This window comes from Ambystoma mexicanum, chromosome 1p (assembly GCF_040938575.1).
Source record: "Ambystoma mexicanum isolate Mex_15411 chromosome 1p, UKY_AmexF1_1, whole genome shotgun sequence".
NCBI lineage: Eukaryota > Metazoa > Chordata > Amphibia > Caudata > Ambystomatidae > Ambystoma > Ambystoma mexicanum.
Window position 1 is genome coordinate 1,365,622,397 of NC_090921.1, and position 72,089 is coordinate 1,365,694,485.

Genomic DNA, 72,089 nt, shown 5'->3' on the forward strand with positions numbered 1-72,089 from the left:
CCAGATCCGTGATGAGGCCCATTTCACTCAAGAATATAGTGTGAGTACCTAGAAAACTGTGCAGAACCAATCTCCTAGTTAAAATAATATAATTCAATCCATTTTTAACCTAAGTAGAACTGCAGCTTAGCAATTGTGTTATCCTGCCATCATTTTTAAAGCTGAAAAAGTGTGCGTTTAAAATTTCAAATCTGAAAAACGACCTTTATTCAATCGCTCATATCTCCGCAACCGTTTGTGCTAGAGACTTGCAGTAACTTTTATTTGGAAGCTGAGATCCTAGGCTTTCCTAGGACCCCAAAACAATAGAAATAGTCCTTGTGGTTCCTCTGTAATAGCGCTCGGCGCATCCGCGAATTTTGCCGCGATTTGCAAATTTCTTCACGTGTAAAAAGCTGCTGCTGCTTGCCTTCCATTGCCAGAAATTCGTTTAACCTGCTAACTATCCCTGCATCATTGCTAGTGTGAGCCTGGACTAATATTAACTAGATACCAATCACCCTGAACCTCTGAAAGGGAATTAAAAGTATTTTAGCATACTTTTCAATTCATTGCCAGCACATATCAAAGCAATTTGGGCCTGTGTTTTCAAACTTCTGTAGTCTAAGCTTGCTGGGGTGAACTGAATCACATTTGATTGCATTTCTGAGAACTGTGTGTTTTCCTTCCATTTCCTTGCATTGCATAAAAGGGGGGAGGGGATTGCCAGAGAAAAGTGATTACATTGTTTTGCTGAAATCATATCAAGTTGTTTTCTATACTGCATTTCATTCATTCAACCTTGCATTTCCTTGAACCTTATAAAGCATTCTCTACCACATTATACTTCTGTACCTATTTACCAGTGTGCTACCTTATCCATTTCATGTCAACTCCTTATTGATTATAGAGAAGCGTGTCAGTGCCAGATTCTCCGTTGTTAATCTTTATCATATCAGATTAAGTGTGATATTCAATTATTAATTTACTATAAAGGGTGATATATATCTATTGTTTAAATTATCAAATAAACCTTTTAATTTGCAAAACAGAACTACTTCTTGGCTCAGTGGGGTCAGGGGGATTCCAAGAGAGGGGTGTTATATAGGGGTAGTCATCCAGAACGCATGAACTGGACCAAAAGATATATCAATAAGGGTTTTCATTCAGTATTATAGACTAGGCGTTGACTTAGCTGTAGTGTTGAATTGAATCCCCTTACAAATTTGAAAGTTCTCAAACCTTCACATGTTCCCATTGCAAGAGCAGCTATAATGCGTGCATATATTTTCTAAACAGCATTTTAGAGTCTGTGTCTGTAGACCCAATTACATCCCAGTTTGCAGCCGAAGAGCTATGCACTCCTCTGTCCAATTCTAAACACTAAAGGCCCAATTCAAGGAATTATTTGCATGGTTCAAAGTGGCTTTGCACTGTTGAAAAGTGAATTTCACTGTTGACACAAACCCTGATCAAATGACCACTTGCACTGACTCTGCACTGCACAAATACACATTACACAGTTTTCAGCAGTGCAAAGTCTCTTTGAACCGTGCAAACATTCCATGAATAGGGCCCTAATTGTATTAGTTTGTTACATGTTAGGAGTTAGTAGTTAATCATGTTAGAAGTTGGTAATTAGTCCCTACACTACCTGCAAATTTGCACTGCCCTGGCAGGGTAAGTCCCAAGTTACCCCTCCACTCAGGTTTGCATGAATTCTCAATGCTGTCTCACCTCAGTATCTCACATACACTTCTACAGGAGTCTAAGTTATGATTCCTGGCCTAGATGAAATTTGTACCATCTGAATATTTGCACCACCTAAATCTCCTACATATCTGGCCCCTTTTTGTTTCTGTTGAGACCTGGCCTAAGAGCCTCTGCAGAAACTAATAAAACAAAACAGAACCCGGCTACAGCATTTCATCAAACAATGTGATCTTGGGTGCATGAATCATCTGCAATTACTGTATGTCTAAAATACATTTGCTCCATTCAGCTGATTTTCCCTCACTCAACCGCCAATAATGTGAGCATCATCATGTGCATTTCGGTCGTAAGTACCATTAGCCACATCAGGATGGATACTAAGGAAATTGCCATAATCACCGAACCCCTTTCTATCCAAGTAACCCAAGTGAACACATCTCCCTCTGTCAGGCCTAAGTCACTCATAGCAATATTAGTTTTATTTAAATTCATTTTGATTGTGTGTATGCTTTTATTCTTTAGTAAGTACTCAAGGTCGGGATCAATGGGAAACCTATATTCTGTTCTCCACCTTACCCCTCCCATAGATCGCCATACACATGAAATAGTGTCAACCCCCCCCCAACTGTCAGCACTGTATCTTTGGAAACAGACATGTAAAACACAATGTGCTGTAATGGTTTGACAAGGAATGAACCATGATTGAGATGTGTAATTGTGAAATGTGTTACTGAAGTACTGATTAACCACCTCTGCTTGATTAATTTGGCACAGGCTAATCCTTCCTGCTTTGGGATACTTATAGACACTTCACATCCCTCTGAGACACCATGATCCGCCCTCAACCCACAAATCGCGCTCTCTGCATCAGGAATAAATGGCTTCCCAGGACATATATTATTTTGTTCTTTGAATCTCAAATAGGTGTCTAATTTCAGGATCAGATATAAGTTGGCTTCCCAGGATTCAAAAGTCACAATTTTGACATATGTGTCCCCCTGCCATCAACCTACAACATGTACTAATTTAGTTTGATGAATCAATTCTGGAATAATAAATGGCATATACAACAAACATCCTATCTCCATCCTTTCTACATCAATGTACAATGGAATTACAATCCCCATTTCAAATGTAATTTTCTCTTGGATCATCTCCAACTATCTTTGTGTGATCCATGCCATCATTCGACGAATGATGTCAGATGACACAAAATACAGAGGTCTATGACCCTGAATCAGTTGAGACACCCCATTTTGAACTTCCCGCAGGAACTTTAACAGGATACCCTCAATTGGATTTACCACATTCAGAATGTCCTCCGATAATGTATTGTGTTTTACTATGGCACTGTTACTATGTTCCAATATTGTAATCTGTTCGTTGAGGGCAGAATAGTCTGGTTTAGATATTGAACCACCTCACTCTGTTCACCCTTAAGTCCATCTAAGGTCTGCTAAATCATTTTCAAGCCTTGCCCCAATTCTTTGGCCTTACCACCTAGCGTGCTTACATATACTGCAATGGTGGTGGAGGTGTTTGTGCCCACCACAGCGTCAATGATGGTCATTACAATTGTTGCGACCAAGAAACCGGCCATCCTTTTACCCTTCTTTTCCTGGCGCTAGATTAACTCATTAATGTCTTTTATAACTGCAACATTACTTTTTGTTCCCTAATATAAAACACAGAGCCTCCTCCACTGCAATCCCTGACGCTGGTCCCGTTTTGACAAGAAATGTAACTACAAATGAAATGTTGTATGATATTGGACCTCACTACACGGTAGGCGGTGGACCAAGGTGCTGTTAGCACCTTGGTCCATGCCGGTAAAATATCGGCACTGCCTTGAAGGAAAGGGGAATTACCGCCCTATTCCAAGGTTGGCGGGGCGGTAATTCCCCCTTCCCCCATTGCCCTTCCCCAGTCCCATTTTTGCCCCATAGGGCATAATGGGAATGGGGAAGGTGCTGATTACGGTACCGCAATTTGCAGTACCGTAATTAGCACCCTGGTCCCTTTGCGGGTTGGTTTTTAACGCCTGCTAAAAAGCAGGCGTTAAAGTACCAACCCGCAAAGGGACCTCGTAGTAAGGCGGTAAGGGTTAACGGTCACCGGTACCATTACCGGTGACCGTTAACCCTTACCGCCTTCCGTGTAATGAGGCCCATTGTCATCATAACCCCAGATACTAAGATGAACCAAAAAAATATGCTGTCCTTTTCCACAATGCGTGAACCAAATCCTCCTCATCATTCTTTGTTTCTCCTCCGGGTTGTCTCCTGTGGAACTGCTGCGGACTCCATCAACCCCCTACCCCATTGGTCCAGTGGTTTTGGTCCAGGGGACTCCAGTTCATCCAGGGGCCTGCAATTCGGCAGTATGCAGCTCCAGGAGCGTTGGTGCGGCAAGTAGTTAGTATCTAGATTAAAAGAGAAAGAGACAAAATAAGTATCAAGTAAACCCAGCTCATTCATTTCCTTTTTCTTTTTCGAGTTTACCTAACAAAATAAATGTAGCATATTATTCATTTTTTATAACAACCTGTAAATAAATACGTGGATTAAACATACAAATAAACAAAACTAGCATTTCTTTTTATAACTGGCTGGAAATAAACATGTGGGTTAAACATATAAATATACAGCCATAGTATTTTATTTTATGATCATTTAGCATTGCCACAGTATTTAGTATCAATTTGGAACACTTATCTAATTGAGTAAATAACAATCTGGAACATCTAACAGTCTAGTCCTAATGCTACTCTTTGTTTTATTTCCTATTCACATACCTTGCACTCATTTTACCATACACCTATACTCAACTGTTTCATTCCCCCTTTTTTCCACTTGTATCTTAATATTTACATTCACACCTGCGTACCTGCTAAGGCAAATCCCTCAAGAGCAAATGCCATCTATTTTTTGCTTTGACTTCAAAAAACAAATACACCCTTCATCCTTGATTGACTTCTTTGGCTTGCTCAAGCCTTTTCACCTTGTGCTTTGGGTGAAATGGCTTGATTTGGTTAACATGGACAAATTGTTCCACTGCAAAATCTCCCTCCTTTATCATGCTTCTTTATACCACCGTTGAGACTTTGTCGGCAATTTTGAATGAGCCACACCAAGATTCTAGAAATGTTGCATTCGTGTGTTTAACTTTCCCAAAATCAAATCTAAACACCTAGTCACCTATTTCATACTCCCTCACATATTTCTTCTTATCATAGTATGATTTTGCAGTGAGAGCGTCTTTTTTCAGATTTTGCTGTGCGAATGCAAATTCATATTGCAAGTGCTTTCTCAGTTCTGCAACATTTTCGTGAATCGTGGCAGCATTTATCAGGACCTGTTTGTTGGCCTGGTACAGCAAATGTGCAAAACCATCTTCCTGCCTGTTAAAATCCTGTGTGGACTGAGTTTTGTGGATTCGGATTGTGTGGACCTAATAGCCATCAGCACCAAAGGTAGTTGCAAATCCCAGCCGCGTCCTGCCTCAGGTACACACTTTTTTCAAAATATTAATGATTGATCTGTTGCAGCGATGCACAATTCCAGAAGAATAGGATTGATATGAAATGTGCAGTTTCCTTTTCACTCCTAAAATTTGCCATACACGTGTCAGACTGCACTTGTGCAGTCTGATTCTATCCTTTGAGGCAAACCAAATATGATTCACCAACAAGGTGGCTGCTGTTTGCGCACTGCAATCAGGTTCCAGAATGCATTCCAACCACTTGGCCATTAGACAAGTGAACCTCAACATATATCTGTTTCCCTGTGTTGAACTTTGCACATGACCTATAAAAATTGATGTGTAAATCTGACCATGGAAGTGTCAGACCTCTTTTCATTATTGGCGCTCTGTGTGTTGGGGATCTAGGTTGAGACCGTGCACATATGAAGCATCAGCTTGAATATAACTCTACATATTGGTATATTTGTGGTCAATAAGCATATTCTGTTAGGATTTCCAATGTTGTCTGGGAACCTCCGTGACCCGCAATTATGGCGTCATAGGCATGATGAAGCATCAGTCCCCGGAAAGATAATGGTACCACCCACTGAACTTGGCCTGACACGGATTCCCGAATCATCATCCCATCTTGTAATCAGATTCACTGTTTGTTCTTTTAATAACACCCTCAGTTCTTCTTTCCCTTTGGAGTCCTCCTCAGTCAGAAGATTTTGTTCTGCACGTAGCAAATGGTTATGTGAAAGTCCAAAAATGGGGTCCTCTTTTTGTGCCTTGACCAAGTCCTGATCAGGGGTATCAAACTATGACTGTGCCAGCAGCTGATGAATTATTCTCTGAGTTTGGCAGCGAGTTACTGCATCCACCTGGATTGTAACAAGTAGGTGTTCCATAGGAAACAACTACCCCATCACAGCCCCAATTTTGGCTAATTGATCTACTTTGTCATTGCCTTCTTTGTCTTCCCCTGGTGTTTTCAAATGGCTTCATATTTTCCTCCAGTGAATGATCATGCCATTTCTGAAACAAGTTTATCTATGATTTGGATAATTTTGCCATGTTTGAGTGGTTTCTTGTTATAAGTGACCATTCCTCTCAATTTCCACTTGGATAAATAATCCACAAAACTATTTCAGGCATAATCAGAATCAGTGACTACAACTATTTCTTTGAATTTGTTTTCTACCGCTGTGGATATTGAAGCCAATTTTGCAACTTGACTCCTTTTGGGGCCTAAAGTCATGCTTACTCTTGGAATGCCATTACACTTGACCCACAAATGTCCTATTTCTGCCAACAAATCTTTTTTTCAGAATCACCTCCCACGTGGTATGCACATCCAATCCCTGCCTGTTTCTTCATTGAACAACTTGTGTGGAGATTTTTCATATTTGGTTACATTGTTTTTCTAGCTCTGTGTCATCAGATGCACAGGCAGCTGCACAGTCACGTAAATCTGCCAACCCCTATGTATATTTCACCTCCACCGGTAATCCCTGCAACACCAATGTCCATCATGTGATTCTTGATAGGGCCAATTTCCTTAATCTGATTCTTCTGCTTTGTAAAAATTGTAGAGGCTAATGACTTGTTTCAACACTCAATCGCTCCCCTTGAGCAATGGGGTGGAAATGTTGTACTGCCCAGATGGTGTTCAAAGGTGCTTTTTCACTTTAGATAAATAGTTTCCACATATGACAATGCTTTGCTGGCATATGCAATCATTTTATTGTTTGCATTGTGGTTTTGTAAATTAAACTGCTGACAAACACTGATCTGTGAATCCGATCTATATGAAGAAATCCTGATTCTTTATTGGATAAGCTACACTTGGGGATGTCATCAAACAGTCCTTTATCTTGGCCACCACTTCACTTAGTTCCTTTCCCAATATCTAGGGTATCCCTTGCTTCAGTAATTTAGTCAAAGGTTGTGTGTTTTCTGCATAATCTTCAATACATTTTCTGTGGTACTTGTCATTCCTAACAAACTCGTTAGGCTTTTCTGCGATCTGGTCACCGCACGGTAAGACTGGACTGGATTTGCAATGGCTCTGGTTCACAGCTATCTGGTCACAGCACGGCTTTACTGGGTTGGGTCTTTGGAATTTGACAATAATTCTTAGCAGGAAAGCAGTACAGCACAGCCAGGCTGTTCTTTGGTTCCCCTTAGATGTCTGGGGTAAATTCTGGTTTCTGGAATGTTCAAGGCCTAGCTGAGAGTGGTTCAGCTATGGAAATAGACCTTTCTGCTTGCCAAGTTTCTGGATTCTGGAGTCTGGAATATGGATAGTTCTCTTGCAAAGTCCTCTGCCAGCAATCAGTTGGTAGGTGAATGTGTGTGTGTGTGTGTCCTTCTAAGCCCTCAGCTATCTCTATGTATTCATTTGATAAAGAGGTGTGTTGGCTGGATTATCCTAAGCGCGCCCCCTTGGTTGGCCATAGTCTAGAGTATGCTCTCTCCCTTGATTGGAGGAGAAAACAGTGTGCCACCATGATGATGTGGTTTTATGAGTCAGGGAATCCTCCCCTTGGGTTTTGAACATGAAATCTACTTTTCATATAATACATATTTACAATTTTACAAACTTGATAACAATAGCATATCTAGATCACATATTTTGTGGAGCAAATATTCTTCCAAGCCCCGTCTCTGTAGGATCTTGTGTCTGGATTTGACAGAATTTTGCACTTTTTGTCTGGGACACAATCTCTAGTTTGTCCAAAATGTGTACACATGTACGCATTGCATGTGGGCATAAGCATGTGAAGTTTCATGCTTCTGACATCAATACATTTGGTATAAAACATCCATTTGTACAGTTATATCCCAGAACATAGCACAGAGTTCTGGCTCCTCTAAAAATGTGCAGCAAAAATGTAGGTTCGTAAGTCTGGGGTATATGTATTTTTTACAATTGTCCACAGTAAATTATCAGTCTTATTAGAAATCTGCTTTTTGTCCATTGTGAATCTACAACATTGTCTGTCTCCGCCTCCTTTTCCTTCTTGCAGCTTCAGCAGCAATCTCTGCCCACTTCCTTCTGGCAGAGGACCTTCACAATCTTTCCTGATTAGCATCTACATGCCTGGGAGGAAGCCCATTGTGCTCTTCCCAGAGCAGCCCCAGTGCCCCTCCCCTCTTAATCAACACCTGAATGTGCAGATTTGTCTTGAATCAGGCTTACTTTAAAAGTCACTTTGTTACATTTTTCTTTGTTGAAAATAAACTTGCAATTTTAAAACAAACATCTAGAACACTGATTCCAGACTCTAAACCATGAGGTTTAAATAGTAGCAACCTAGGTTACTCTTGATAACAGGTCACTTAGATTAGATCTTAATGGTACACATTTACAGTTTAAATGCAGGCTTTTGAAATAGTCACAGGCGGCCGCTGGTACTGCGCCCAGGTTTTGACAGCTTTCACAGGCAGGCAAACTGGCTGTGGATACTTTTGTGACCAATTCAGCTTTCCAGGATATTGCAATTCCACAATGCTTTCTTGACTTCAGTAAACTCCTCAAGTAGACTCCCCCTCCTTCTCCCCTCCCTCTCTCATCAAAGATGATCATTGGTGCAATAGTATTCAATCCGCCATGCTAGACAAGCTAAACACTCTTCAAACCAAAATTTGTGGCCATCAAAAGCCCTATCCCGCCTCATAGCCAACCTGCACGGTAAACCCACTACGCCCACCATGACTAACTCCGCTCCTCCATTTGACTTTAAAGCCATTACTGAGCTGGAAGTTATCACCTTGCTCAAGTCCATCAAACCTTCCAATTGTAAGGGAGATGCCTGTCCAGCCAGTCTCATTAAAGACGCAGCACATATCCTAGCCCCCTTACTAACTGCTTTTATCAACTCATCCTTCCAGTCGGGCCACGTTCCAACTGGACTTAAGGAGGCTTGGGTATGCCCACTCCTCAAGAAACCCTCGCTGGACCCAACAGTCCCAGGGAACTATAGGCCCATCACCACTGTACCTTTCCTGCTCAAAACTTTGGACAAAGCAGCCTACCTGCAAGTCCAAATGTTCCTTGAAGAAAACCGTCTCCTCGGCCTGAGGCAATCTGTGTTCCGCCCACGACATGGCACCGAAATGGCTCTCCTGGACTTAAAGAACCAAATGGATGACCTAAGAGATGCAGGGAAACCTGCTCTCCTACTGCTCCTGGATCTATCTGCTGCTTTTGACCTGGTGGACCACAACACCCTGTGCCACCGTCTAGCCGCCCAAGCCAACTTCTCCCCCAAAGCCTGTGAATGGATTATCTCCTTTCTCCAAGAAAGGGCCATGAATGTCTTTTCTAACTCAGCATGTGCCACCCCGAGCCACAACACATGCAGTGTTCCACAGGGCTTGTGTATCGCGCCGACGCTATACAACCTCTTCACAAGGCCTCTGTTCAGCATCCTTGACTCCCTGGGCATCTCGTATACGAACTACACGGATGACACTCAGGTACTCATCCCACTCACGGGTGACTACCTAGCGGACACCAAAACACTCACCACCATCTACTCCACTATCCAATCATGGATAGCAGACAACTGGCTCTGCCTTAACAGTGAAAAAACCAAACTCCTCCTCATAGGGGCACCCTCCACCCTGGGGAACCTCGGCGAACAGTACGCTTCTTTCACTATTGACAATATTCCCATCAAGGTCTCCCACCACGTGAAGACACTTGGAGTCTACCTAGACTCCGATCTGTCCATGGATAGACAGGTCAATGCCATCGCCTCCTCCTCAGCCTCCTACTCTAAAGTCCTCAATGCTGACAGACCCTTCCTGTCACGCCAGAATTGCCTCACCATTGCCAGGCCAATAATTGGATCAAGGTTAGACAACTGCAATGCCCTGCTCGTTGGGGCCTCCAATAAAAACCTGGCCAAACTCTAGCTAGTCCAAAATAACGCACTGAGGGCGGCCACAGTTACCGCCAGAAAAGACCACATCTCCGAAGTCAGAAGACAGGCCCACTGGCTCCCAGTCAAAGAGAGGATTGTCTTCAAAACACTCGCCCTCACCCACAAATGTATCCATGAACTTGCTCCTCCCTACCTGGCGCAAAGAATCACGAAGCATACTGTCACTAGACCATTAAGAAGTTGCTACTCCAACACGATTGTCACACCCAAAACCCGCAAGGTGCGCGCCGGTGGGTCCAGTTTTCCCACCCGGGCTGCCACTCATTGGAACTCACTGCCACCTCACGTAAGAATGATTGAGTCCCACCATGCCTTCCGCAAAGCCATTAAAACCAAGCTCTTTGTATGAAATGTACCTGACTTCTTTCTGTAAACTGTATAATGCATATCATGCATCACATGTATTTATGCTTGTATCTGTGTAACCAAGATACCTCTGGTCACCTGCTTAATATCTGAATCAAAAGCCCTACAACTACTTGTAACAGTGCCTCGATGCCCCTGGGCTGCAAGTGTGCTATACAAATGCAAATAAATAAAAATAATTAAAATGTGACACCCCGCAAGAAGATGGGATGTTTGCAGGTGTTTAAGACCAGCATTTTGTATTTTCAGCAACCAAGAAAAGATTTAACTGCAAGATTTAGGATTTCTTTCAGCAAGCACTACTTTTCATCTGTGCTTCATTTTTACATGTTGGGCTGCCCAATGACATGTTTCAGAAGTGCGGTCTCCATTCCATCACTGACAACATGCATGGTAGATTTGGCAGCCATCTTTTTGCGCTTGGTAGAGTGCAATTTCCTTAGGTTTTGGCGCGCATGGGGTTTTCGCTGCCATTTTGATGATTCTGGTGCAAGCACACAGTGATGCCGCAGGGCAGAGCAGAGTGGGTTAAAACATCCCACAGGATTAAAGGAGAAGGCAAACGGATTGTGTATATCTTCAGCAAATGGCACAAACTAATACCCTGCTGTAAGATCCAGAGTGGTAAATACCTTTGACCCTTGAACCTGTGCAAAGCATCCCACATAGCCCCCATAGCGACTTGACTTTTGACCGCCCATCAAGGGGAAGTCGGGAGATTGGGATGTTCAGTTTTCTTTTCGGGCCAAGTGAAAAAAAATGGTCTGCTTCTCCCATCAGTGGTGGATCGACAGGTTCTTCTCGCCGGTTCCAGATGGAAGTGTAGGGAGCGATACCCCGGGCCCCTTGGTTCTATCCTCCTGGTCCCCGAGTGGTTCTCCTTCGGCTTAGCATCCATGGTTTCAGTCCTAGGATGACAAAACAGAGCATATTTGTAGACATTTCCCCACCACTATTCATATAGTGGGGCAGACGCATACAGCTATACAAGCATACAGCTTGATAGCTACATGACAACCTTTCCCGCTTATCCTTATTACTAATTATAGCAGATGGAATGGTTTTTACAGTCAGAATTTTCTAGGGAGCTGGAATGTCCCCCTCTGGGTTTCCAGATGAATTCTCTAGTTGCTGCAGAGTATGCCTGGGATGGCAACACTTCAGCTGGTTGATGTAGACCCACTTATCTTCCCCTTCTGCCAAACTGCCTTTGGGGATACTGATTTTGTAGGCGACTGGTGAGATTCTGTCTACAATTTCAAAAGGTCCGCGCCAGCTAGGAAGAAATTTGTGCTGTTCGGCCTGGTTCCTTTGGAAACTGTACAAGTAGACCCAGTCTCCTACTTGGTATTCTTTTCTAGTAGTCTTAAGGTCATAGTGGGTCTTCATACTGTCTGCAGATCTTTCTGGATTCCGCTGAGCATAGGCAAAAGCATGTTGAAGGTGTTTTCTCAGGTTTTCAACATACTCATGAGTTGTGGAGGCATTTATCAAGTTCTGCTCTTGGGTTCTGTAGAGCAGATTCTGGGGAAGCACCATCCTTTGCCCAGTCATCAGCTCAAACTGTGACATTTTTGTTGCAGAAGAAGGGGTAGATCTGATGGCCATCAGGACAAGAGGTAATCCAATGTCCCAACTTGGCCCAGACTCTGCCACAAACTTTTTTAATATGTTCACAATTGTCTTGTTGTATCTCTCAACTCCACCACTAGAGGCTTGCCGGTAGGCAATGAGTAGTTTCCTTTTGACCCCAAATATATCCCACATCTTTGTCATCACTTCGCTAGTGAAGTGGCTATCTCGGTCTGACTCAATCCTTTGGGGTAGTCCAAAACGCGAGAAGATGTGGTTGATCATCAGGGCAGCTGCTGTTTCTGTCTTGCAATTTGGAGCCGGGAGACATTCCACCCATTTAGAGAACAAGCATGTCACGGTCAACATGTACTTGTTCCCCCTAGAGGAGCGAATCACGAGTTCGATAAAATCGACTTGTAAATCTGACCAAGGCAGTGTCATCCCTCTCTTTTGGTGAGATGCACGGTGTGTACGGGATGTTGGCTGAAATTGTGCACACACAAAACACCCCTTCAAGTATTGGTCGAGGTCCTGCCCCATGTGTGGCCAGTATGCAACCTATCTTAAGATTTCAAGTGTTGTATGAAACCCCGTAGGACCGGTTGTGGCCGCATCATGGGCGTGACTTAGCATCAGGCTTTGAAATGAGGTCGAGACCACCCACTGATCATGGCCAGCTAGGGATCTCCTCACCAACAAACCTTCTTGGATTCAGAACATTTTTTGGACATTTCATCAACACTCTGAGGTCCTCTTTCCCTATGTAATAAGTATCCGTCAGGGGAAAGTTCTCAGGGTCCTCAATGTGTTGATAAAACTTACCAATTATTGGATCCCCTTTTTGAGCCGTAATCAAATCAGCATCTGGGGTTTCCTTACTCCATTGTGCAGTTGAGAGTTCATTGTGAGCATTTGTCTGGGACCTAGTGATAGCAGTGACCTGGATTTCCACCAACAGGTACTCGATCTCAAGTAGATCCCCTTGGATGGCTCTGGTTATGGCCAGCTGATCAGCTAGGTCATTTCCAGTTTTGTCTGGCCCCTCCACCTTAGAATGACCCTTAATCTTTTTCCAGTAGATGGTCATCCCATTCGAGGTGACCAGATTATCAATATTTTGGATTCATTTTCCATGTTTCAGTGGTTTGTTATTAGCACATAGAATGCCTCTGGTTTTCCAGTTAACCAGGTGCTCCAGGAACCTGTTCTGTACATAATCCGAATCAGTGATTATGACCAGTTCGTGCAGTTGGTGTTGGACAGCAGTGAGGATGGCTTGATGCACAGACATCAACTCTGCCACTTGACCACTTCAGGGACCGATTTTGTACCCAGCGGAGAGTTCTGGGGCATCATTCACCCATGCATTCCCTACTCCAGCCACAAGTTCTTTTTCCCCGTTGTTGTCAACATGGTAGGAGCATCCATCTACATAGATGGTGGGCATTCTCTCACACTTGTCTTCTTCAAAGACTTTGTGTGGGGAATTAAGGTATGCCTCCATGTTGTCCATGATTTTAAGAATTTCGTCTTTGAGACAGTTTTCTCTGGCACAATCATGCAAGTCAGCCAGACCTTGCGCGAGGGGACTCTTCTTGTTCTGGCCATATCTGACCTCCACAGGAAAGCCTTGCATTGACAAAATCCAGGGAGTAATTTGGGAATTACTCACTTTTCGGGCCCGGATTCTGTTACTTTGGAGATATTGCAGAGGCTGGTGTGGAGTCTCCAATGATGTGTTCCCCCTGGATAAACGGGCAGTAATTCTTCAATACCCACACCCTTGCCAGGAGTGCCTTCTCACAATCATTGAATTTTTCCTCCACCGAGGATAAAGTTTTACTCGCATAGGAGATTACTTTATTGACCTTGTCATGCTTTTGATATAATACTGCAGTCAAGCATGTCTTTCCGAACCATGTCTCCAAGAAGATCTCCTTGTTTTTGACAGGGTAAGCTAGGCAAGGCGCTTGTGAGAGGCTTCTTTTGAGTTGTCTTACTGCCTCGGCTTGTTATGGACCCCTCTCCCACTTGCTCCCCCCTTCAAAAGATGGATCAGGGGTCTTGTGATCTCTGCATAGTCCTCAATTAACTTTCTGCTGTAATTAGTTAGTCCAAGGAGGCTCCTTAGTTCCCGCAGAATTGTGGGGTCTTTTAATTTCTGGAGTGCTTCCACTTCCTTTTCCTGGGGACAGAGACCTGAGGAGTAATCTCAGGCCCCAAGAAATTGACACGGGTTCTACACCACTGGCCTTTTGAAAGGAGAGTTTTGCTCCGGCAGCCCTCAACTGGGTCAGAACATAACATATCTCTGGTATGTGTTCCTCCACAGTTGAGCTTTTGAGTAAAATATCATCTACATAGGCCAGGTTGCCCCTTTCACCCAGGTCGGGCATGGCCTTGTGTAGAAAAATGTTAAATTCATTGCCGGAGTTGATGTATCCGAAGGGAGTCCGGGTACATGTGTACTGCTGCCCCCCGAAGGTGAAAGCCAGGTTGTATTGGTCCACCCTAATGACAGGTACAGTCCAGTACCCATTGGTCAGGTCAATGGCAGTGAATACATTTGACCCCTGGATCTGGGCCAGCCCTTGGTCTACGTAAGGAAGAGGCCATCAGGAAGTATGGACCCGTTTGTTGAGCTCCCTAAGGTCAGCACAGAGTCTCCACTGGACGTTTGGCTTCAAAATCCCCAGCACCAGATTATTGAAGGTACTGTGGACTGGACAAATTATCCCACGGGACTCAAGGTTCTTAATTATTTCAGTAAGGGACTCCATTGATGCGAGAGGCAAGCGATATTGCTTCACAAACACTGGAGTCATGCAAGGGTCTGTGGGAATTGTTGTTGTGTGGATGTCGGTGCGACCACAGTCATATGAGTCCACCGCAAAGAGATCTTGAAAATCTAAGGAAACTTGTTTCAATTGTTGCTTTTTCTCCAGAGTCTCACAGGCATCAGCTAGGTTGACTCTCTCTTCAACCATCTGCCTGAAGCCTGGAAAGACTTCAGGTTTTGCTATCTCAGCGGCCTCCTCCAGCTGGGTGGAGAAGTCCCAGGTCTAAGTGCTGATTAGGACTGGTGGCTTCAGGTGGTGAAGGCAGTCCTCACAGACTTGGAATATCACCTCATCCCTCTTGAAGTCACAGGTCACATCTTCCTTGCCATAAGGGCAGGAAGTGTACACCAGGAAATTCTCCCCATGCCGGGTGAAGATCCTGTCTGGTGTTGTGTCATCGTCGTTATCACTGTAAAAACAGTCCTTGGGGATTGGTCCTAACAGTTCATTACCTAAATCTATGGAAAAATGTCGGTCATCAACCGCCATTCCAATAATGGTGCCTGCGGGTAGAGTGATACTCTTTAAGTCGCTGTTATCCACCTCTATTGGAATGGTGTCATGTTCTATGTTGACTAGTGGTGTTGTGTTTACCCCAACCCTTGCTGTTGGAAATAAGCATTAAGATGAACATAGGCATCAGGGTTTTTCAGTTTCTGTCCTCTTTTAACTTTCACTTCCAGTGAGAATTGTCGGGTCCGTTCTGGGATGGTGACTTCCTCTCAAATCTGAATTTCAACTGCATAAGGCAGCAGTTGAGCTGACCTAAATGCTTTTTCTGGGTCATCAAAGTCCATGGGATTACCCACTAATCGGGACCAGGCTTTGAAGTTTATTGGGTCCAAACTAATGGCAAAACGATTGAGAATGTCACTGCCTAAGTAAAATACGGCAGGGACATCTCGCACGACCCAAAAATTATGGACTATGCACTTGTTGCCTATGGACATTTTGAGCATACACCTGCTAGGCAGGAGATGTTTAGAATTGGGTGTTTCCATGTCCATTTCCCATTTGTTTATCAGTTTAAATGTGGGAATGGCTGGATCTTTTGGGAGTTTGCGGAACATGGCTTCGCTAATGAAGCTCTTACAGTTGTTCACACACACTCGGGCGAGAAGAGAGTCCTTCCCTTCATTTAACTGAATAGGGATGAACAACTGCTCTCCAATTTTCTGAATATCAGCCAGGCTTTGAGCTGATTTCTCATCTTTCTGGACTATAGGAGTGGGATTTTCTGATTGTGAGTTTGTAAAGAATTTCAGAGTGTTTCCTTCCAGTATGGAATGCCACCTTAGACTGGAAGGAAGGTTGATTTTCAGAAATAGAGAGAACCCCCCCCATCACCAATTTGTTGTCCTAATGCGATTACTATCATGTCTGGGATTTGGTTGTTCTGGAAGTGAAATTCTATTTGGTCAGGTTTTTGTTCAACCATGTTGCATGTGCCATTTAAACTAACCTGGTTGACACTATGTTTCAATTTTATTGGTCGGTTAGTCTCGGGCCAGAGGACCCTGTTTACACAATCTATGAGGGGAGACACCCTATGCAGGATGTAATTCCCTAGTAAACAAGGGGTGCCCTCTGGAGTCACAACTATGACCGGGTGCTTCACCTTGTGTCGCCCAATTTTAATGTCCAAATCCACAGTCCCCTCGAAGTCCCGAAGTTGTCCAGGAAGAGGGGTGAGAGGAATTTGGTATTTCTCCCCCCTTCCTGAATTCAGTTGATCAAAGGCCCTTTTTGACAGAAGGATAGCTTGGGATCCAGTGTCCACCAGTGCCAACATTTTACACTGCCAATGTATTTGAACCGGGGAATAAAATCTCTCCTCCTTTTCCTCAAGGGCATAAAGATAATGTACATTTTTGGACAGCTGGTGGGTTATTTTCTTGGTTTTGGAAACTGACAGGAAGGTGATTTGGGCAGAATTCTGTTTGGAGTCTTGGGAATCTGGAAGAGAAAGGTGACAGATATGGGGGAAGTTTTGGGTTCCCCTGGTTCTGATTCTGAGCTGCCCCCCCACTTTTTGGAGGCATTCACCAGGATGGGTTTGAACCAGGGGATTTTCGTGCTGTTGATTCTGGGGGTTGACGATGGGCGGTGCTAACTCAGTCCCCACATCTACCACTCTGGATTTGGATCCTTTGGGACCCATTTTTCTTTGGGAGGAGTTGCTCCATCCCTGAAGGAGAAGATCCTTTTCCCAGGATCCTCTGAGGATCCCTCTCCTTCAAACTGGAAGACTTGTACCTCCTCCTCAAAATGGGTCTTTTTGGGCTATTTATTTCTCCTACCCGCTCTCTGCTCCTTGGGTTGCAGACTTTCGGGGGCAGGAGATTTTGGTTCCGGTTCCTGGGTTTCCAGGGGCTTTTTACAAGTGGGGAAGGTAGCTTCTTCCTCCAAGGCTTTACACCCCCCTTCCCCTTGTGCCTCCTCCCTGGGAACCGGTGGGTTGTCGGGGTTCTTCCCCCGTCATTGCTCTGGAGCACCAGGTCCCGGATTTGAGGCATTCTGAGCCGCCATGCTCATCTGAGGGTTCTGTTGAGCCCTCAGCATGCAACCCATATCCTGTGCCATGTTCTGGACCTAGTTGGAACACCCACTCTGGCTGGTACGGGATCCTCATGTCTCCGCTGGGCTGATCCCGGGAAAGGTAGCTATCCCTTCTCCCAAAATACCCCGGGTTGGGAAAGTTTGGGTACCCCTCCACCCTTGGCCTCCCCTCTCCCGGATTCTGTCTGGGCTCAGGAAAGTGGGGAAAGAAGGGTGGACTGTTTTGGGGGTTAAAATTTGGTGGGTACCTTGGGAAGAAATTCTGTCCGGTATTTGGGTGATTACTGCCCTCCTGGGGGAAGTGAGGAGGGAAGTTCCCTGGGTTAGCTGATGTCTGGTTGGACCCCCCTCCCCCTTGGACAGGAGGAGTCCACACATAACCCAGGATGGGTCTATTCCCCTTGTAGTGTGGGCTGATATAGTCAGGGGAGTTAGGGATTCCATTTGTAGGGTTACCTCCCTGGCTCCCTGTTTGTGATTGGCCCAAGGGCCTTCTGGGTTTGGGGTTGTTTTGATTCTCTGCGGGCAGGTTTTTAGGCCCCCCATCTCTAAGTCTAAAATGGGGGCAACCTTCACATCCGCCACTTTAGCAGCTGCAGGGGTGTTGGTTGTTTGGGGCTTTTGGGATTATTTTTATTTTCCACTGGCTTTTGCACATCATAAATGCGTGTGGCTTGTTCAATGAAAGAGTCTCGTGATCTTTTATCGTGAAAGTCTCTCACTAACTGGGTCATGATATACTTAGGGTGAGTGTGGAAGAAAGTATTTACAAACTCTTTGCTGTCAGTGCCCACCGTTCTAGTAGTCTGTGCAAAGGCACATTTTAACTCTTGAACAAATTCTTGTGGGGCCTGATCTTCCCCACATTGCAAGTTATAGGTTGCCTTGCGAGCCTCCTGAGGATTCCTGTGCATAGAAAAATGCTTCAAGATGGCCACGCTATAGGTGACCATCTAGAATGATTCTGGTCCTCCAGCCCCGCAAAGAAGCTGGAGTACTCGGGAGAAAAGGCCCACTTTACATATTGAATACAGCTTTGGCTGTCCTTCAAATGGAAAGTTTCCATCATTTGTTCAAATAGCTCAAGGTGCTCCAAAACCGAATATTTCGCATTCTTATGATAGGGCGTGATGACGCTCTAATGGCTTTTATTTGTTTTAGAGGATCCTTGAGCAAGGCCCTCTTGACGTTGTTGGCTTTTTTAGTTCGGGTGACCCTGGTCCACTCCTCCTCTGACTCAGAGGCACTGCTACCAGAGGTGCCTGTCTGGTATTCTAGGCTCTCCCGGATTCTGCGAGCTTGGGAATGGCTGGCAGAATGCGGGGGGCTAGTTTCTTGGGTCCTGTGGCGCTCAGAAGAGTCTTCTGATTCTTCCTTGCTCCCAGGATTGGCTGAGTACCCCCCGCCCCCTACTGTCCTAGCTGGGACGAGGTTTTCAGGATGCCCTTAGTGGGCCTACCTTCATGGAGTTCCCCACTAAATTTTACCATCTGGTCTCAGGGTAAATTATATTTTTGATGATCCATTTCTCTGACCCTCCCCTCATTGGCGTCTCCCTGATCAGAGAAGATGGCCCTAGCACTTGGGAACCCATACACAGATGCCCACCCATCCATTCCTGGGAGGTGCTGATCTATGAGCCCCATATTTCTCATTGGATTGAAGTCTGCCATCCCCATGGCCCTTAGCTCATGTGCGCCAGTGGACATGGGGGTGGCAGAGTCCATGGAGTTGAAGAGATGAAAGTCTCTGGTGCTAGGGTTCCTGAGGTTATGCTCAGGTGTTTCCCTCTCCCAGCAGACCTCATCTCTCTCAGGCCCTACTCCCTGTTGCCATGCAAGAATCTGTCCCTTCTGCTCTTCTATCAATGCCGTACTAGTCTCTATTAGTTGTTCCTGCATAGCTACCTGTCTGTGGAGCCTGTCATTTTTCGCACAGAGACCCTCATTGTCTCTCTGTGCTTCCTGGGTAATTTTAGAATATTGGGCCTATTTTTGCTACAGGAGGTTTACCTCCTGAGTCCTGTCCTTAGTGGCCTGGTCCTTCTTGGCTAGAGCATCTTCCACCCTCTTGGCATGCTATAACAGTTTCCCGTGGTCTTTTCGGAGTTCACCCAGTCCCTGAAGGGCCAGGTGATTTTCTTCTATTTTGGCTTTTAGATAACTGACCTCCTGGCCTAAGGTGTCCCTTTCTTGAATAAGAGTACCCCTCTGTGCAGCCAGGTCGTCCCTTTGTTTTTGAATTGCACCAGCTTTCTGGCACTCTTCATCAAATTCTGACTGGGTGTCAAGGTCTTTGAGGATTAATGTATTATTTTCTTCTTTTTCATGGTCTAGGCGGTTTTGCAGGGTGACTATCTGCTATGCACATACTCTATTGTAGTTCAGTTGCTGCTCCAGCTTTTGTTGGCTCTGTAGTAGGGAGTCCAAACTTTATTGGCACTCTTTCTGCAGTGCCAGCACTTTGGTATCCTGCTCTACCTTCTCCTGCTGCAGGATATCCATATCTTCTTTTATTTTTATCAGGTACTGCCTGGTTTCATTTTCTGATTCTAGGCTCTTTTGTAGCATTTGCTCTGAGTCCAGACCAGTTTGAGCCTTTTATATTGATTGTACTCAGCTATTTGCCAGATCTAGGTTTTCGGCATATTTTTCCCGTATTGCTCCAATATGGAGGTACAGATGTGCCGCTATTCTGGCAATTTTACTTTGCTCTTCTTTAACCTTGGGGGACATATACAATTCACTCAGTGCCATGGGTAATGGACCCTGATCCTGCCATATGTCTAATCCTGTGGCAGTGGCCTGTTCTTTAATTTCCTGCAACCAACCATTCTGATCCTGTTCTGTCCATTTACCCCTGACAAATAATTTGTGCAGTAAGTGTTCCCTTGTCATATTAATTTCTACTAGGGTCGCCCTTCCGGAACTATTAATTTCCTTTCTGACTTACAGAATTTATTTTGTTTTTGCAAACAGACCAAATTCCTTAGAGTGTTCCTATTGAAGGGTGCTTTTCTCAGTGTAGCACAGTGTGGTAGCCCAACAGGGTTCATGTACCCCGTCAGTTAGCACGCTGTATTAAGCTGTCACAAGTGGTATGTCTAATTCAGAAATCCCGGCACGAGCCCCCAGTCTTGTAAGTGATTTTTATCTGGCACTTCACTTAAGTCAACGCCTAGCGTGTAATGCACAACTGAAATCCTTATTTATTTATTTGTGTCTAAATGTTCTTTTATACTGAACGATGTACCCCTTATATCACGCCCCTCTCTTTGAACCCCTCCGGTCACACTGCACCAGGAATCAGGCTGGTTGGAAAGTTAAAATATTTATTTATATACACAATATAATCACACTATTTTGAATGGGTATACAATGATCACCAATGGGTTGATGTCACACTAAACAATCTCTTTAAGCATACAGAGTAATAATGAGCAAAACCAATGCAACACAGAAATAATACTTTTGTGGGTATATTCAAATCAAATAGCAGTGTGGTTACTATTCCCCCCCTGCACACCCCTCAACCCCCCAATATGCAATGTAGAGGGATAGGAGGAGAGAAAACAGGTTTCAGGAATGCAGAATTCAAGCAAATATATCAATCCCAATTTCCCCCCAGCAAACACAAGAGAGAAACAGAACTGATTGGCAAACTGTCAAAATGGTTTTAAAGTTGGCTTGGAATGGAATAGGAAAAACACTAAATATGGGCTAAATCACAGAAATTTTTGAAATACTAATGGGATCCACTTTATCTGGTTGCAGACAAACACTAGCAATGATTTGATGGCAAAAAGCAATTAGAAACTTAATTTTTGAGGTTGGGTGCAATGAAAAGCTGTTTTACACGTTATAGATTTTGCCAAAACTACAAATTTGCAGCAAACTTTTCCGTGCGCGGTAATCGCGATCACGGGAGAACTATAAGGATTTGAGATGCTCAAGGATGTTAGCTACAAGAAGACACTTAAATCTCATTTTTAGCATGTAAAGTGAAGAAGTTATGAACGTTTTCTTGGAGGTTGGTTTTTTCAGATAGAGGCAAATTGCAAAACAAAGATGCGCTTTTACAAAGTCAAACAGGATTTCTTTACACTAGGGATGGACTATGAAGAAGCAAACTACACGACAGCACAGCCACCAGCCCAGGACGTTTCTAAATGGTTTTTGCCTGCCGAGACGCTTGTCTTCTCCAGATGAAATATATCAGCGTAGAGATCTTTTTAACACTACTAGTACAGAAGAAATAATAGGGATGAGGTAGAGAGTTCAGGCAGTTAAAAATAATTCTAACAATGCAGTTCTAGATATAAGAGAGGATGGGTTTGGTTAGGGATGACTATGGACTGTACATAAACTAGTGACAGTCCTATACTAAGGATACTCACTGTATAGGTTTGGACAGAACCATCAGGGACTCAGGTCAGTCAAGATTCGCTCTGGTCACCGCACAGTAGGACTGGACTGGATCTGCAATGGCTCTGGTTCACAGCTATCTGGTCACAGCACGGCTCTACTGGGTTGGGTCTTTGGATGTTGGCAAAAATTCTTAGCAGGAAAGCATTACAGCACAGCCAGGCTGTTCTTTGGTTCCCCTTAGATGTCTGGGGTAAATTCTGGTTTCTGGAATTTTCAAGGCCTAGCTGAGAGTGGTTCAGCTATGGAAGTGGGCCTTTCTGCTTGCTAGGTTTCTGGAGTCTGGAATATGGATAGTTCTCTTGCAAAGTGCTCCGCCAGCAATCGGTTGGTGGGTGAATGTGTGTGTCCTTCTAAGCCCTCAGCTCTATTTATGCATTTGATAAAGGGGTGTGTATGCTGGATTATCCTAAGCGCGCCCCCTTGGTTGGATATAGGCTAGAGTCTGCTCTCTCCCTTGATTGGAGGAGAAAACAGTGTGTCACCATGATGATGTGGTTTTATGAGTCAGGGAATCCTCCCCTTGGTTTTTGAACATGAAATCTACTTTTCATATACTACATATTTACAATGTTACAAACTTGATAACAATAGCATATCTAGATCACATATTTTTGTGGAGCAAATATTCTTCCAAGCCTCGTCTCTGTAGGATCTTGGGTCTGGATTTGACAGAATTTCGCACTTTTTGTCTGGGACACAATCTCTAGTTTGTCCAAGATTTGTGCACATGTGTGCATTGCATATGGGCATAAGCGTGTGAAGTTTCATGCTTCTGACATCAATACATTTGGTATAAAACCGCAATTTCTACAGTTATGTCCCAGAACATAGCACAGAGTTCTTGCTCCTCCTAAAATGTGCAGCAAAAATTTAGGTTCAGAAGTCCGGGATTTATATATTTTTTTACAATTGTCCACAGTAAATTATCAGTCTTATTAGAAATCTGCTTTTTGTCCATTGTGAATCAACAACATTGTCTGTCCCCGCCTCCTTTGCCTTCTTGCAGCTTCAGCAGCAATCTCCACCCAGTTCCTTCTGACAGAGGCCCTTCACAATACTTCCTGATTAGCATCTCCATGCCATGGAGGAAGCCCATTGTGCTCTTCCCAGAGCAGCCCCAGAGCCCCTCCCCTCTTAATCAACACCTGAATGTGAGTTCCTGGCCCAGAGAGCAGAAGGGAGGTGCCTTGCCCAGTGGGGGAAGTTGTAAGTGGTTTTGTCTTGAATCAGGCTTACTTTAAAAGTCACTTTGTTACATTTTTCTTTGTTAAAAATAAACTTGCAATTTTAAAACAAACATCTAGAACACTGATTCCAGACTCTAAACGATGAAGTTTATATAGTTGCAAGTCTAGGTTACTCTTGATAACAGGTCACTTAGATTTTTGACATAAGATCTCAATGACACAAATTTACAGTTTAAATGCAGGCTTTTGAAATAGTCACAGGCGGCCGCTGGTACTGCGCCCAAGTTTTGACAGCGTTCACAGGCAGGCAAACTGGCTGTGGATGTTTTTGTGACCAATTCAGCTTTCCAGGATATTACAATTCCACAATGCTTTCTTGACTTCAGTAAAATGTGGCACCCCGCAAGAAGATGGGATGTTTGCGCGTGTTTAGGACCAGCATTTTGTATTTTCAGCAACCAAGAAAAGATTTAACTGCAAGATTTCGGATTTCTTTCAGCAAGCACTGCTTTTCATCTGTGCTCCATTTTTACATGTTGGGCAGCCCAATGACATGTTTTAGAAGTGCGGTCTCCATTCCACCACTGACAACATGCATGGTAGATTTGGCAGCCATCTTTTTGTGCTTGGTAGAGCGCAATTTCCTTAGGTTTTAGCACGCATGGGGTTTTCGCGGCCATTTTGATGATTCTGGTGCCAGCATCCAGTGATGCCTCAGGGCAGAGCAGAGTGGGTTAAAACATCCCACAGGAATAAAGGAGAAGGCAAACGGATTGTGTATGTCTTCAGCAAATGGCACAAACTAATACCCTGCTGTAAGATCCAGAGTGGTAAATACCTTTGACCCTTGAACCTGTGCAAAGCCGTGATCAATAAATGGAAGTAGCCACCTTGAAACAAGTACCCTTTTGTTCAGTTCTCTCAAGTTTACACACAAGCACCATTGACCATTTGGCTTTAGCACACCTAATATGGGAGTATTTGAAGTCCTGTGGATAGTCCTAATGATGCTTCTGAACTCTAAATGTTTAATTATTTCTCTCAGGGACTGCAAACAGGCCAGGGGTAACCTATATTGTCGCACAAATGCTGTCTCCCTACCATATCCTTAGGGCGAGTGGCAATATGCAAATCGGTAAGCCCTCAATCATAGGTATCTTTAGCAAATACATCCTTGAATGTCATCAAAAATCTTTAAAATCTTCTTAATTGGTCTGTTTCCTCTTCATTTGTGCAAGCATCTGCAGCTTCAAATTGCTCCTCTACCATGTGAAGTCATCAAGAAGAGTGACTCCTGTACATTCCTCTAGCTGTGTGTCAGTGTCCCTTTGGAAAGCTGCCATCCTCAAGTAGCTTGGCACATTAGCCTCCACTTCAACTTGCTGCATTTCACCCCACTCTTTTTCTATTTCAGATTCACCCACTTTAAATAGGATTCAATTATCCAGATGACAGCATATCACATATTTTGTTTCGTAGGGGTAAACAGACTGTATCCTGAAAATCCCCTTTGGTTTAGAATCCAATGACTCAGGCAATTCACACTGTTTAGTTACATAGCTTACAGTGATGTTCCCGATCAAAGGGTTGTTTCGATCAGCAGTGTAATGTGATTCCTACATTGCCATACCCTAATGCTGTATTTTCTTCCAAATGAATGTCCTGGCATCCCTTATTATTCACCAGTATTCGAATGAGGCCATGCCCAATCTCTACTAATGGTATGTATTCACATTCTAGCCCTTGCTGTCTCATGGATTCATTGAGGCACACACATTCATTGGGCCCTTTCATCTGTTGTCCCTTTCTATACTTTAATGCTATAGCAAATTGTCTGGTGAAAGCAGGAATAGTGACAACGTTCTTTACCTGAAACTGAACTGCATTTGGCATCATTTGGGAAGACTGGCAAATTTGTCTTTTGTTCTCAAATTCAGGTGCCACTCCACCCGGCCTAGACCAAACCTTTTGATTCACGAAATCTAAAACCATACACATTCTGTGCATGATGTAATTTCCCAAATAGAATATTTTTTGTTGCACATACATTCCAAACATTGTGATGAATGCTTCTGGAACCAATTGTGTGTCATGCACCTTCCCAAAATTGTTTGCCCCAATTCAGGGTCGTCCAGATCAAACATTTGTTGATTTTTCATTTTAAAACTTGGTATTTCCTCTCTGTTAAGCATTTGTTTACACATGTTTTCATTAATGGAACTCTTTTCCAGCTCTAGGGCCAGCACTGCTTCAATCATTTCTGGATGACAATTCACATGCAACGGGATTCAGGCCTGCCCTTCTTCCATGTGTATCTCTGCAATTGTTGAAATATATTTTCCTGATCTGACTCTGCTGGTTTGCAATTTTGCTAATTTAGATAAAAATACAATGGGTTTCATTGCAAGATTGCCGGTCCGGGCAAATCGATGCTGGTATTACCGTACTCGCAGCGTTTACCGGACTGGATTATTAGGAGCCACGATGACAGTGTCACCGGCATCGGCAGGGACCCGGCATGACCGGCCTCACCCTTGCCGGTATGAGCTTCCACATGCGGCAGCCATGCCAGTGGCACTGGCATGCCACAGTTAAGTGCATATTAAGAGGTGCACGGACATGCAATTACCGGCATGGATATGCCAGTAATAATGGATACAATCATGCCGTTAACACCAGTATTGTGGTGCAGGCGTTAATAGGAATCTGGTGTGAAGAAACCTGCCACAGGTGCACACAATCTGTACAGGTGGAGGTGATGGAGTCTGGCACAGCACAAACAGAGCACTCCCACACACCACAACCCTCCAAACCCACAATGCTACCATTAGCATTAGCAGTACTGGAGCTGGAGGACATACATGCACTGCTACTCTTTATGGAGGCAGTCAGCCAGAGAATTCAGCGGAGGCGCAGGCGGAGAAGGAGGGCAAGATTGGGCCAGCACATGACCATTGCGCAAGCAGTTGTTCCCCGCAGGCAGCCACCAATCCCCTGCCTAAGGACCAGCCCATTCAACCTAACCCCTGCTCAAATCCACACCCTGTACCGGCTGGACAGGGACACCATCACCACAATAGTGGACCTCATTCATGATGAACTTGTGAGCCTGATCAACATCTGGACAGCCATCCCTCCCCTTGCTGAAGGTAGCATCTGTGCTGTACTTCCTTGCCACAGGCACTTATCAGCACACAGTGGGGCAGCTGCATGGAATCTCACAACCCTGTTTCTCCCGTGTGCTCAAATGGGCGGTTGATAAACTTAGAGGTTACATATATATTACAACAGACAGAATACTGTAATTGAGGAGTAAACAAGAGACCCCGGTTACAGATGGGTCAAATAAGAGCAGTAATGTACAAAAGTGTAACTAAGCAAAAAGATGAACAGTAGCATAACTAACTAATAGCATAACAAGTCAGTGGTAAGACAATGATGGTATCTTAGTGAGAATGCTTGCTAAACAGACAGTTTTTTATACTTTAAAAGTGAGGAAGGAGGGTTCCTGTCTCAGGAAGATGGGGTAGAGTTCCATTGTTTGGCCGCTTGGACTTGGAAACTTGCTCCTCCAGCTGTTTTTAGATTGAATCTTGAAACTACCAAGTTGTGAGAGTGAGTTGATCTGGTGGTATGTGTGCATTGGTGTTCATAGATTTTTAAGACAGGTATTTCGGGGCAGAGTTTGTGAGGCATTTGTGTGTGATGGCCAGGATGCGTAGTGTGATTCTGTCATGAATGGGTAGCCAATTGTCATTATGTCTGTGAGTGGAAATGTGGCAGGATCTGGGAAGGCTAAGTGCGCTCTCAGAGAATTATTCTGGAGTACCTGGAGTCTATTTAGGTTGTGTTCAGAAGAGCCAAGGAATAATGTGTTGCAATAGTCAAGTTTGGATAGAGCAGGGGGCTTTGCTGCCAGGAGAAGATGTTTTCCAGGGGGCTCTGCTAGCAGGAGTAGTTGCTTGCCGGGGGGCTCTGCTGGCAGGAGTAGATGTTTGCCGGGGGCCTTGCTGGTGGTTGATGGTGGCTGCTCCGGCTGCTGGCCAGCATGTGTTTCCTGTTGGCAGGGGGGCTTTGCCGTGGATGGTGTAGCACGCTTCGGTCTTGCCATGGAGGTAGACGGCTCCTGGCTGGAGGCAGTGTCTTTGCCGCGGCGGCCAACGTGCAGTGGCTCTCCGGGATGTTGTGGTATGTTCGGCCTCACTGTTTGTTCCTATGCCTGTGGGGGACAATGAGGCAGAGCATTAATTATGGGTGTGCATCCATCTGACATACATTGATTCTAGTACATTCCACGTCATGGGCATTCTCATGGACATGTTGGAGGGCCTGACAGGGTGCACACAAGAATGGGGGGGGGCTGCAGTGTCGAAGTATCCTTCTGGTGCGGCCATCTTGTGCACGGTGTCTGTTGGGTGGGGTACAGGTGTCTAGTGATTTGCGTGTTGTGGCCAAGCCACAGGGGCTCTGTGCCATTTGGAGTTTCATTGTGGAACTGATGTGCTCCCATTCTATATGTTGATGCATTGCTGTTTACTCTGCGTGTATGGACATGGTAGGTGTGAGAGCCGTGCAACTGGTGGTGGTGATGTGTGCATCTTGCCATGAGGTGACACGGTGGTGATGGCTGGCAGTTGCACAGTGATGTGTGAGTGTGTCCGCATGCAGATGGTACTTGTGTTGGCAATACAGGCGTCATGTTGGGTGTGTCAGTGTTGTATGTGTTTGTGGCAGGTACATTGTAGTTGTGTGGGAGGTGAATGAAGGTGTGTGGTGTGACTTTGGGATTATGATAAGGTACATTCACCGTCATCATCCGATGTTGCAGCTCCCATCTCTGCATTTTCAACACCCTCAATACACTCCATGTGGATGACAGTGCTGTAGGTCTACTCCCAGGACGTCAGTTTGGGGGAGAGGCGGTCTGCCTCCTGTGGCTAGCCCCTGGCTGCGCTCTGCTGCAAGGAGGTTGCGGACCCACAGACGCAAATCGTCCCAGTGCTTACGGCAGTCAAGGACAGTCTGGGGTGTTGTCCCCACTGCCGATATCTTGTGGACCACCTCCTCCGATATGGCTTTTTGTGTAGTTGGGCTGGCCACTGCAGGTCTGCACAGAAGATGACATTGTCATGTGCGACGAGTGTGTCCGCCAACATTTTCAGCTCAATCTTATTGAATCTTGGTTTACGACAATGGACGGTGCCTTGCCTGGATGACAAGATGCTCAAGTTTGTTGCTGCCTACTCAGTTATCCTGTTGGACTGCTGTAGACTGAGGATTGCAATGGATTGCGTTTTTAAAGATGGGCCACGGTGCATTTCCCATTCCCGCATTATGATGTTGTTTCCGGTGCCGGTATTACCAGCATCAGGGGACCGGTAATTACGGCATCTTAGGTGTCGGTGCCTGCGGCATTGAGAGTACCGTTTACAGCATGCCAGAATGCATGTGCCCGCTGGCTCGGAATCTACTGTAGATTGTGGCAGCAGTGCTACATGGAGACAGTAGCACCGGCATGCCGGTTATTTACTTTTTTTTACTGGCAAACTCGTAATGAGGGCCAATGTGTTTCAATCTATCTGTTGCTGCCAATTTTTCCTGGGGTGCAGACAAATCTCTAAAGATTGTTTTTCCTTTTCTCCATGCATTTCACTCTGGCACATGAGGATGCCAGTGACACCAGGCCCACAGCCATTTAGAAGATACACTTTCACTGCACTTTCCGATCTAGTAATGGTGTGACATTCTTTTGCACTGTTACTGTGGCTCATTACCTTTTTCTTTTTTTTTTTTTGCCCAATGACCACAATACCCCATTTACCCCATCAATAAGAGAGGATAGTCTCCTTTTTTTCCTATAAGGAATGGAATCTCATCAATTGGTGTGACCACCACCTCCTGTCTCATTCAATGTCTCCCTATCTTGATGTCAATTTCAGTGACACCCTCGACTGGTATTTCTTCCTTATTGAAATTATGCACAGGGCCTTCACTCTGCCTCAATATCAGTATGTGCTCCGGGGATTTTCCCTCATGTATGCTTTGCATACATTTCTTTGACATCACTGTTGCCTGGCCACCTGTGTCAATAATTGCGAGCGTGCTACACTTCTCCTCAATAGTAATAAGGGCATACATAATACTCTTCCTCCCATTCTTCCAACACACATAGGAAATGTGAATTGTTACTGATTTCAGGGCTTGCTTTCTTTAGGCTGGCCTGGCTTCTTCCTAGGTAAAGGGGCATTTAAAGTCACATTTTACCCCCCTTTTTGCCCATATCTCTTTGTAGCTCCATTTTTATTTTGTTGGATGCAGGACATATTTGAAGTTTAGTCACTGACTGCCCCTCTGTCTTGGGACCATCAGTGTTCATCCCCCATGTGTCTACTGCTTTTTCACCATTGCCTGGGTCCTCTCCACTTACCTCAATTCTGGAACCTAGTGATTCTGTATTTTCACAAGTGTCATACGGCACCATATCAGTTCCAGGTGGGTGAATCTTAACGTACCTGACAATAAGGTACACCAGGTAAATTTAAGGAGAGGTTGAAGAGCGTACCTGGTTTATAAAACCTACACACTCTAAAGCACTCAATCTCTAAATTTCTATGGCAAAACACTCTATAGGGATTCATAAAGTAGACTCTTTCTTAATAATACTCCATCTCTGGAAGGGTGTCTGATTATCAAGAAGAATTCAACCTTAATAAGGGTACACCTAATTCCTTAATCAAAGCAATACTGTTTTGAAGAGGGAACATCCGAGTATGCCTTCCATTCCGAAAGACACCCCAACTGGTAGAAGCAGCAATGACAACATGGCCGTCAATCATACGAGCTCACAGCAATTCCCCTGCTCCCATGATGGAAAACGAGCACAAAAGATACCCTGTCAGCAGACCTTACAATCCTGCAGTAATACGAACTCTACACAGAGTGGTTCAAGACACTCAAGACAGAACTGGAACCAGCTACATGGACAGAATAGACTAAAGCGCCAAGAAGCCATGCCACAAGTTGTTAGAGACATCATGACGACATAGCCACGTTAGACAGGAAGCACACATGCAATCCGCACATTTGGGATACTCAAACACCCAACCTACATGAATAACACGCGTGTACAGCTCTATGAGGTAGAGGACAGTGACATACAAATACTGTCTGCACGTTTATTATTTTGCCACTTCGGCTTATAGCAGCAATGCAGGAACGCAAGACACCAGAAGAGCAGTGTACATGTTTGCAGACGCTTACATGCAACTAACCCTTCGGCGTGACAGGAGCACTCAAGGGACATGGCAGCCATGACGCAGTAAACTATGGACAATATGGAAAACACATACTAGAAACCAGACTAGGCCTTAGGAAATAGAGTAGGCCATGATCGTCTTAGAGAAATCTCAAGCCTGCAAGTAGCTGTGCAAGCAGAACAGCTACGACAGAAGCAACGGCACTGCCAAGGCCATAAAGTTGCAACAAACATTTCACAGGCAGAGCCAAGATGACTTTTTTTGTAACACAAAGAAGGGCATCACACAACTGTAAATTGTTAAAAAGGCAGTATGGGAGTACCATTTCGAACAAACCAGAGGCGCTACATAGAATAGTGGCCGAGGCAATGCAGGGTCCGTTTTTGGAATACAGCAGGATAGGGGGAGAAACACTATATATCCCTATTCTATCCCAACAAATAGGAAAAAACTATCCTTAGGAAGTGCTGATGTGCCGCTTACAATAACAAGGACAGTAAAAGACGCCAAAGAGAAATCATTTTTGAAAAACAGTAACAACATCAAGGTTGTTAGACTCCTGCATGTCCTAGGTCACTATACAACCCCTTAGGGGACTAAAGGCAGCAATATGTAAAAGTAAAGTTTACACCCTGGACTGAGAACACATATCCAGAGATAACATGTCAGGACTGTCTATTGTGGGTACATGTTACTTTTACTATCCCATAGACAGCACAAGACTTCCCAGGGTGACTCTACATTTAAAAACAACATCAAAAAAATGTTTTGGAAAGAAAATGCTTAAACCAATGTTGTCATACTACTGTAGTGTAGATGTTTTAGTACAGTAGATTCTCCCAAATGGGAATGAGCCAGCTTTCCAAAGAAGACACATGAGAACTAACATATAGGCCATATAGCCCTGTCCAATAGAATGTTAGATAGTGGGAAGGGGCATGAGGCTACAAGACAAAACATATAAAAGACATATGTGGGGTTGTTCATAGTAAGGTAGAAGATGTTTTAGTTCTCCATCATGTAACAACCACTGTCACAGAGCCAAGATGACACCGGCTGTGGCAAGGAATACTCCAGGCAAAATACAGACTAATTCAAAGCATGAGTGGTCTCCAAACAGGTGACCAGGCCAAGCTAATACTGGGTCTAGAATCGGAGGCTGGGAAGGAGCAACTGTCCCATGACCAGATAGCGGTTTGCAACAAACTCGTTACTCTCCAGTGACTCTTGTATGATGACAATGGAGCGTTCTCATGGGATTAGTCTTCTACACACTATTGTAACCCCGGACACATAGTTGCACCATGCTGACACATAGTATACATGTATTACAAACATGTGTCTTGCGAGCTCAGAACAGAGTTTGTCCCAGGGTTAGGGGCCCACGGCCTGTCCAATCAGAACCCTTGGGTCTAGGGGCAGATGGCGGGGGCTCTGTCCAATCACAGGGCACGCTCACTGTAACAAATTTCATGTAACAGTTTCTAGGGATGATCCAAGCATACCACCTGAGACAGCCTCATCCACCCAACTAGTGATGCCGATGATGACATCACCAGGTATGAAAACTGGCCTGCGAGCCTGAATGCAGCAAGATGTGCTTGGACTTTCCTCCATGCATATGACCCCTGTGTGTTTGTTGTCTGTAATAAACAGCAGTGAAATGTTGCTACTTGTGTGCACCTCAACTTCTTTGGGACAGGGGAAGGAGTTAGGGCCTTCAGTGAGCTGGGTGCCTGGGAACTCCTAGCACGGCTCTGCCTACCTGGGGGTCCCCCTAACAGTTTAATTCAATATATCATAAAAACACTTTCAATTAAAAACATCAGAAAGTGGCATGTGCTTTATAAAGTGACAGGTGGATCTCACCACAATAGTGACTAGTGCAATGTACAGCAAATAATAAAAACTCATGTGCAAATCACAACATGTTCAATTTACACAAACAATGGGCCTCATTACGAGTTTTGTGGCAGCCATGGAGCTATTAGCTCCATGGCTGCCACCAAACCGGGCTCCTTTACCGGGTTTCCAGAATGGGGAATTACCGGGTCATTCAAGTTTGCAGGGCCTGGCAATTCCTCCCTCTGGGAACCCGGGCCCGGACCTTCCCCATTCTCATCTGAGCCCCCACAGGGCTCAATGGGAATGGGAGAGGGAGCTAACAACGGGCTGATTACGACCGGCCCGTTGTTAGCTCCCTCTTCCCCTCGAGGGACCCGGTAACGACGCCTGGTTTTACCAGGTGTCCTTACCAGGCGTCCTTACCGGGTCCCGTGAGGGGACCTCGTAATTTCGCGGAACGGATTTAACGGGTCCGCCTCCATTAGCGGAACCTGTTCACCCGTTCCGCGAAGGACGTAATGAGGCCCAATGTTTTCTAAAAACATGTTTCTAAAAGTCCACAATTGTGCATTTAACAATTACACAAAAGATGTCAAAATCATAGTTGTAAATGCATGTATAGGCAAAGGTCTCTTATGCATTAGTATGTTTTGTTCATTTGTTGTTATACAATCACAACAATACAAATGTTTATATTCAAACCCAGCAAGTTTCGTTCCTTATCTGCAGTATACCATATAATCGGGAACTTCTTCAGGGAAACAAGAGAACATGCAGATGGCCAAAATGGCCATGATGGACAAATGTCAAATGATCTGCAAATAATAGTCTTGAATGCATGTACAGGCAAATGTCTCTTATGCCTTAGTATCTTTCATTAATTTGTGTTTCTACAATCACGAGATTGCACATTTTATTTTCAAACCCAACATGTTTCGTTCCTCATCTGCACTATTCCATATATCCAGGAACTTCTTCAGGGGAAAAAAGTGAACACACAGATTGCCAAAATGGCCTAGCTATAATTAATTGATTAAGGAAAAGCCCAAATGCCTTCTGGACACTCTAATTATATTCACAAATACTACATTCTTGTGGAGTATATATAAATCAACTTCTTGTTAATAATCACAAGTGTCTTCCAAGGTTGCTGTATGGGTAAAGCGACACCACTACTTTCAAATCTGTGGTTAAGTACCAAATGCAGCTGCAGAATCAGTATTTCCTGCGCAGAACCTCATCTTAAATGTCAGATCACGAGAGCCCAATGATGTGGGGTGCTGATCTTTCTCAAAAGTTGTGTCTGATACTTCAATCTTTCTACTTCATTGCTAGTGATATGATGTGCTGACTCAATTGCTACTCTGCTGCTATCCCTCTTAATGGTGGGGGATGTGGCATCTCATACGTGAATGCTCGAGTGTGGAACCAGATTTGGGTACAGTGCTGAAAATCTTGCTCGCTGTTTCAAGAAATGGAGCCTTGCTCACTCCAAGTCGCTCACTATCAAGATAGTACAGAATCAGTATTTACTGTGCAGAACCTCATTTTTAATGGTGGAGCGACACAGACATTCTGCACATTCATTTGACTGTTGTTTCTGTGAGCCACACAGTTTCCCTCTATGCTCAGACAACATTTTAACTTGCACCTCAAAGCATTGGAATCTTCATATCCCTAAACTCATCCCTCTGTATTCTAGGCCGGTAAAGGTTGAACTCACCGTGATCAGACCTGTTCTGGTACCTTTCCCGGAGACTGATTCCTGTTTGTGTTTCTCCTGAATTCCCATGACACACGAGGTGGGGAGCCTGTGGCGACTGCCCTCTAACCATGGTCAACTTGTGTAGAGGACTGAACTTATTGGCGAGGTACATAGCTGACATTCTGTCTTTCAGGTGAATGGAATTGTTTCCTCAGTCGACTTCCATTTTCAATGAATCTATCTAGATATCTTGGTCTCGCTTGATTGCCATATACCATTGTGGCAGGGTCAAACCTAGTCTGGAGCTCCAATGCTTGGAATGGTCTGTTATACATCTGATTCTGGGTGTTATTTATCTGTGGCATATCATAGAGAAACCCAGCCTTGGGAGAAATACCAAGATATGCATGGCTAATATATGTATTTCTGTCACTGGGACCGATGTATTGGAACACATGTGTTTGGGGTGGTGTACTCTATTAGGCCACACCCCTCTGCTTGTGTGGTGTGTCATTCCTTTTTTGGCTTGAACTGTCTCTAATGCAATCTTTCCAGATTTCACCTCCAAAATTGCAGGTGTAGACTCTTCTGTTTTTTGCTTTGGTTCCTTACTTCTGGCCTCTCCCTTCACATGAGAGATTATTTCATAGATCTGAGTGGCTTGTTCAATGATCCATTCTAAGGATGCATCTATGATAAATGTGTGCACCAGCTGAGAAACAATGTCTCGCAGCAATCCGTAAAAGAACACAGTCTTAAATTCTGCTGAGTTTGGGTCATAGTGCACATTAAAACGTGATAATGCCCTCTTTAGGTTTTGTAGGAATTGGCGAGGAGACGCATTTGGCTGGGTGGACATGCTGTAAACGGCCTTTTTTGCCACTTGAATAGAATGAAATGGCTAGAACTACCTTTGAATCTCTTTTTCAAAATCTTCCTAAGAAAGATTCTGTTGCTCATTTAGGGCTAGAATAAGGCTAGTAGATACATATTCGAGGGTAAGATGAAAACATCTTTTGAATTTGGCCATGGTAATTTGCAACAGTTGAAAACATTCAATTACACTCTCTTGGTGGTCCTCAATTGTGGTATCCAATACCTTTTTAAAGGGTTTGATTAGGGCCTTGATAGATTTAATTATCTTCAAATGCATTATTTGATATATTGTCCTACTGCTGCATGGTGAGTCACTTTGAACCCCCTTTCGCTGTGCTGGGATGGCAGTCTCACATCCAGCATTGGAGAGCAGACAGTTCTTGGTGACTGAACAACAGCTGGTCCATTTTCCAGACTGTGACTGCATTCAGCATGCAGAGTGATGCCTTGCTGCTTACAGGGATTCAAGAACGGCTCCGTACACTTATCACCCTTGTAACTGAATTCTCGTCTTATCACACTACACTGGGCTTGGAGAAACTAAGTTTGACTGTAAAGGGCAGAATTCACTCTTGTCAATTGAACAACTTATTCCTGCTTTTTAGCAACTTGCATTTTGCAATGATCAGCTGTTTGAACTCTTCTATCATTCTCATCCATAAGTCTAAAAATGTAATCTTCCATCGCTTGCAATTCCTTGGCTTTTTCACTATCACCCTTTCTGAGTGTCTGAATTTCTGCAATTGCTAGGTCCCAATCTTTTCCAAAGCCCTCAAATTTATTTTCTAAATGCATTAATTCTTCCTCACTCTGAAAACTCTTAGAGAGAAACTCAGGTTCTCACAAAATGCTGGACATGTAATCATCTTTATCATAAAAATATACCCACAATAAACAGTGACACTCGTTTCTTTTTAAAACTGTGCCCTTCAGCGTTTATCTATATTTTCTCAAAATATGGGCAATGCGCACATGCAGTTTATATAGTGCCATTAGAGGTACAGAGAGAAAGAACATTTAGCAATAAACAAAGTCAATTCATATTTCACACGCTGAACCTGCATTCCATATAGCTCAATGAAAGCAAAAGTATTCTGATTGTATTTTTTACAAAACTTCCCTCAAAGAAGTTTGGCAGGCAAACCCAGAATTATCTATGGAACTTTTACCTACCTTCAATGCTTTCACCAGCTTGTAACTGGCTACCCACATGCAACACTCACTCCACTATATTCTATTGCATACAAACACTTTGTTACTTGTATGCTTACCAATATGCCTAAAGGATCTGCGCTTGCCGAGCCAGCGAAGGACAGGCTCTATGCCCTCGGTCTCAGTTCAGCTTTGAATTTCCACTGTCTTACTCCTCCTCCTTTATGTTTTGCAGTCTACCTCTCAGTCACAGTCAGCCTGGTCTATCTGCCTGTGACCGTGCCCAAATTACCCCTCTTTCTTCAATTTTCTTTCTCCCTCTTTTGGCAGCAAAAATCCCCTCTTTCACTTCTGTGACTCTTCTTAGCCTCCTTACTACATGCCCACTTTAATTATATAGCCCTACACAAAGTATATGATCTACCTGCCCCTGAATGTGATGTCATATGTCAATCAGACACCTCCTCTGAATGGCCAAACCTCATAGAAAGTTCCTGAAGTCCCTATACGATTCTTTCATCATCTTTGAGCAGAGTTTGAGTTCAATGAAAACCAGAATCAACGAGTTACATTTCTTATTCTGGCTTCCAGCGTTAGCACACAGCTATGGGCCTTCTTTGAGCAACATGATTTTACACATTCCAAATTCTCTAACCCTCATGTCTCCCCATTGCAAAAGCAGCTTTGATTCCTGCATATCATTTCTAAGCAGCATCTCAGTGTCTTTGTCTGCAGCCAAAATAACATTGCAGTTTGCAACCTAAGTTTGTACCAATAATTTGCACAATGTGCTATGGACTCAGATGTCCTATTCTAAACACTAATTGAAGTTAATCATGTTAGAAGTTAAAAATTAGTCACTATACTACCTGCAAATGGGCACCGTCCAGGCCTGACAGGGTAAGTCCCAAGTTACCCTTCCACTCTGTTTTGTATGAATTTTCAATGCTGTCTCACCTCAGTGTCTCACATCCACTTCTCCATTCTTTACCTTTCTAGGGCAAACCCAGAATCTTCACGCCTTCCTTTTTTTTCTTGTGTGCTAGGGGGGTTCCCTTTTCACTATCAATTCTTGTTCCTCCAATCTAGCTTCTGATATTTCCACCGCCGACTGCTCAAAAGCTGTTGCCTCCTTCTCAAATGTTATCACCTCCTTCTCAATTGTTACCACCTCTTTCTTATTGGTTACTGACTCTGCCTCAAATGATTCCATCTCCTCTTCATTCATGTCCCCTTCTCACGTCCAGCACCCCCTAATCACTCCTCCTATCACATTCCAGCACTATTGTAACACTTGCCACAATCTTTTTCAACAACCCACACCACCGACTGGAGCTAGCGGATTTTATAGTGTTCTCCCTCCACCACCTGGATGGGTTTCAAGTGAGGGTCTGCACCTGTTGCATGTAATTTGGGGAGGTGGGGGCTGTGAATGGATGTCCTCCCAGTATGCACCCGAAGCTTATTTGGCTCAAGGCGCTGGCTCCAGTCTATTATTGGCTGGATAATGTGTTGGGTGTTAATCTTTCTCTTCTAACCATTCCTGCCACCGCTTGAACTGCGCTCAGATCGTCATTGTTTCTAACATGTAGTTTAAAGGCTGGAAACACACTGGTTAAGCTTTGGTAACATTGTGGTCCAGTAGCATGTGGAGATCTAGCAACATTGCATCGGTGACAGGAGAATTTCTTTCCACAGAAGAAAGCCACTGAAAGTCTCCTTCCGATGCTGAGCTGTCAGTGTTCGGGAAACCACAAACTCAAAACATTGCATTGCAACCTCCTGGAGAAGATTCCTTTGAACCAGTGAGTACCTTTGGAACAGTATCTAAACACAGCAAGCAATGAGCAAAGAGAACACATTGGCCCTCGTTCCGAGGTTGGTGCTAGTTATGGCGCTATAAGCGAAATGACTAGCACCAATACCGGTAACGCCACCGACTTGGTGGTATGGGGATTTACCGGTCCAGTCCGACCTTGGCAGGACCGGTAAATCCCCATTTGAAAAGCCCATTCCCCATTCCCATTTGAGCCCCAATAGGGCTCAATGGGAAGGCGTCAATAACGGTACCACAAATTGCGGTACCGTTATTGACTCCGGTATCCCTTTGCGGGTCCCGTCCTTAACGCCTGGTAAAACCAGGCATTAAGGGAAGGACCCGCAAAGGGACCTCGGAATAGGGCGCAAAGGGATTACCGGCACCGGTGTCATTACCGGTGCCGGTATCCCTTTGCGCCCACTTTGTAATGAGGGCCATTTTGGATGGAGAAGCTTTTTTTTCTCCAATGTTATACGTTTGGGTCTGCTAAGGGAGAGCTATAGGCTCCCCTCATTTGGCAGGAGAGTACTAGTGGTAATCCCAACTGGTAATGTTAGCAACAAAACTGTCAGGATAGGACTGCCTTATCGACCCAGTGGGATTGAGTCGGTGACGGCTCTCCAGGCTGAATTGAGGTGTGATACATTATTTATCCTATGTCAATATTGTCATCATGAGCTGTGCTCAGTTCTCATGCTTCACCTTTTCGATCAGTGTAACGCCTGCTTCACCAACAAATCGGTTCCAGTTTTCTGCACCCAACTTGTATGTGCTCTCACTAGGCTTTCCAGGTTCAAGTTTAAACTGAAAAAAAGCAGTCAAATCCTAATGAGATTCAATCTTTGCTGTTGAGTGGAGACTTGAAAAAGAAAATGTTCATGCCAAGTTGCTGCATGTGGTCGTTCCTTGTATTTGCTTCAATTTTTAACAAGAAATGCCTGGAGACGGGGTGGTCAAAAAGAGGACCTGCGCGGAACACGCCCTGTCTGATGATATGTGCCGAACACATCCCCTTTTAAGTCTGTTATGCTCATTGATCAGCTTTTCTTTCTCAAAGTGTGCCCCTGATGTTTTTCCCTTTCCTCCTAATGCTTAAAGCCCATACCGTCACTGTAGCAAAAATGGATTGGCAAGTTTTCCAGCCAATACCCAAAGTATCGCCCCTCCCTCTCCCACCGCCTTGTTCTTCTAGTGCACACTGAGTGTTTTGAACTGCTTTTTTCTGTTTCTTCAATGATGCTCTAAAATCCCTTTCAGCAATGATTCTCTTTTTAACATCCACCATCCTTCCTTTGTAGCTAAGAACTGTTGCTTTTTTCGCGGCCATAACTAAGCATCTCTTTGCTGGGACAAACACTGATGACAGAAATATGAATCTTGTGTTATCTTTCCCTTCCCACTAGACCATTGCCAACAGACACATTTTAATGGAGGTCCATAATTGCATTCCAACCGTTTCACCCAGTTAAGCCAAGCATCTATGTCATAAGTTTCCACCCACTCCACACACAAGTCCAGTGCATGTGTAGAGCGTTTCCAACTTTTGTATTTCACCGCCAGCACACAGAATCATTATTGTCTTTATGCTTTGCTATTATAAACAGGTTTATGTGGGCCGTCATTACTCACGTGTAATGAGGTAACCTAAACCTAACATTCTGTGAGAATTATCAGTGTGCAGTTACACTCTTATCCATTCCTCCTCTACCAAAGCTTTTCCAACATCATTTTCACATTTTCCGCCTATTTTGTTCAATGTAATGGTAGATTGTGATATTGTTACTACAAATGTCAGTAATTTACCTGCCTCCTTCTACCAAATTATATTTATGTTCTATCGGCTTTTGGAGAACGCCCGACCATGTCCTCTTTACCCCAGCTGCTAATCTTGCAAATTCTAGGGTGTCCATTCACCATTACAGCAAGGTGTCCCTAAACGCCTGATAAATTATGGACCTATCCTCAATATATACATTTCCAGCCATGTCCATCATCCTGACCAACAGAGCGTCTTTGTTCTTTTTACAAGCGCTTTGCATTAAGGCGCTATATAAATAACACATCATTATCATTACTGTGTGCTCATACATGTACACAAAAGGCTTGACTCAGCATTTGTAGGAAATACCCACATTTGCCTTTCAGACTTTTTTGCCTGTCTCCATATCTTAATGATTGTTGCCATCAGAATTGGAAGCGCTATCGAACTAAACTCATAAGTTCAAATGGTTTAGGAGAGATCCTTATTAAGCTTGTCATCTAATCACCTGCACAACATCAAATCTATCTCCCATGTGTTGCTATATTTCTGCCCTATAGTAGGCTTTGTAACACAGTGCCTGTAATCCCCCTTTGTAATAACGCAGCATAGCTAATACTACGTTACGTTATAGGGCATTTGTATAGCGCTTTTTACCATTGGAATGATTTCAAAGCGTCCTCGGAGGCCGTAGTCCAAGTCAGTGGAGAGAGGAGGGTAGCAAACAGTAGTTGGGTGCACTTAGTATGTGTGCTGCCAGGGCGTATTGAGTGGTGTGTAGCTGCTTTCTAGTGCTGGGCGTGGTGCTGAGGTTATGTGAGATCAGTAGGATGTGAGCAGCAAGGCCAGGTATACTTGGCTAGCTGCATTCTGGTGGAGCTTGTGAATGGGATTATGTGTACAGCTAGGCCAATTTCTTATAGCTGTGTTCTAAAGACTGCTCATCTGTTCATGGAGGTGTGCAAGCATGTGTGCAGCTAGGCTGAATTATTCAACAGGTATAACTGCATTCTATTGTTTGTTGGTGCAGAGGACAGAATTAGCATATTTGTATGTTTGCATGTCTGTGCATAATGGAGGGAGTCCCAGTTCCTGATAACCTTCCAGTGCCTGGCGGGGTGACCGTATCTCTCTTTTGATATTCAGGGTTTTAGTTTGAGCGATTGCAGGTCTGTGGTCATCCCTGTGTCTTGTTGCTGATTGGAAGACACCTTCTCAGAGTGCAGTTACAACCAGTTCAGTTCTATTGGTCCTACGACTTCATCCTAGAAATTATGACTGGTGCTCTATGAACCTGAAAGATCCAGCATCAGCGTCTGTGGTCAGCCCTGTGTCATGTTGAGTCTGTAATTGCTTGCTGGAGACACCATCCCAGTGTGCAGTTGCCTCCAGTTCTGTTATATCGGACGCATAATTACATCCTAGATGTGATGACTGGTACTCATTAAGCCAAAGGGTCCAGCATCCGGTCAGGCCTTTTTGTTGATGCTGTGTGTGACTGACAGTATTACGTGCAGAAGATGTTTTGTTCTCTTAGTCCGGTTGTAAGCAAGGCATGGCATCAAACAGTAAGACAGACACAAGGGATCACAGTTCAAGGGAGTTTATTGAACTACAGTTGGGTTTGAAAATCGCCTATCTTAACCTAAATCTAAAGATGGGAGCAAGCTACAACCATCAAATAAAAATAATGCAGTTCTTGTGGTGTTGTGTCAAAATAAAAGGGCCTATACTAATACACCTATTACCAATCCATACTTATAAATACAAATAGTGTGGGAAACAATGTTATGCAAAAGAAAAGTGTTTAAGAAATTATATGTCCGGATGTTCAAGCCGTTCACTTCCCTTCTCCACATTTTCAGCACTTGATAAGGCAGCCCACTCGAGTTTAGCGAGTCTCTGGCTTCTCTGGCACAAGGGTACAGTTAAAAACTTCAACATCATGGCCTTCTGTGTCAAAGTCTTTTTGCCATTCAAAGTCTCTTTACCAGAGGGCCTAATGCAATATGACAAAAACAAAGTTTCTTTCTCCTTAGGGTTTTACGTGAACACATTCTTTGGTGATTTTCTGTTCACCCGGGTCCCCCTCAGCTGGGCCCTGATCCACCTTCTTAGGATTTCACATGTACAAATTCTTGGATGATTTTCTGTTCACCTCAGTTCGCCCTCCACTGGGCTCAGACCCAATTCAACAAAAACCTTCTTGGGTGATTTTTGCTTCACCCCGGATCCCCCTCCGTCAGGCTCAGACACACTTTAACACAAAGCTTTCAATTGATCTCCCTCTGTCAGGCTCGGACCAACGTTACCAACTTTGCTACAAATGTTCTTTACTCTATCAACATCTAAGACTTTCGATTGAGCGCAGGGTTTTGCTTGACCCGTCATAGGACCACTTTGATTCACAACTCTCTACAACTCTTTCGTGTTTCAACTAGATTTCTTACAGAGACCTTCTGAGCACCCACGTGGTTCCAGACCACTCTGTCAAAGGTATCATATCTTTGTTTCAAAGTTTAATCACTCATTAGCAGTTCCTTCTTACTTGCGTATTTTATCACATGTATTTCAAACAAAATGTGTTCTAGCACTCGGCCTACAATGTTGCTGCTTGCATCCTTGGCTTCAACACAGATGGTCTTTCATCGGTCTCCCCAACTCGCCGGCTGTGTTGATCATTATCGCTGCTTTGTTCTTAGGACAATACCATGGCAGGTAATTCTCCCAGCCGTGATTCTTGACTTGGGAGGGGCCCAGGTATCTCCGGCATACAATGCCGTATTCGTCAGCTTGTTTTCCTGGTCTTACATATTCCAATCTCAAGGACTCATGAAAGCAATTGTTAGGTAACTTCCCTCATTGCATTCCCTTTCTGTTTCACCATCTTTCTTCTCTTGTTGAACTACCATCTTGGAATTGCTGTTTCTTTGTGTGCTTTGCCTCACTCAGAGTGTGCTCTTGTTCTATGCCTTCTATCGGTGTTTGGAAGCTAAATGGAAGTCAGGTGTGTGTGATGGTCAGTAATTGCCTGACTATTGTATTGTGACACGTCAGGTATACGGCCCGGGTGTTTGTCCATTTTATCTCATAGCGGGCTGTCCTTGAGAAAATGTTCAGGTTATAAAGGGGGCGGGGTTGGAGTTCCTTAATATCCTAATTGCTAGAATGGGGTAAAGGTGGTATAAGGAAGGGGATACCACATCTCACCATTCAGTGTCCCACTCCCCGAAGACCCCCCATCCAGGTAGTCCTCCTGCACTGGTACACCCCCAGGAACTGGATCCAAAAGCGATGGCCGTGTCCTGGCCACCTGCATGACAGATCCCTGGGGACTAGTGGGTGAGACACCTTCTGGTTTCTCACACAGTGTGTGGTTTGATAAATTCACAGGCTTCTGTGGCTTTCGGGTTATCATATTCTTTCTCTCTTTATAAGCTTCGGCTTAAGGTGACAACACATTGATGTTCCTTGCCGGTGCTTGCCTCGCCAGTTTATTTGCCTGATTAAAGAGCGTATTCCCTTGAAGGTGGAACGGAGAGAGTCCATTCTAGTGCTAGAGCATAAGTGCTATTGGATCCATTTTCCGGGTCCTGGGTGTATGTTTACAGCGGGTGGTCTGGTATTCCCATCCTAGTTTATGGTTTGAAATGGTGAAATTATGAAGTTACATATGACCCAGCCAGCTATCGCCCCATCTCAAACACGCCTTTCATCAGAAAACTTCTGAACAAAATAATAATAAAGGGACTTTAATGAAACAAACCAACTCCTGAATGGAGGCAATGAATGGTTTTAGACTTTCTAAGAGAACATAATCTACTCTGTGCTCCATCGGGACACTTTAATGACAATGCAAATGAAAACACAGAGTGCACTCATCCTGGTAGGTATCTCAGCTGCTTTTGACACCCATTAGTCACACGATAATCCTGAAATGACTGAAATATATTAGTATTACAGAATTAGCTCTACACTGAATCACCTTCCTCACGGGTAGAATAGAAACAACAATCTTGGGCCCCTACAATTCCCGGCCTCACCCACTAACCTGCCGAGTACCACAAGGATCCATACTCTCACCTCTACTTTTCAACATCTACATGACAGCCCTACTTTACATCATACATTTGGTATCACCTGCTCCAACTGCGTGAATGAGACACAAATAATGAAAGAATGTGCGAGCCACCCATCACCCAATGTCCCAGAAAGAAAAAACTGCCTTGCACAGGTGGATGCATGGATGACAGCAAACAGTCTAAAATGTAAGCCTAGCAAAACAGAGCTGATGCTCTGCAATCCGACAGGTTCTAACTCAATCCAATGGCCTCCTGCGGAAGTTCCAACACTACACTCCTTCTGGAACACTTAGTTTAAGCAATGCTACACTAGTACCCAACACCAATGAGAAACATCAAGGAGGATCCTCTTTTTCAGTTCTTGTCACAAAACTGTGGAACACCTTGCCCCAAACCTCTATGCCTTGAGAACTACCTGACTTTCAGGAAAAGGCTCACACCTTGGCTTTCCAACCAACCACTTTGAAAGAAAAGAAAACTAATAGCAACAGACTAAAAACTGTGCACCAGAAACTTAGGCTAATTCCTGACCAGCATTTTGGAAACTCTTGGAGCTACCATCTGTGGAAACCAAAGCAGACTCATGGACCCTCTCATGCTTTTTAATCTCAGTGAAATCTACCACAAAGAGCCAGGAAGTGACAACACTCTCTCCCCCGCTCTCTACCCCCTCATGCCTCAACTAACCCCTCACTACTGAAATCTTGCACCCTTACACCTCCCACACTCCTACAGGCTGTGACCTAGCTCTAGTGTACTTAACAGATTCAGACCCGACCCATCTTCTATCAACAAGCATGCTGTTAATTTTTGCACTCCACAAACCGGGGGTTGCCCACATGGTTACCCTGCCCGGTTGGTAGCTCCCACAAACAGAGATTTTCATATCGACACACAGAAAAACAGGTACTTCCAACCAGCATCCATCAACATCAAAAAGTTTCTACATCTGCCTTCCTGCTATCAGACTAACACACAATACCTTCCTTTCTTGCAGAGTTATGCACAAGGAAGACAAAATTATTGTCAGAAGAGCGCTATTTAAGACCACTTTACATTATAATACTTAGTATCATACCGGTCAGAAAAGAACCACTTTGGGAAAGAAATTGAATATGGTTAAAATAAAAAGATGACACAGTGAAGTTAAAAGGTTGATGAGGTTAACAAACATGCCATGATGAATTTGGTAGGTACATCTGCTCCAGTAGACCATAATATGAAACATTGACATGTTTAAAAATGAATTCAGAGTAACTAGTTCAATTTCTTAGACGCTACAAAGAATTCACCTAATGCTAGCATTTGACTACTTAGGCAAGGTAAACCTTAAGTAAAATCAAAAGACTAATACCCTATCGCTTCTCGGCCTTTTGGCTAAGATCAAGTGTAGTATCTGTTCTTATCAGTTTAATATCTGATGCGTCCTCTATACTAAATTGATTTTTGGAACAGGCAGATGGAATGGGATCTTGCTCTGTCCACTCCACGCATCAACCTGGTATTGCTGTACCTCCAGGACTGGTGCACAAAAAAAAGAAAAAAAAAGACTAATACCCTCAGAACCCAAGTCATAATTGTACAATAGTGACCAAACACAAAGCACCACTACACTGACAATCCACTGCAACACTGTCACCAGGTATGCAAAACTGGGGGAAGGACTGACTACCAGACAATGTTGATATGTTAGCAGGAATGGTAGGGGGCAGAAGGATCGGACATGGACGATATTGGTCTCCTACAAACAAACCGCCATCAACACCTAACAATGCATGTAAGCAAAAATAACTGAGTATGCCTCAAACGACGATTAAAAAGCAACCTCTGCTCTGCACCCGCTAACCCACTCATTACCCCACCTTGTTACGTGCAGGTTCCAAATATCCAAGAGGCCATGCAACTTACAAAAGCTAGACTTTATAAACAAGGTATCAGATCAGGTGATCCTACCATTCCTGGAAGAAAAGTACTCCTCTAAAACAAGGCCACCTGTACTCCTCCGGTTTAAAGCCTGTGACTCCTCCATCCCCCATTCCCAGGGCGATAAATGCACTGCCAATGAATTGTCTAGTAACACCTGTTAGAGCACGGTTGTATACACAAAGGCTCAAATGTTGCTGAACACTTCAAAAATGGATCCACAGCATGGTGTGCATGACCACTTGACAATTATAAATTAGAAAAAAACACAGTATAATAAATAGCAATCAAATTAAAGTACTTAACACCCAGAAGTGCCCTGTGTAAAAAAAAAACACGTTCTTTACGTAACCTGTTAAAAAGAAAAGTAATAACCGTAAAAATAAAAAAACAATTCAGGTAACGCTCGGTACACCAGAGGACACCCCATAAACTGTGATATGATATGATAGTTTATTTACAACGTTTCAGAGGTGTCTAAGTGCTGAGACGCGGATTGAACCTGTCATTTTGCTTCTAATGTGAGCACATTGCCCCTGAGCTATCCTCACAAGACACGTTCTGTGCCAGAAATTGTGCAGTGTTATCAATTAAAGTAGTGAGCCTCTCAGAATTTTTGAACCACCCTGAACCAAATACTCTGCACGCTCACTCCCACATCATACACCCAGATTCAAACAAGCACCCATCTGGGGCTCGCTCTGCATTCCCTGAGACATGTGGTCATAACTAGGCTGTGCACAACTTCAGCACACATACTCAACTATCTGCTTGTTTATCAAATAGATTGGGGGAAGCTGGTGATGGTGTGCTGTGCTCGAGTAGTGCCTATGGCCTTGAGCTAGACCCATGAGCCATGTGATGTGAGATGTAGTGTGTGGGATCCGGAAAGTGTGTGGGGAGTGTGGCAGGGCTCTGAAACCTGAGGACAACCCTTAGATGTGTGAACTACAGGTACGGAAAGTGGAGGGGCAACACAATCACTCATGGTTTCTCTCTCTCGCTCTCTGTGATCTCCTGGACACACAAACAAGTCCCTCACTACACCACTACAATAGTCTGTGGGAAGCATGGCAGAAAGACTACCAGCACCTACCATTCAGCAGCCGAAGGGAGTCTCCCCGGGAGTTTTGAGAGACCACCATGGTACATTCTCACCATCACCCCTAAAAAAGGAGTCTCTTCACAGCCATCTGAAGAAACAACCCAAGGATGGAATTGGATTGTGACACTAATGCACATTAGTCATGTGAATAGGTATTTTGGTGCCGTTGTAGTGCTTGGGCGTATGATGCACTCTGCTCCAGTATCCAGTTGACTACTTTTTCAACTTTGGATTGCTAAAGTTCAGCCAGTTATCAAATTCCACCACAGTTTACGATGTTTATTTTCTCATCATTTGTCTTTCATACATCTCTTTCAATTGTTTATCTCTGATTCTGTAAATTATGGATAATCTTGTTTCATTCCTCCCAGCGCCATAAAGCCACATGTGGAGAAATACAAGAGCTCGACAATAAAAAGACATCTATGCATCAAATACAGGCATCCATGCTCTACTGCCCAACAGGATGCCCCCACCTTACACTGCACCACCTGGCCCCACACAGCTGGGCCAATCCGATTACTGGGGCATATTTCTTCTTGACTGGTGGAGGATGAGGGCTTCAGAAATATAGCAACTAAACACCAGTCAGGGCTGGAAAAAGAGAAAAGGACTTTGGGGAGTTCTGTAAAGAAGACATACTCTACTGTTTTTATTGATTGATTTGGTTGTAATAAAACAAATATCAGCCTCTCAATGTTTACAGCAATAGACAATTTTGAGATAAAACGTTTGAGATAAAACTTTTTCTTCTTCAAGAATTGAACATAAAAATAAGTATGAAATACAAATAAAATAGAAATGTTGATAATGGAAGAGAAGAAAACAAATAAACTGATAAACATCAACATCATTCAGTTTCGTACCAGTGCTTGTCCAAATAAATATTTGGCAACATTTCTATAGGTTCTTTAAAGAAATCAGATGATGAAATCTACTCATTCCAACTTTACATTTAGCTCAAGATGTGAAACATTCTTCACTTGAGATTGAGAGAATTCAGAAATCTGACAGTTGCAATTCTTATAACTAGGCGTTTAGAGAGAAACATTTTGTTCCACGATATATCAGCATTTACAATTTTCAACTTTTCAAAGTGCATTTTGAAATGTAATGCTTTACTTTTCATTGCATTCCTCTTGGCCAGTGTATGGGCAATTGGGGGTTTTGGACTACTGGATATTTTGCACATCTCACTTGTACAGAAATGCCAAAAGGAGCACTACCATAATAACAGTAAGCATACACATGAATTGCAGGGAGCTTGCCTGGTCTACATGGTAAGGGAATTGCAGCAAGCACCAGGGAGTGTAGAACTACCTCTAGTTTCAAACTGGTGTATTACCCTTTTACAAGCACCAATAGTACCACAATGACAGACAAGCACAGGGTTTTTGCTTACTTGAAAACAGACCACAATGCGGGCATAAAGCAGAAACTCCACTGACAGAACTTCACAAAAACTGGCCCCACTGAGATTGTCACATTATACTTTACATCAGGAAACCTACCATTAACGAGGCTCACAAATCCAGCTAATGCAAAATAACAATTTGAGAGACCAGTCCAACCGTCAAAACTAACATGGTTGCAGACAATGGGTAACATAGTTTTCCAAAATAGCCTTGAACAATTGGTTTGGACTTCCCTGGTCTTGTTCATGGGGTAAAAGGCTGGCCAGTGGGAGTGGCGCTGCAGATGTACGACAATACTTATTAATCCCCCGGTCTTCAGAATGACCATAATTTATGCTGCACAAGGGCCCATCCTTCAGTACCCGTCCATAATTTACAGCACATTTGGTCCCCAATCGTAACCTTTGCTGAAAGACTAGGTTATTAGCAATACTTTGCAAACTGCTTAGACTGCGAAGATACCTCTTTATGTTCTTCAGAAGTGATATGTCTCTAAACGCCTGACATGTTATGGACCTATTCACAATATATACGTCCAGCCATTTCCATCCTACTGACCAACAGAGCTTGTTTGTTCTTTTTACTGCATGCTCATGCATGTACATACAAGGCTTGATGCAGCATGTGTAGGAAACAACTACATTTGCAGTCAGCTACATTTTATGCCTGTCTCCATATCTTAATTATTGTTGCCACCCGAATTGGAATCTGTTCCAAGTGCGTTCTGCACTATCCAACTTCTCTCATGAGGTCAAATGGCTTAGGAGAGATCCTCATCTGATCACCTCCCCAACATCAAACCCACCTCCCATGTGTTGCTACATTGCTGCCCTATAGTAGGCTTTGTAGTAAGGTGCCCATAAACCCCCCTTTTTCACACAGCATTTGCAGCATATCCAATACTACACACTGGGAGCTCTTCCCCATAACTAAGATGGAGCCCACTTCTTTAAAATATGAGTTGTGAATTACTGGCAATGTCAAATGATTTTATATATATGTATAGTTAATGCAAAGAGTACTGGAGAGAGCCATTGGCACACTGGACTAATACACAAAGAAATGATCAAAGCTGTCCAAAACTCGAACAGACTGTGACCATGCACACTCAGAAGCTAGAGATCTAGCAACAGTTCAGAACACATTTCACAACACTCATAACCATAACAGTGTTAAGGAAGAATGCATACTTCTCAACCAAAACATTATTACAGGATAATTTCAACTAATAGTGATATGATGATACATTAGACACATTTGAAAACATCATATAAAATACAGTAGTGTGTATATACATATACTCAAACTTGTTCAGACATGAAGAAATGAAAAAGATTCTATAAAAAGTTTGATGCAAAATGAATGATTGTAATTTACAGGGTACCCATCAAAAAAGATAATGACATGGACCAGAAGAAAACAGAAGGCATGGACAATGCATTTCAGACACAGTTCTATCCTTCTTCTCGACACCTCTGTATAAAGAATGCAAATAAAATCATGTGCCCAAAAAGCATATAAACAAATCAATAGAAGCAAAACCATACATGCACATGTAAATAAAAGATCAAAAGAAAAATAAAGCCATAAATGGTTAATATATGAAGGTCATGACAGTCAAAATAAACTGACATTAACAAAATAAACTGATATATGCAAATACCAGTCTTCCAATAGCAGATTCCCACACCACTGAAACATAAGGCACTTGCTTGTAAAGATTCTAAGAAAAGACAACCATGCATTTGTAAAAAAAAAAAAAAAAAAAAAACACTTCAAAACTAGTAACTAGGCTAATGCGATAGGGTACAAAATGTTGGGAAAAATCTGGTGAAGGGTCCAGAATTGTAATTGATTATTTGACCACATTGCTCCAGAAAGTACACGTTATAGAGCTATACCGATGATGTGGCTCTTCTCGCAAGGATGGTGAGGGCTCCCTGGAAATTAGTAAATGCACAAGCTTTTTTTAAGGCTAAGAGAGGTCTTAATGTTAAATTGAAGAGGTCAAGTGTCATGTATGTCTCAAACAAAAAGGTTCCAACCAATCCTGGACTGTGGTCAAAGATTAGATCTTCTCACTCTGACTATCTGGGCATAAGATTTACAGAACAATTGTTTTGGAAACCTCATATTGAGAAGGAAGAGGTTAATATGTCACAGGTAATTGAGGGCATCTTCACATTCTCTAGCCAGCTAAATAACTTTTCCATACCATATTTGTTGTCAATCACCAGTGGGAAGATATTTGTAATCAGAAAAAAGATGCAATGTGCCCAAGGTTTCAGGTCAGGCTTCAGGTGAGAGTACATGTCCACCTGGTATTGTGGATTATTTTACAAATGTCACGGATCACTCTCACACACACTTTTTATCCTGTACAAGATTTATATCCTGCTTTTGAGAAAAGTTACAATTAAATTGTGTGAAACTCAAGCAAAATGTAGAACTTGCACTTTCTAGTTGTAGTGCAAAGGGTGTTGTCATCTCATGTTATTCCTCTTGTACTCTCATAGTAATGTGACTTACAACATTATAGGCCTGCCACTGAGTTATTTTTAGTTTCAGTATTGAATGTGAATATTGCGTTTGCTCTGGCTAAATAATAAGCAGAATGTTGTCTCAGACGTCTAACATTGCTAAAAATACACAGAAGGTGGCTACCTAGCAAGAATAAGTGTTGCTTTATTTATGTGGTGTCCTATGATATGATTGTGTGGTATATTAGATAATATTTGAATGCAGTTCTGATATGTATATATACTTTTAAGATCTTGTTCCTTGACAGAGTATTGTGTACTCGTAGCTACATGTGTCTTTCCTCTACCTTTAAAGGTTATTGCAGCCTCATCATAATGATTATTTTTTTTAGATATTTATGCACTTCACGGACATATGATGATATGTGTTCAGAGTATATCTGTACACTCACTTTAATATATGTTGCTGTTTAATATTATTACATGGCCTGCAATAGCAGCTGTGTAGTTATGGTTAAGTTGCACAACCCATAGGAAGAGCACTTTTTGGGTGGCTTATAACTGTGAACCTCCTGCATGATTCTTCACCAAACTTTGCACAAAAAAAAGTGTATGACCCCCTCGGATAAATTTTGTGAAGTTTGGTGAGATTTTGTCCAGGGGGGCAAAGTTATAGAGGGGTCCAAAATGTGTGTTTTTCTCATAGACACAATGGAAAAAACATTTTACTCATGCCTACAGCCCAAACCGCTGGATGGATTTTCACCAAATATGCAGCAGGAGCAGCAGCTTGGTCCAGAAACATACTTTTGTAAATTTGGTGTAAATACACCCATTTTTTTTTTTTTTTTTTGAATGGCCAAAAAGAAGGTGAAAACAATGAGTTATATCTGGGTTCAGTCCGTGGACTCACTTCCCTATTTGATCCACATACACTCACCTGACCAATAAGGGGCCAGCATGATGACCGTGGACATCGGACACGACCCGCTGATTGGATGGTGAAAAACATAAGCTGCGTCAGATATTTTGAAACGGCCACCATATTGGATTTGCGTACGCTGCCTGTAGTACGTGAACATTGCAGTAAAACATAAAAAAACAAAACTTTGTACTTGTCAAATTAATGCAGCAATCTTTGGGGAGGTGATGGGGTGGTGAGTACGGGATATGGGCATAAAAAGGCAAAACACAGGTGGTTTTCCACCTTTGAAGTCTGCAAACAATTTGGCGTCATCCCTGTGATGTTCGCAAACATCTTAGATGTTCGGGGCATCCATACATATGCTAATTAAACCTAAGGTTTAGCTACAAGTCTCCCTGTGCTGTCATTCTGGTTTAGTGATTGTTCAGTAGGTTCAATAAAGCAGTTATCAGACTACATTAATTATCAGTACTAGGGTCGCAGCGCTTGTCATCAATATTGGCTTAGATTAATGCATCCTTTGCTACAAAGCAAGACCATTTGTCTCAGCAAGCAAACGTGTTTTTTTTTGTCCTCGTCGCTGATAGGTTTAAATGAAAAGTAACTGTGCCGCCCCTCTCCCACCACAGTGAAGGGACTAGGCGCAAATCACATTGCCCATGAGCACGTTTTTAGCCATCCTCCATATGTCACAATATCTGATGTGCTGAAGAGAAGGCACTTTAATGTCATAGGCAATATGGTGTCATAGTGATGAGCCTTGTTGATCTTGAAGTGGATAATCGCATATTCGCCTTTCGTGAGCAATGCATTATTAGTTTACAGGTTTGAAAACTCAACGAGAAAAACAAGCAGCAATGGAAGTTGGGCTCAAACTCCTTTTTATTTTTAATGTGAACTCTTATTGACTAAAATGACTTATGATACCTAACATTTAAATGAAAATAATAATATGAATATGATCAGTTGTAAATCATATCATTTTGCATCTTAAACAAAAGAAAATTCAACTATTTTCTTTTGTAATTGCTGAACTGTTCCTCTGAGCTGTTAAGTATAACACCATCAAAATGCATTGCTTGATTCAATATGCAGCCTTTTGTATATATCATGATTATTTTGTATTTGGCCAATCGATTTACAAAACAACACACATTACAATCAGCCACAAACATGTAACCATGCAAAATTGTATTATGGGATTTCTTTTGCTTTTTTCCTTACATTATAATTGTAGACCTCAATTTACATGATAATTCCAGACCTACAAGTCGCAAAATACGAAACAAAAACACAATTAGTCAAGCACTTCCAAGTTGGAGTGAGACATGTGGGCCTGTATTTGATTGATTAAAATGTATGCTTTAGTTTGTGAACAGATTAACCAAATACAAAATAAAACAAAGTTATAAAATAAGATGTTGGGGGGGTGCTGTTGCGCCGAAACAAGATGGCCGCCTAAGCTTGGGTCTCCGGACGGGGAGAGCGTACAATCCTCTTTTTTATAACATCAACCCATCCTATTCTGCACAACAACCCTGGTCCCTCTGCAAAACCCCACCTGCGACATTCCTGCGAAATCCCGACCTTGTGGTTCCTTGGATTGCCGAGATACACCGCCCGCCTGAGCTGGGGCTGCCTCTGCTTATTCTCCCCGCCCTGAGGCTCCGAAGACTGCGGCCCGCTTGGTCGCCGGAGGGCGTGGCGCGGCGGTCTGCTGTGGGGGAGGGGTGCTGGGCCCCGAGGCATTTCGGACTGCCGTTGACGCCGAGGCTCATCGCCACGCATCCTTGGTGCCCCGCTGCAGCCGGCCTTGGCCCCCCGCCCTCCTGATGCTGGGATCCGATGCACCGCTTTGCTGTGTGCCCCTGCGGCCCCTCCTCCTCCTCCACTGTCAGGAGCGCAACTGGCCGGCAGCAAGGTAGGTGACGCGGGGAGACGGGAGGGGCGAGCCCCGCTGGTCCTCGCGCCCGGCCTCACCCATTGGATCCGTGCCCTTCAGCCCTCCCGGCCTGCACCCCCTCTGAGACGGCGGTGCACCTCCCCGGCGCCGGCTGTTGCTTGGCCCCTCAACAACTCACCCCCTCCTGTGGAGCTCGGGGGTGCCGGCCTACATGTCCCCTTGCTCACACGGGGCCGCTTCTCTTTCCCCCGCTCTCCCTGCACAATTAACAGTGGATCCCAGGCACACATCCCAGGGACCTCGGGCCTGTACTAGACACCCCACTGGGACAATACCCTGTTGAACGCCTCCATCACCCCCTGCCTTACAAAGGGGCAGCCAGATAAATGGACTGATCTTTGTGTTTTCACTACCTACACACCTGTCATTGCAATTGGCTGGATGGGATCTGTTGGGCTCCTACTCCCTTCACCGACTTGAACGGAATCCATGGTCCTACCTGCAACCCTCCGGCTGTGTTGAACTGTGTGAGTAACCCGCGCCCTACGGGCTGGAGAGGATGCCCGTGCTGGCGCCTGGGCTGCCCTGCTCATAGCTCCTTCCCGCATTCCTTGTGCCTCATTGAGTTGACACGCAAGCCCCCCCACTGCCATCAATCTGAATTATATCTTTCTACATTACTTCACGAGGGCAGTGATCCTGCAACACCTCCACGTCTGGGCTCTCCTACGGTGGCTGGAGGCACCCCTCTGGCTCCTTGGAAGGGAGTGGAATCTCCTCAACACTCCTACTGTCCTTGCGTCACCTCTCCCGGGACACTCTGCAGGGTGGCACTATGCACTTCTGTTTGCTGCTTTCAGCTGAGGCCTTGGGCGCCGTCCATTACTTGTCAACATGACCAAGAGAGCTGGAGCTGGCAAGAAGCAACGTTCATTAAATATGTTCACCAAAACACCCTCTAAGCCGATGACAGAGCCTCCAGAGGAATCACCACTTGCCGCGGCATCCTCGACCCCCGATGACTCCAAGAAAATGCTAGAGTATATGCCCGAAGGCTTCACTACGCTGCATACCAAGCTGGACGACATGAATGGTACCATCTCGTCTATAAAGGCCCATATCGAAAGAACAGATGGTAGGATTTCCGAGATTGAAACTAGGGTTGGCACCGCACAAGATGACCTGGGTTCCCTGTGCGCCGCTGTGACCACACTTACGAACCGGGGTCTCGGCGGTGGAAAAGAAGAATGACGACTTCGAATCCCTCTCCAGGCGGAATAACCTCTGCATCATTGGCATACCAGAGAACAATATTCATGAGCCCATGGAGGATTACGTGGAATGTACCCTTCTAACACTCCTCGATAACCCCAAGCTCTCGGCGCAGTTTGCAGTGGAAAGGGCCCATCGCTCCCTGACCACGAGAGCTAGACCGGGGGCACCACCTCGGCCTATCACAGCCAGAATCCTGAATTTCCAGGATCGTGACGCCCTTCTCCGAGCGGCCAGAGCCCAGGGGGAGCTACGTCTTGGGGCTGCGACGATACACCTCGACCGGATTTCTCTGTGGCGGTGCAAAAAGAGTGCAAAACCTTTCTAGCGGTCAAAAAGAGTCTTCGAGACTTAGGAGTTAAGAACTCCATGCTCTTTCCTGCTAGACTAAGGATCGAACATTCCAACCAAACATTCTTCTTCACCATCCCAGAAGAGGCATCGAAGTTTATAGACGAACACTTCCCCGGTTGATTTATGCATTGCCAATACAAGTTTTATGTTTTACTGTGTTCATTGCTGCATTTGTGCCACACCTGGTATCACCACGGCTGATTCCCCCCCTATGATGGCTACTCTTCAGCAGTGCCGCACTGATTGCTAGTTTTGTTGATGTTGCTCCATTAGTCCTTTGTGTAGGTGGCCCTGTACGCCACGCTGTTGCACTGTGTACGGTAATACCTGCTTCCTGTAAGGCTCCCAGTTTGGTAACCACCCTGCCGACACCCCCGGGGCCGCCCTTGTGGTTATACCCCGGGACCCTGGCGTCCCTGTGCTGGGACCACTTTATGGTTTTGAGATGGTGTGCCGTAACCCATGGCTACATCCCTATGCTGTTTCCGACACTCTGTTTGACAGCCGGTATCCCTTTGCACCTCACACCTTGCATCTACTATAAACATTTCGTTAATCCTACTGCATAGCATAAATCTCCTCACACTCTCCCCATGTCCGGCGTGCCATTGCCCGTCTGCTAACAGTCCCCCAGGCGTTGATGCCTAATTGCTCGTCGTTGTTATGGTTTTGTTTGGGTGTCGTCCCTCTGATTGGGGGAGGGATGCGGGTGGGGGGGAAGGGGACGTTAAGGTTAAAAAAAAGTCTTAACAGCCTCCAGAGGCGCCGCATGCGCTACAGCAAACCACCCTATCTATGCAGTTATGAGGACGCATACATCCAGATCATACATCTTTTATATACTGATAACTCCTTCACAGTGTCTCTATCATTGTCCCCTGAAATATGGCTAATTCCGATCTGACCTTTATGAGCTGGAACATCCGGGGTTTAGGCAATCACAAAAAAATGCGACAGATTCAGCTTCATGCTGAACGCCATGGGGCTAAAATTTTTATGTTTACAAGAAACCCATGCCCGCTCGGAACAGTATGAACGATTCGCTAAACAATGGGGCCCTCAGAGTTACTATACCAACTACTCCACTCAAAGCCGAGGCACCCTCATCTTAATACACAAGAGCCTGAAGTTCACCTGCCACCACTCCCACATAGATCCACTTGGAAGATATGTCTTGATCATTGGCATACTACAACATCAAGAGGTAGTCATCCTGAACATATTTGGTCCCAATGTCGACGACCCCGATTTTTACCTACATCTGGCCTCACTCCTAGAGAGCTATCCCCTGATTCCTATTTTATGGGGCAGGGATTTTAATACAATACTGGATGTCATCCTAGATAGGTCTGGCTCTAAACCTCACCAACTTTCTAAAGCGGCATACACTGTTCTCACCACACTACCCCGGCTGGCACTGGTGGATGCCTGTTGTTTGTTGAACCCTGATTCTCGCACATACTCCTTTTATTCCTCAGTACACGATTCCCACTCTAGAATAGATAGATGGCTTATCACGGACGCGCTGGTCAGATGCCTTTCTCACCACGCCATCCTCCCCAGACAACTCACCGGTACTTATCTCCTTGAACTGGGGACTGGATGCCGCTAAGACCAGACAGTGGAGGATGAGTACTCACTCGCTTCTTGAACAGGTCTTCGCATCCGAACTTGAATCCTCTATTGACGAATACTTTGAGATCGACATGAACTCTGTGTCGTCACAGGCTGTACTCTGGGAAGTCTTCAAGGCGCATACAAGAGGGATCGCCATTTCCAAAAGCTGCAGCATTTTGAAGGGCATCCGTGCCGACTTTGCCGCTAGCGAGTCGGCCTTGGCCACCTACGAGTCCCAATACGCTGGGGATCACTCCCCAGCCACCCTAGCAGCGATGGGATCTGAGCTAGACAGGTTCCGTAGCCTAGCCGAGCGTGAGGTTAAGATCCTGGACTCCCCTCAGGCGGTGAGAAAATACGGCGAAGGAGAACGTCCCAGCCGAATACTTGCTAGGCTGCTGCGCCGTGAATTCGGTGCCCCCAGTATTTCGGCCATAATGAGACCTGATGTCTCACTCGCCACCTCCCCACAAGATGTCAATTCTGAGTTCCTCTCGTTCTATGCCTCCCTGTACTCAGAGGCTGACGGAGCCCAGATCTCCGAAATAGACTCCTACTTAGATAATCTTCCCCTAACAGTCCTGTCGGCCGACGCAAGCAGCTTTCTCGAGAGGCCCCTCACCTTGGAAGAGCTGGTCGAGGCTATTGAGTCGCTGGCATCCGGGAAAGCCCCCGCCCCTGATGGGCTCCCTATGGACTTCTATAAACAATACAAGTCTCTCCTGGCACTGCACCTTCTGGCCCTGTGGGAGGAATCGTGCGACAGGGGAATACTTCCCCCATCTCTCCGTGAGGCACTGATCACAGTGCTCCTAAAACCTGGCAAGCCCCCCACTCAGTGCGGCTCATATCGACCACTCTCTTTGATTAACTGCAATATTAAAATATTCGCTAAGCTACTAGCCAACCGCTTAGCCCCTTACATGCCCCACATCATCCACGCCGACCAGGCGGGTTTTATCCCAGGAAGGTCCACTTCTCTGAACTTGACAAGGCTCTTCAATGTGATCAGCAGGATCAGCCCGTCCACGCAGGCAGTGGCAGCTATGTTGGACATGCAGAAGGCATTTGACTCGGTCTCGTGGAAATACCTATGGCGAGTTCTCGAGAAATGCCAGTTCAGCCCCAACTTCCGTAGCTGGATAAAGCTTCTTCACACTGCTTCTTTGGCCAGAGTCCGCACGGAAGATAGATGCTCCATCCCCTTTCAGATATCTAGAGGCACGCGCCAAGGTTGCCCCTTCTCCCCACTCATTTTTGCCATAGCTATGGAGCCCTTCAATGACATGATTCGGCGGTTACATTCACACAGGGGATTGCACACAGCCGGCCAATCTGATATAATTTCTGTTTACGCTGACAATGCCCTTCTCTATGTCCATTCTCCGGAAACTAACCTCGCCCCTGTACTGGTAGATGTGGCCCGCTTTGGTGACATATCTGGTTGAAGGTGAACGGCTCGAAGTCGTCCCTATTTCCACTCACAGACTCGACACAACCCCCCCCCGATTTATGTGGTTTTAACTGGTCTCCGTCTAGTTTTACTTACCTGGGGGTGGTGGTCTCCCGACACACGCCGCAGCTACGTGACGACAACTACCAGAGTTACTTAACTAAACTGGCGTCAAAAACCTCCAGTTGGACTAGACTCCCCATTTCACTAGCAGGCAGAATTGGAATACTTAAAATGGTTGTGTAACCTCAATTACTTTACCGATTTACCAATCTGCCTGTATGGCCCGGGGATGCCTTTTTCCTGACACTGCGCTGCATAACTAACACCTTCCTCTGGCACTCAGGTGCAGTCTGCCTCAAACTATCTACACTGACTGCTCCCAAGATGCTGGGCGGATTTAGCGTGCCTGATTTTACCAGATACTGGGTGGTGGCCCAATCTCAGTTTGCTGCACATTGGTTCAAAGCCATCGACCCCCCCCCACATGTTCGCCTTGAGAAACTAACGGTTTGTGACCGAGTGATTGGATCCTGATCCTCAAACCAATCCCCCCTAATTCAAATTCTGCAGACCCCGTAGCTAGTACTTCCTTGGCATTGACCAAACTCTGTACAATGGTCGACACACTCCACCCATTTCACACAGATTTGCCATTATGGAACTTTTTCCCTGATGTCCCATACATTCCACAATCAGTGGTTGCTCATTGGGCGGATGCTGGCTTTCTGACACTCTGTGATGCCTTTGAACAAGGTAACTTTATCGAGTGGCCTGGTCTCCCTCTTCCACTTAGATGTCGCTCCTCGGTGTGGCTACAATACTCCTCACTTCGGGAGAATCTCAAGTCCAGATATCCTGATTTTCCCGCATTACCACCTGATGAGCCCATAGTGGCGGAGCTTTGTTCCTTTCTCTCCTTCAGGGGCAAGGTGTCGAGACTTTACTCCTTTTTACAGACTAGAGCAGCCCCTCCCTTTACCAAACTGAGGCGCAGGTGGGAGGAGGATCTCCGGGTTGAGATTACAGATGTAAGATGGTCCAGGATGTGTGCTCGCACCCATGAGGTGTCCTATAACACCAAATTTAAACTAATCCATTTCAAGGTCCTACACAGGTATCATCATACACCGATGAGACTTCAACGCATGTACAGCACCGTCCCTCCCATTTGCCCCAGTACCATTCCTATATCCATATGTTATGGTACTGTCCCCGCTTGACCCAATTTTGGCTGGACATCTCTTCCTCATTGTCTGACATCCTGGATCACACCATTGTCCCCACCCCTCTACACTGTTTGTTCCAGGACTTCCCTCGGTTGCCCTGCGACTCTAGGAAACTAGCAGGCCTCTGCATGCTGTTGGCAGTTCGCTGCATATCACTATGTTGGCTCCGCCCTAGGGCGCCTACCCATACACAGTGGCTCAGGACAGTCACATGGGCTCATGATACCGAGCAGTCCTGGAATGCAATGCAACATTCATGCTCAAGGCCGAGGGACGGCTGGCTGAGATTCCGAACCTATATGGCTGCCATGGCCTCTCCGTCAGACTCTCCCCCTTCCACCCCGGGAGGCTCCCCGTAGATGTTACCCCCCCTTGGTACAGTTGTCAATGCTTTGTATTTTACCGCTCTTCTATATGCCTCAATCTGCACAATTTGTTCTACTTAATATGTGAATTGCTTGGTTGTTAATGCTGGCGCCATGTGGCTCCCACTGTTTTACTGGTAAGCTGTCAAGTCAAATAAAAAAGTTAAAAAATAAAAATAAAAAATAAGATGTTTCTTACAAGCAGATGTGAAAAGAATGTTTTGCCCAATCAAAGCGTAAATCTTGCTATGACAATGACTCTTCCCCCGGCTGCTTTGGTTAGCCCAGGCATTTGAAAACAGCAAAGAGAAAAGACAAAACACAATATTAAAAGAAGTACCCTTTACCTAGGGAAAGGCACTGCATCTTTTTTTCTCTCCAGATGTTTTGCACTACAACTCCCACTATCCCTAGCCAACACAGTCAATGATAAGATAACAGCTGTGTTTAAAGAGCACACTTTCACCCCCAGAGGGGCATCTTGGTGTTATTGACAGATAACAGATGTTTATTGTTACCCAACTTAATGGTACTCATTTCATCGACCTCAGAAGAATAAAGGGCTGAGTGGACCTGTTGGGATGCAAACCTGTGACAGGTCCCTGTAGTGGATGCATTAGTCCACTGAGGCATAGACCTGGCGGAACGCTGCGAGGCCATGGGAGTTATAGTCCAAAACATCTGAAGAGCTGCAGGTTGCAGACCTCTGACCTAGGGACTCTGAATGTTTGCACATTTGACCACTGTAATAACTTTCTCCAGCTATCTAGGCCAACAACCACTCAGGGGTCCTAACCTAAAGATGTTAGAGGGAAGTAAGCCTAACATTACAAAGAGGCGTTTTGGTGGTGGCCTGGGGTGTTGTTGCATAACCGATATTCTGAATATATTTTGCACACCCGCTTGCACTGGTACTGTCACATATACAGTGCCCAGATGCCCCTTGATTCGGTGCTCTATACAAATGACTAAATAAATAAATACACTCGACAAGCCTACAAGGCAGCTTTTCCTTCAATGCAATCAAGAGTGTCTCGCAAAACAATAACATCATGCATGTACAAGTTAATCTATCCATGCATATTTGTGGACTGGGAGTTGGAATAGCCACGCCCAGAGAGGAGTGTTTGTGGCTTTGACAGGGCCAATGCATGCACAAAGAAAGCAGTGCAGTGCACCAAACACCCATCTTCTCAAGCAATGTACGTGGTGCTTACACATATGAACAACTGAAACCATTTTACATATAACGAATAAGCAAACTTGGGATTATAAATGATGGTTCTGCAAGATAAAAAACAAAATCACTATAGAATATTTGACTGCAATGAAGAAACATGTTATCAAAGGGGAGCTTTGCAACAGAAGGCTTCTAGCGAAAGGCCCTACACCTAGCACTTTCCAAACCAATGTTATGCTCCACCTCATTTATGAAACAAGATTGTATTTGCTGTAGTAAGAAGCCAACACATGCATTTTTGGAATAAGGAGTTTGGAAATGTAGTGTAAAGGCACATTCATTAATGAGTACCAGTATACTAATACACTTTCTGCAAGAATTAATTATTATTTTGAGCACAATAAAATCACCCCGGTGTGTTGATAATTCCATATGTTGTAGCCTTGTATGTTACAGGATATCAGTGCATTTTTCTTTAAAATGTAAAAGTGAAAACGATTTCCTTTGTTCATCCGTGCCTCCGGGGCATGTTTATTAGCAGCACTCATTAAGCGTTTGTGTGTGTGTGCGCGCGAATATGTGTGTCTGTCAAACTGCCGCAATATGATCAGTGTGCATCGCTGGGATTATTTTTATTTATTTAAGTGCTACTGTTCAAAATAAAGCATATAACCCGTTCACAAATAAACATTGAATTAGCAATTAAATATGTCTCTAGCACAAGAAGACTGCATGAAAAATCATTCATCAATAAATGTATCTTTTAATTAATAAATGCTTACCCATTAAAAATAATCATTTCAACGAAAAGCTCTGTCAAGGCTATAACCGACGAGACTTGTGATCCTAACATTCATCTGTTCCAGAAAGTTTGATGCCCACCAATATTTGCTACATTTCTTCACTTGCTTAAAGTGTATAATTTCCTATTTGGAGGGATGTATCTGTTGTGTACCAGTGTTCCGGAGGGCCCCGCACGTGGGGCTGGCTCCGGTCCAGGAGGCCGCGCGGCCTAGGGCACGGCATCAGCAGGAGCGCGGACAAAAGGACACCCACACGCTGTGCTGTGTTCGCCCGGAACTGCCTCCCACTGCCGGGGGCGGGGCTTTTATTAGACGGCCCTACGTCACCGCGCTGCGGGACGTAGGGCGAATATAACATTCCTCCTTTATTTCAAATAAACTTAACATCAACACAATCAACATACTCAACTTCAAACCTCCTGACACAGTTCTCTTTTCACACTCTACCAGCTCCCCCTTGTGTGGGATGCCTGGAGACGGTGTCCTGCTCAACATACATAGTCATTCAGCCTCGCGGGCGGCCTCGTGTTAGTTCTCAGACTATACCGCTTCACTTGGGGGCTGTCCCCACTCGGCTCGTGAATCTGCTCACCTTCACTGCGTGTGTCCCCACTGCCGGGCAGGCTCTCTGGTTGCCAGCTGCGGTCCCATGCGGCTTCTTCCTCTGGGTCTTGTGCCAGCTCTTCGCTGTCTTGTTGTAAGTTGTCGTCGTCTTGAGGGCCCTCGCGATCCAGCCAGAGAGTGCAGGGCACGGGCTTGAACCAGGAGGCATTCCTTGTCACTTTCCGACGTCCCCGGGTCACAGTTATCATGGCCCCGCGCCGGTTGCTGACAGTCCATGGCAGTTCCACGTACCTGGTGTCTAGCTTGGACTTCGTGGGGTTTCGTAACATGATGACTTGGTCACCCACTCGATGGTCGGACGGCCTTGCTCTTCTTTTGGCACTCATGTGAGCATTGGCACGTGTTCTCCTCATTTCCATGCGGGCATTATCAACGTCATCGGGGGTCCTGCTTGGGTGATGGGGAATCGACAATTTGATGATTGTTCCGAGCATGAGGTCAGCAGGTGGTATGCCCGTGGTGCTGTGTGGGGTGACCCGATAGTTCCGCAGGAACCGGTATAGGTCGATCTTCCACGGGCTGGCGTTTTCCCTTGATACTCTTAGCACCTTATTGATGGTCCTCATAAACCGCTCGACGTCCCCATTGGCTTGTGGCCACCTCGGCATGATGTGGTGGTATTTGATGCCCAGTTCCTGTAGATATTGCTTGAACTCTTCCCCTGTGAACGGGGGTCCATTGTCACTCTTGATGGTTGTGGGCAGACCATGAGTGGCGAACATCTTTTCTATCACCGGGATGACCACTTCTGCGGCAGTGGACTCCAGTATCTCGACCTCTGGATAGCGTGAGTGATCATCGATTGCCACCAGTAGATGTAGACCCTCTCTGATTTTGCAAAAATCAATACTGATGGCTTCCCATCGTGCCCGGCCGTGCTCGGCCGACAGAATCGGTTCTGGATCTGGGGGCCCACCCGTAATTTGGCAGGGCAAACATGTGTTCACTAAGCCTTCGACACGATCGTCGATGTGAGGGAACCACACCCTGTGTCTGACCCGGGCCTTTGTTCTTGCGAGACCTTGGTGTCCTTCATGCGCTAAGGCTACTATCCTGTCTTGCAAATTTGGGGGTATGATGATGCGATCTCCCCTTAGCAGGAGCCCTCCTTCGGTGATTGAGAGGTCCTGTCGAACCGTGAACATGCCGAATAGGAACTCCCTGGCCCCCTCGGTTCTGTTGCGGGTGTGCGTCATGAATTCCTTCCAGTTTCCTGACATGATGGCATCTTTTACCAGGTCGCAACAGGGGACATTCTGGGTTTCTGTTGCAATGTCCTCAATGTTTACCGCTTTGGGCCTCATGGTGCGAACCACTTGGCAAATGTTCGTTTCTTCTGCGATCAGAACTTCCTGCTGAGTAGCTGGTCGTAGGTGTCTCGAAAGGAAGTCCGCCGGGTTGCCACTGCCCGGCTGATAGACGAGTTCGAAATAATATTGCTGGAGGTGTAGCAGCCACTTGGTGATTCTGGCCGGTGGGTGCGCCGATGACCCGATGAAGATTGGTAGTAGGGGCTTGTGGTCAGTGATTGCCGTGAACTTGCGCCCATACAGGTACATGTGGAAGTGTCGACACCCCCATAGTACGGCAATGGCCTCCTTCTCTATGTGGGAGTACCTTTGTTCCGTTGCTGTGAGTGCCCTGGATGCATATGCGATCGGTCTTTTTTCGCCCTCCTTTGTGACCTGCATCAGGATTGCTCCAAGTCCTACTGGGCTGGCATCCACAAATAGTTCTGTCGGGAGGTCTGTGTCGTAGTAGGCCATCTTGGTATCAGTCGACAGGGAGTCTTTAATGCTCTCAAAGGCTTCCTGGCATTCCTGCCCCCAGTCCCACTTGGTGCTGACCTTTGTTAGTTCCCGTAGCGGTTCAGATAGGATTGCTAGGTTTCGAATGAATCTGCCACAGTAGGTGGCCATTCCCAGAAAACTGCGTACTTCGGTGGGGGTCGCTGGGGGACTAGCAGCTTGGATGTCCGCCACTTTTTGTGGATCAGGTGAGATGCCGGTGCGGTCAAACTTGTACCCAAAGAAGGATATTTCCGATTTTAGGAACTCGCACTTCTCTCGATGGATTGTGAGTCCGGCTTCTTCCAGCCTGCCCAGGAGTGTCTTGAGTCTCGTGATGTGTTCCTTGGTGTCTGGTGCATGTATTAGGATATCATCGCTCACGTTCAATACCCCTGGTATGCCTCTGATGACCTCCTGGATGGTCTGTTGAAAGACTTCCGCGGCCGATGAGATGCTGAAACTCAGGCGCTTGTACCTCCTCAGGCCTAGGTGGGTTGAGAAAGTGGTAATGTAGCGCGACTCTCTGTGGAGCTTGAGTTGGTGGCACCCCGCCTTTAGGTCTACCTTCGAGAACACACATGACCCAGTGAGGTCGGTGATGATTTCATCGATTGTTGGTGTTATGTGTCGTTCCCTTTTTATGGCTGCATTGGGCAGGCGCATGTCAATACAGATCCGGACTTTTCCGGGCTGTTTGGGCTTCCTGGTGACCACCATCGGGGAGACCCACGGCGTTGGTCCCGTGACCTCTTCAATGATGCCGGCAGCTTCCAGTGACCTTAGCTCTTTCTCTACCTGTTCCCTCATGTGGAACGGTGTCCTCCGGTGTCTCACCGCACATGGTTGTACTGATTGATCAATGTGTAATTTGATAGTTTTTCCCTTGAGACAGCCTATCCCCTTCTGTAGCTTGGGGTGTTGCTTGAGAAAGTTCTCGACTTCGGCTGTGTTGTCAATCTGGCAGATGAATTTGACCACGCCCAAGTCTTCAGCCGCATCTCCGCTCAGTAGGCTTTCGATTCCCGCCTTCACGACATATATCTTTGACCACACCTTATGTTCGCCATGTTCAAGAGTGGTGCGGAACCTCCCGATAACTGGCAGGGGTCTCCGGCTGCCGTAGGCAAACAGACGAGTGTCTGTGGATTTGAGCTCAGGTGGTGGTGATAGGGTTTGGAAAACACTGGTTGGCATGACGTTTACCGAGGCTCCCGTGTCGATGGTCATCTGTACGTACTGGCCTTGGATGGTGACCGTGCATTTTCGTCGCCTGGCGGTTCTTTGCGGTGGTACTGGACCCTGGTTCAGTGTAGATACCAGGTGTACCTTTCGGCCCTTTCCTTCGCTCTCCGTGCCTGCCGTTTGCCGTAGGGCTGAGAGATCATCCCCTTCCTCTTCTGTCGAGGAGTTGACTACTGCAACCCTCCTTGCGCTGGCTTGCTTCTTTTTTTTCGGTGACCCCTTTTCCTGAGAGCCTTGCGGGGGCTGCAGTGGCGTGTTCGCTGATCTGCACACTTTCACGTAGTGATCCTTCCTGCTGCACGCTCCGCACGTGGTGCCTTGTGCCGGGCAGTTTCGCCTTCCGTGTCTTTGGCCACCACACCACCCACATTCTGTGGGTCCTGGTACTCGAGGTTGCCACCTGTTCTGGGTGTGGCTGCCGCCACTTTCACCTCTCGTAAATTGTCTGTCGGAGATCTGGGCGACCATCGCTGTGGAGAGGGACGGCTGCAGTTTCTGTAGTGTTGCTTCCATGTTGGCGGCCCTGGAGTGGGCAAGCTCCCTCTGTCAACCCAGTTCCAGGATGCGTTGTAGAGGGATGCCTTTCTCACTGAGTACGAGTCGCCTCTGCTTCTCCGAATGTATGCCATTTATGATTTGTCTTCTGATCTCCCTCTCAGTGTTCGTGAACTCACACGACATGGCCAGTTTCCTCAGCCTCGTGTGGTAGGGGTCTAGAGTCTCATCAGTGGCCTGGATGGTTGTGCAAAAAATGAAAGTCTCATAGTCTGGATTTAGTTGCGGGAGAAAATGTGCCGTTAAAGCGTCCTTTGCACTCAGGTATGCGTCTTGGCCATCATCAATATTCAGGGAGTTGAAGATGCGTAGCACCTCGTCGCCCACACTGAGGAGTAGATGAGCTTTCATGTTTCTGGATGACGTGATGTCCTTGCATTCCATGGCCATCTCGAACTTTTGTAGCCATAACTGCCATCTGGGTCCACTGGACGATGGGTCGGTGAACGGGTCGAAGGGTTGGACCAGCGTCGACGAACTGCCCTGTGTGCGGGGTGGTGGCGACGCCATCGACAGGTTTGCCGCGATCCTGGACGGCGTGGAGGATCCAGGAGTTGATGTCCCAGCCGCCATGGTGTCACGTACCCTCGAATTGTTGTTTATGCTGTCGTGCTGGCCTGATGTTGTCCTGCCTTATGGGTTCGTTCGCACTTTGCATTGAGGAATGTTCTTTCGTGATGAATGTGCCCACTGGCACTTGTGCGCCGACCGATGGGCGCCTTGTGGCATGTGCGCCATGTGGGAGAAAGAGCGAAGAAGAGAAAAAAAAATTCTCGACCCCCCTGGGAGAGGGCGTGAGAGAAATTTTTTTTTTTTTTTTTGGGGTGGGGGTCACGTGGTCTCGGTGGCGCCCATCGGGTGTCCAAAAATTCATTCGGGACGTCCGTGGGGCATCCGCGTGTGAATTGTTCTCGAGCGCGTGGTTGCTCGTTCACTTCCTCGTCGCCATTGTTGGTGACCAGTGTTCCGGAGGGCCCCGCACGTGGGGCTGGCTCCAGTCCAGGAGGCCGCGCGGCCTAGGGCGCGGCATCAGCAGGAGCGCGGACAAAAGGACACCCACACGCTGTGCTGTGTTCGCCCGGAACTGCCTCCCACTGCCGGGGACGGGGCTTTTATTAGACGGCCCTACGTCACCGCGCTGCGGGACCTAGGGCGGATATAACAGTATCCCAAGTATATTATTAGTTTTATATGCATATATATTGACTTCAGACATTTGGAGTGGTATGCTAGATGATAATGTCTTCTGCATAGGCTAACTAGCGTACATTCCGTTGATCTAGTTTCGGGGGAACATAGTGTCCAATATTTCCCGTATGTTAGATATGTAAACATTGAAAGGGCACTGGGCAATATGTACCTCAGACTGGAATAGGTACTGATTGTCTGGGTATAAGAGCCATTGGAAACTAGCCTAGCTTGCACACTAGTATTAATATGAAACATGGTTTAAGATCTTCAGGAGGCCTTCAGGAAAGCCACATCTTTGCAACTTTAGCCATAGTCTATTCCAGTCCACCTGGTCAAATACTACAGTAAAGTCAAATCAGGCCGATCAGAGCGAGTGAGAACCAGGCCACAATGCCTTCAGTTGCCAAAAGCTGTCCAGTATCCCATTTAAGACAATAACCATGTTTCGTTCTGAATCCCGTTTGGAATAAAGTTAGACTTCCAGGGTAAATAGCCCAATCTGTAATATTTTTTAAAATATTTTAGAAGCCTGGTTTATACTCTTCACATCAAGGAGGAATGTGGGATTTTGTTTGATTGATTTTGTTTTATTAATGAGGAGGATTTAGGCATTAGCCCATGAATTGGGGAAGACGTGTCCTGAGCACTTGTTTAAAAAGTATATAACTCTGCACACAGAATCGGGTTTCGCTTTAGAGTTACATTTAGGAGCCATCTAGATATGGTGCTAGTGTTTATTTTTTTTATTTTTTTATGTGTACCTGATATTACAACGCCTGCTCTACTAAATTTGCTAGTCCACATCTCAAGTTGATCTCGGTCGACGGCTGGATCATCTATACGAATAGGGGCATACACCCATTTTAAATAAACAGCCCAAATATTCCATGGAAAGCTTAAGATTGCAACAACCGCTGTGAATACTGCACATTGTTTGGGAGCTTCCAGAAATAGGTTACACACTTATTTTGAAGGGTTTTAGGCGTAGTAGATTAGATGCATATCCCTTTAACTCTATAGGTCTGGTTAATTAGAGTATTTTCCTGAATGTAAGTGTCCCAGTTAGTGTTAGCATTCTTGGACAAGGATCTCAGGGCACTCCTCGTATCTCACTTTTTCCTGAATACATTTATAAAAAAAAATGCCAGTGAGAAAATTCAATAATGGGATCAAAGTTAGATCTCTGAGAAAATATCATTCGAATGCAAGAATGCATTGCAGATAGAATGTTCCATGGATTATACAAGGATGGTTTTCAGCATTATTCTGAGCTTGCATAGAGCTCATTCATTACAAGTGATTCCAAGAAATTCGATTTTTGCACCCTTTTTACTCAAATCCCCTGAGCATTCTCTGTCAAGGGGGTAGCAGAAACATTTACACTGGTAAATGTAAATCTCACTATCCGTGTACACGATCACTAGCCACACAGTAAAACGGGGACGTGTTAACAAAGATTATAAAAGCGTGGAGACACAGAGATATCGGGCCTGATTCATGGAATATTTGCACGGTTCAAAGTGACTTTACACAGCAAAAATACACTTTGCACAGTTCCATGAATCAGGGTTTGTGTCGGCAGTGCAAATTCACTTTGAACCGGGCAAATATTCCTTGAATCAGACCCATAATCAACAATAGAGGAGGAAAGACCAATAGACGACATTGGCTGATTAGGGATATCACCCATCATTTTGCCATTCAGTTTCACTAAATAACTTTCATTCATAAATTCACCCCATCACACGCCATGGGGATGGCTCTTTGGCGGACACAAATAATTTGTTCTCCAACATATGTTTCTTGCCACGTTGTTTAGTCGGGAGCTTGTTTTGTTAGTCAATGAGGTCTCATAATGGTGGAATGGGTTGAAATAAACAGTTATCAATAAAATATCTTTGTGCTTTGTTCTATTACTCCATTGAAGACTAACGGCAATATTAACATCCATATCACATCCCCACTTGTTCAGCTCAACCCCCAAAGACTTGTTGAATGCTACCAACATCCCTCCAGATAGACACACTCTTTTTTTCCTTTCCTGGCCTTTTTGAAATATATAAAATAGCCACCCATTACTGTGAATCCAATAACCATAGTTACTGAAATGCCATAATATCAAGCATAGACAAAGAAGTAGCAATGTTCTCCCTGGGGTCACCAGCAAAGGAGACATAATTCCTTAGAATCAATGGCTGGGTCATGAAATTTTCTTTGATTGAGAAAGGTGGGAAGCCAATGTTTATCTTTATCAGGGCAGTGTTAACAGGGATGCTTGGGTTCCTCGCGTACACCAATCGATGGCATCTGGGTACCTCAGTGCCCTTTCTTTTTAAATCCCAGGTCTCCTCAACTTGACCACCGATTGTAGGCAAGAAATTCTGATTAGAGGAGCAAAGAGAAAAGTCATAGCCCTGGAACCTCTGTAGGTTCCAAGTAATCGGGAATATATTAATCCCAAAATCAAAAATGATTACCATTCTTCCAATAACATAACATACGCAAGCCTGGAATTGAGATGGAGAGTATGTCTACCCTACCATTGTCTGTGAATTCTACCTGGTCAATATGTAAGGAAACTAAACGCCTTGAGGGTGGTATGGCATGTAGCTCTCTCAGTACTGTAGACCTATTGAGTAGTAAGAGTAGTAAAGCATGTGGGTGATGACAAATTGGCTCTAAGCCCCGGTACAAAGCCTCTTCACAATCTAGGATGGTGGACAAAGATGTAATCTAGATGTGTTGCTAGAACCTAAGCATGGATGTTCCGAATTCTTCCCCTGCTCATAAAATGTATGCTGTTCTCTTTTAAATTTCTCTGTGTGTTTCTTGGGCCATTGCCTTTTGGATTTGGGTGTGGATTACACTATGATATTGTTTTCCAGCTGGAGAGTGAAGCCCCCCAGTTCATCCCTGAAGAAGCTTATCTCCGGGACTCTTGCAATATCAACCATTTTATCGAATTATCAGACAACATTGGAATGTTTTGCGCCATATCGTGCGACAAAATAGATTTAATAAAGTTTGCCTTATCAACTAATTGATCCTGGAAAACTGTATGGTTTTAAACTTCCAGGCTTTCAATGGACTTTAAAACCAAGTTCAAATCTGCAGGTCATGTAGACACCAGAGTAGCTTCAAATGGCGAGTGTGGGGTCTTCTCAATGCATACATTTCATGCGAGAGGTAGTGTTTTTTTTAAATAAATATATCTATCTATCTATCTATCTATCTATCTATCTATCTATCTATCTATCTATCTATCTATCTATCTATCTATCTTGTTTCTTGTATTAGGCCATACGCCCGTAGGCCACAAGGCACTCGCATAGACAAGGACAAACATATAAAGCATTAAAAGCAGTGGGTATCTAATAGTCTAGGCTAAAGTAGGATCTAAGAAGTTACACCGTCCCATCATCAAACAGTAATGTCTTCAGCTGTTTTTTAAAGAGAGCAGGGGACGCAAAATTCTTGAGACCAAGAGGGAGACGGTTCCAAATAGTAGGAGCCCAAACCATTTTTTAAGGGTCTGTCGTGTCTGATACAGCATCTGATTTCCATTTGAGCACAGGGTTCTTCTTACAGGGGCTTTTTTTTATCTTGTTGAAAAGATAGCTTGGTGCATTTCCTAATAAACATTTAAACACCAATACTGCACCTTTAAATTTGATTTGCTTTTCAACAGGGAGCCAGTGAAGCTTTCTCCTGGCAGACTAACTGGCCGATTCATGGAATGAATGTGCGCTGAAAAAACGGCGCACGCGTGCGAAAACGTGCGATTCGCAGTGAAATAGCGAAAATCGCAGTGCAAGTGCGATTATCGCATAGAAAACAGCGCACATCTATTAATGGAAGTCCGTGCATGCGCAAAATGTGGGATGTGCGCTGTAAAAGTGCGCGGCGCACGCTGGCGCACGCTGGCGCACAGGTCATCGAACGCCGAGCGATAAGGCCACAGCGAATTCGCACATAGCGCGGCGCACATAACAAAAGTAGGCGTAACACGGGCCGTTACACGCAGAATGGGGAACAACTCGTGAAAATGTGGGCGTCACGGGGGAAGTACAGGAGGCAAGTGCGCGGAACGCCCACACGCTCGCCTACAACACGTATTCATGGAATGGAATAGGGAAAAACAGCGCACGGCCAAAGCCGCGCACAGGCCCATACATGTCCGCCACACAAAAGCAGGCGGTAGCATCCCTGCGCAGGAAAAAAATGTGCGCCAAAGTTCTACACGCGCGAGAAGTTACACACGCGATCGGGCCTGCGGGTGCGGGTGCGTGTATTTCAGAGGTGCGCGAGAAGTTCCACACGCGATCGGGCCTGGGGGAGTGTGTGCGTGTATTTCAGGGGTGCGTGCAAAGTTTTACAGGCGAATGGCCTGGGTGCGTGTATTTCAGGGGTGCGCGAGAAGTTCCACACGCGATTGGCTTGGGCGCGTGTATTTCAGAGGTGTGCGAGAAGTTCCACCCGCGATCGGGCCTGGGGGAGCGTGTGCGTGTATTTCAGAGGTGTGCGAGAAGTTTCACACGCGATTGGCCTTGGCGCGTGTATTTCAGAGGTGCGCGAGAAGTTTCACACACGATCGGGCCTGGGGGAGCGTGTGCGTGTATTTCAGAGGTGCGCGAGAAGTTCCACACGCGATCGGGCCTGGGGGAGCGTGTGCGTGTATTTCAGGGGTGCGTGCAAAGTTTTACACGCGAATGGCCTGGGTGCGTGTATTTCAGGGGTGCGCGAGAAGTTCCACACGCGATTGGCTTGGGCGCGTGTATTTCAGAGGTGCGCGAGAAGTTTCACACGCGATTGGCCTGTGCGCGTGTATTTCAGGGGTGCGCGAGAAGTTCCACACGCGATTGGGCCTGGGGGAGCGTGTGCGTGTATTTCAGAGGTGCGCGAGAAGTTTCACACGCGATTGGCCTGGGCGCGTGTATTTTAGAGGTGGGCAAGAAGTTTCACACGCGATCGGGCCTGGGGGAGCGTGTGCGTGTATTTCAGGGGTGTGCGAGAAGTTCCACACGCGATCGGGCCTGAGGGAGCGTGTGCGTGTATTTCAGAGGTGCGCGAGAAGTTTCACATGCGATTGGCCTGGGCGCTTGTATT

At 45.1% G+C, this 72,089-nt stretch overlaps 1 pseudogene; it reads left to right on the top strand.

Moving 5' to 3' along the window:
* Positions 1–44,914: 44,914 nt before the first annotated feature.
* LOC138460345 (U2 spliceosomal RNA) lies at positions 44,915–45,092 on the top strand (annotated as a pseudogene).
* Positions 45,093–72,089: the final 26,997 nt, after the last annotated feature.